The 72,089-nt window shown below is 41.6% G+C and overlaps 1 protein-coding gene and 1 long non-coding RNA gene across 3 annotated transcripts; one reads left to right on the top strand and one right to left on the bottom strand.

The window, feature by feature from the left end:
• Positions 1-48,994: 48,994 nt before the first annotated feature.
• Positions 48,995-59,021, bottom strand: LOC124175002. Of its 2 annotated transcripts, none has more exons than XR_006869051.1 (5): positions 58,760-59,021; positions 58,282-58,519; positions 57,862-58,190; positions 57,439-57,583; positions 48,995-49,543 (listed from the first exon to the last, which is right to left on the bottom strand). It is a non-coding gene; the product is annotated as an uncharacterized LOC124175002 (long non-coding RNA). The 2 variants fall into 2 exon arrangements; XR_006869050.1 differs by having other exon boundaries at positions 58,764-59,019.
• Positions 59,022-62,903: 3,882 nt separating this feature from the next.
• On the top strand, positions 62,904-63,347 carry LOC124175584 (troponin I-like). The gene has a single exon (XM_046555983.1). It carries the CDS (start codon positions 62,904-62,906, stop codon positions 63,345-63,347), a length of 444 nt encoding a protein of 147 aa, XP_046411939.1.
• The last annotated feature ends 8,742 nt before the right edge of the window (positions 63,348-72,089 follow it).

Raw genomic sequence — 72,089 nt, 5'->3', positions numbered from 1 at the left:
AGGCGAAACGTTAAGACCGGTAATACCAAAAGCTTTACGAAAACAAGTTTTCGATCTTTTCCACACTCAGGCGCACCCGGGTGCAAAGGTAACCGATCGCGTCATTCGCAAACGCTACGTTTGGCCTAAAATGCATAAAGATATCGCAGCGTGGTGTAAAGAATGTTTGGAATGTCAGCAGTCGAAAGTTTCACGACATACGCATGTCGCACCCGCTGAATTTGTAGCGCCAGACGGGAGATTTAAACACGTGCATATAGATATTGTAGGACCCTTGCCAATTAGCGATGGCTACAGGTATCTTCTTACCATGATCGATCGTTTTTCGCGGTGGACCGAAGCCGTTCCGCTAAAAGATATAGAAGCTGAAACAGTTTGTCGTGCTTTTATAGATCATTGGATCACTCGTTTCGGAGCGCCAGAAACGGTAACAAGTGACCAGGGCGGCCAATTCGAAGGTCAACTCTTTACTGCACTTATGCAATTATCCGGTTGTAGGAAAATTCGTACGACTCCGTATCATCCTGCCGCAAATGGCCTTATCGAGCGCTGGCACAGAGGCCTAAAAGCAGCCATAATGTGTCACAAGACAAGCAATTGGACACGCGTTTTGTCCACTGTAATGCTTGGTCTTCGATCAAATGTTCTTGACACTGGCGCGTCACCGGCAGAATACGTTTATGGAACAACACTGCGTATCCCTGGCGAATTCGTCCTCTCTGACGATTTCACGGCGAACCCGCAAATCTTTCTCGAAGAATTCCGCGAGCACATGCGCGCGGTTAAGCCCGTTCCGGTCGAGCATCGCCATAAGAAGCGCATTTTTGTTCACAAAGATTTGAGCACTTGCTCACATGTATGGCTTAGAGTCAATAGTACGATAAAAAAGTCGCTCGAGCACCCGTACACAGGTCCGCACAAAGTTGTTAAACGCGTGTCCGATCGAATTTTCGACATTGATGTGAACGGAACAACTCGTAGCGTAAGCATCGAAAATGTAAAACCTGCGTATTTTGTAAGAGAGGATATCGAAAATATCTTAGCGCCGGAGCAGGTACCTGCCATTCGAACTTACGCGCGCAAACCAAAGGTTAGCTTCGCACCAAATGTAAAATAGAATAACGTAATTTTAAGTTTTCTATTATATTTTTTTATACTTAGATTTAAGAAATCTTGTATAAAACGTAAAGCGTTATATATTAAAAGATTAACATACTTTCCCCACTTGTAATAAATAACAAAGATTGTTTATTGTCGTTAACACTCGGGGGGGAGTATGTGGGGTATAGATACTCTGTCCCCCCCCTAAGCGCTAGAGTGGGAGTAGCGGCGAAGTAGGGGAGAGCCAAGAAAGCGAGAGGGGAACAAGGCGACTCTCGCGAGGCATTCACGTGTCGACGCTGAAGCTGTACACACCTCTGGTGCTCTCTAGACCTTTAATAAATTCTGTTGATTACCCGTAACTGAAGTGTCAGTCATTTGAGTGCACCTTTCCCATTGAACACGGCAGGAGTGGGCCTGCTACCGACCGAGTGGACAACTTCACTACCTTCGCTACGCCACATCGGCCAACACCACACCGGTGACCCCACAAGGTATATACGCGCGCGCCATCTCTGCGGCACTCTCTTCGCATGAATACCTGCAAGCGATACTTTGACGTTCGTTGTCCGTATTAAGAAAACGGCAGAATACAAAACTCAGAACGCACGTTTGAAAGATGTAAGTTGAGCGCGCCGGTTTGTTTACATCTTTGTCGTCTGGAATGGACCTGTCAAAACGTGCGTTCTGTATTTTGTATTTTGCCGTTTTTTTAATACGAACAACGAACGTCAAAGTATCAGTCGTTTCGCATCCGCTCTTTAGAAAGAACAAATAAAGTGAGACTGAATAACTATGAATAATGTACAAAGTGATACGGATAGCGAGGGTGAGCATGTGTCTAATGATGTGCCAGTTGAAATGCTCGCTGCAGCGAAGGAAAAAATATACCGTGTCATTTTGTAAATTGTCACGTTACGATAAATATTAATAATAATTGAAAATAACAAATGAATCAGATTTTTCTTAATTTAAGAAATTTATAATAGTTCTGTAATTTGTTTTTTTTGGGCGGGGGGCTTCGCCCCCCCGAACCCCCTATCCCAGCGCCCCAACGCCACCGTTCTATACGTTTCAATTATTCAAAATAATTGTAGTGGTCGAACTTTGCGCAACTTAATAGGAAAAATAGTATCGTAATGTACTATTTCCATTGCTTGGGTCAAGCAATTGCCAATTCTAACGACTGGGATGGAGCTCGAATAGAAAGAGTGTAAAAAAAACAGCCAGGAGGGAGGAAAAGATCCCAGAAGGAATGGCCCATGAGTGATATAGATATACAAGATCATGAGAAATGATGAACATGGAACAAGGCTGTTTTGATATACTGCTGAATTTCTTTCCTCAAAGTTGCTATTATTTTTATTGCTCCAACTGTAGCTATATCAGTATCGCGCGCTAACAACAAGCTATTGAACTCAGATTCTAAAACTACTATTTTATTGCTAGAAGCGCTCTGGCTAGGCTTTGGTTTAGGTATAGGTTGTAACTGGCATTCACTGGATTGTATACAGATATCTTTAGTGTCTTCTGGCGTTTTTTCCTGAGAATTTCTCTGTAATTATAAGAAACATGTAAAGTGTTGTATGTGGTCATTTCATAATTTTCATAATATATTTTTCAAAATCACCCACTATAACACAATTAGAAAAATAGTACCTTTCGAGAGTACCCCTATTGATAGACAGAAGAAGACACTATTCGTTTAGAAAATTTTTTATACGAATCTATTTTATAGGTCTTTAAAAGTCTGTATATTACAATAAAATTAATATACATATACAGCACTTTTCATATAACAAAAGCAAAATAATTACAATTAAAATAAGATAATTTTGCCGAAAAATACAGTAACGTCATCGTGACGTGCCGTAAGTATACCTATCTTATAAATCTGTTTATATTTGTTCAAATAATAAATACATAGTTATTATAATAGTTGATATTTTTCTAGTCCTTTATATTGAGTCAAATTAGTTTTCGATCTCTGTTAGTCGTATAATAATTTTTGGGCGGATTTGATTCTCATTCGGGTTATTTTTGAATGTCTTCGCGCTCGCCGCCAAAAAGTAATCATTTTATATGGAAAAAAGTCAGGTTCAATCCAAAAAATTTTCAGATGACTTTAAGACGCCTCGCCAAGCAGTAAAATTTGTATATGGAAAAATGCATGCATTTGCAATTTTTTTTAGCTAATTGTTTATTACTTCGAAACTATATATCATCGAAATATTTCTTGTCACTATTTTTCAAGAAGTTTAATCCTCTCTCAAACAGATCTTGTGTAGAATTTTTATAAATCGAATATTTATCACGGAAAAAATGATCGCTGATAACGTAATAAATATTAGATTCACGAAAGGCTTACTATAAAATAGCCGGATGAAATTTTTTCTCTAATATATAGTTTCAAAGTGATAAACCGTTTTCTGGAAAAATTTCAAATTAATAAATTTTTTCTTACAAAAGTTCGATTGCTTGGTGGGGTGTGTTAAACTTATCGCAAATTTTTTTGTATTTAGCTTGATTTTATTTTGTATATAACGTTGTTACTTTTTGGAGGTGAGCGTGACATGATCCAAATAAGAACCAGCCTAATACTTACGAACCTTATTATTTCTTTTGATTTTTAGTTTATGAAAGATTTTAGAAATAATGTATTTTGATATTAAAAAAAAGTGATATTTGTTAATTTTCTATATATATTGTGATAATATTGATATTGTTAAGTAATAAATAACTCCAGTTTCTAAAAATGGAATATTTTAATTGTGTGTATGTATATCCAAAACACCCCGACTTACAGAATATAGGCATTTCGGGCATGGTCCTGGCAGAAATTGTGGCGCAAGTAGGGTACGCTAGTAGCTAGCCTAATTGGTCCTCGATCGGGCACAGTACCTAAAACGGGAATACTTAGCCAGGACCCTAACGGGCTGCCACAGTTCAGCCGGATCTGGGCCCGATTTGTAATCTGGCTAGCTATCGAGAACCCGACCTGTACCATGGTTCAATTTCTACACAGGCGCCGATTACCTCACGTATATGCGTGCTTTTTCCAGTCGGCTAAGCCCCGGACTCTTCCATGATGAGGAGATGGACTATGGCTATCAAAACCGGCTACCGCGTTTTCAAGTGCTGATAAGACGGGAAGATCTTGAAGATCTTGACGATTCAAAGGATATCGCCCGACGATTGGAGATAAGTTTTGAGGCCAATAGCAAATACCAAGCGCCACAGAGTCGCGAAAACTCACTGCTACCGGAACTAGCATACCGTGGACGATGCTCTAACTTCCGTCAACCGCGACCCGCGTTAGCCAATCTATGTCTAGAGGATGAGCCAACAGATAACGTTAATGCTGCGTATCAAACGTCTGGCCAAGAAAATTGCTCGAATCCTAACGCTAATAGAGAGCATTCTGATTCTAGACCCGACTTCCGTAATAACCAATTATCGCCTAGGAATAATACCGGCAACTGGAATAATTATAGTCAGAGTGAAAATCCGAGTAACATTGACCCTCCCGTAACTTCTACCGCCCCATCTACCGATTCCAATCCATTTATACCGACTCCCGAGTGAACAACTGCAGGCGCATCTCCTAGATTTGTATGTTACAATTGCCAGCAACCCGTAGCCCAGTCGAATTGGATCAAATAAGGGGTCGACATCTTGAAAAAGGCCGGTAGCAATTTTCCTTCGGAAATCGTTGGGCCGGGGAGGGGGTCACTGGCAGTCTACATTTTGGTTTTCGGGGTCCGCAAGGTGTTGCATTTTCCGCCATCTTGAATTTGAGGGTGAATTTTTGTTTCTTGAATAACTTGTTTATTTTCAATTTGACACGAAAAATGATTCTAACCAAAGTTGATTTGAATAAAATTTCCTACAATTTTGGTCTTGATCCATTTTTTCGCAGGATCGATATTTTTCGATTCAGACCCGAAAAGAAGTGCGGGTGAAATTGCATTATTGCAATATCAAAGGGGGTATTTTCAAAGGGGCTTCAAGGTTTTAATCCTAAATCGAAAAAGAATTTATTAACTCTTAGCACGCAGATGTTTTATTACTGGAAAAACCGATGAGTCAGTCTATAATACAATTTCACTTGCACCTTTTTTCGGGTATGAATAGAAAAATATCGATCCTACAAAAAAATTGATAAATACCAAAATTGTGGGAAATCTTATTCCAAACAACTTTGGTGATAACCTTTTTTCGTGTAAAATGGAAAATAAAGGTGGTAATTGAATAACAAAGTTTCACCTCTTCTTTTTGGGTCTAAATAACAAAATATCGACCCTACGAAAAAATTGATGAGGACCAAAATTGTAGGAAATTTTATTCAAATTAACTTTGGTTACGAACATTTTTCGTGTGAAAGTGAAAATAAACAAGTTATTCAAGAAACAAAATTCACCCTTAAATTCAAGATGGCGGAAAATGCAACACCTTGCGGACCCTGAAAACCAAAATGTAGACTGCCAGAGACCCCTCCCGCCCCAACGATTCCCGAAGGAAAATTGATACTGGCAATTTTCCAGATGTCAAATCCTAATTCGACTGGGCTACGGACATTATCACCGACAGTGCACCGCGCCCCGTACAAAGAATAGCTTCACGTGCGTGCTGACAGGGTACACCAAAGCTACATGTACCCGGTGTGCGGGAAACTATCAGGGAAACCGCGCGCAAGGGCAACCTCGGAACACACACCCACAATAGAGCCCGATACTTCGCTCGAACAGATTGTCAGACCTTGTTCTTTAGCTACCTAAAATATCAATACTATCGAAACCAATAATACTACCGAAATTAATGATACTACCGTAATTAATAATACTACCGAAATTAATAATATACCGAAATTAATAATACTACTGAAATTGATAATACCACCGAAATTAATAATACTACCGAAATGAATAATACTACCGAAATTATTAATACTACCGAAATTATTACTACTACTGAACTTATTGGTACTACAGAAATTAATACTACTACCGTTTCACCTACCGAGCAAACTGAATTCTGTAGTCCGGTTTACCCACTTCACGGAAACCACTATTATTCTTGGCTCTCAAAATACGTGACTTAAGGGTATGGGCTTTATTTGACTGCGGTTCATCCCGAACCTTTGTGAATTCAAAAACTTCGGTATCGATCGAACCGCGAGGCTTCCTTATTCACAAATCTCATTTCGGAGTAGTCGTAACGGCCGCCGGTCGAAAGGCTGACGTCACTGGTAAAATAATCGTGCCGATAGAACTAGAAGGGACTATCTGCGATATCCAAGCTCGCGTTATACCCTTCCTCAGCTTCGATTGCATAATAGGTCCAGATTTCCTTCACAAATCTGATATTATTACAAAGATTGAAATCACCCGTCTTGCCCCTTTCAATGATCTAGTAGTCATCATAGATAAAAGAAGCTTGTAAACCTCTTATGTCTTTGAAAAGAATAAGGTTGCTGCATCAACCAACATCATTGTAAAAACAGTCTTGTGTCAGACTTTAAACTAGGAACACGTTCCCTGCTATCGAAGCTTTTTCACAACATTTCATTTACGCCGTTAATTTGTCTCATTAAATAAGCTCGCGAAACCTTATTTATTTTTGCAACGTAATAGAACGTTGCACTGCTGTCAGAAGTGGGATCTTGAGTTTTTCTTGAGTCAATTCAATGCGTGAATTAATCATGAGCAATGGTCATTTGACACGCTCTCGGCGGAGGAAGAGTTGCAGAGATAACCCTATGATCACGGAAAATCCGCGAGTCCGTGAAGCAGTATCAGCATCTTCAGTGGACCTTCTTCCAGTACCTTCGGCGGTCTCTCTTACTCAGATTGACCTACTTAGAATTATGAACCAGCAACAAGAAGCCGCCGAACGTCACCAACAACAACTGGTTCAACTACTTAAAGACCAACACGAACAACGGAGACTGGACAGAGAGGCTCAAGAACGTTCGGGGACCAGCCCACATGAACTGTTTCGGACAAATATTGTGGCTCTTCAGTCGGTTCAACAGACGAGCGGCTCTGGAGAAACGGCCGTCACTCCTCGAGTTTCCGAAGTTGCTACTCTGCATCCTTCTCCTGTTCCTTCTCCAGCTGTTTAGGAAGTCCAATATCCAGGACGTTCCCGAGATATTCACAACACAAGATCTGTTCCTTTTATTAGATAAATAGACAATTTCCCAATTTGTAGAACAAGGGTAGAAAATGAGGTCGGCTTTTCCGAGCCTCCGTCTCACGTTCAGCCACGTTATTCTCCTTAGAGTCAATTGAATAATTCAAGAATTCCTGGGGTTTCTTCTCAAATATTCGAGAAAGCTATTTGTTCTCTAAAACCGCCCGTTTTTGATGGGACAATTTCATGGGATAAGTATGGAAGACAATTTAATACCACTGCAAATCATAATCAGTGGGACCCCGCCAAGAAGGCCCACAGCCTTGCCTCTTGTCTTTGGACTCCTGCTTGAAATGTTTTGACAGCATTGGCAGAGGAAGAAATTTCTGATTATGATAAACTCAGCTCCGCGCTTAAATTGAGATACAGTCATGACCATTGGACAAAATTATATGCAGCTCAATTGCAGACAAGGAGACAAGGACGAGTCGAGGACCTTGCGTCACTTGGTCAAGATATTGAACGACTTTCTCGAGTAGCTTTACCAGATCACGAACCGTCCCGTAATTTATTAGCGAGTCGGGCTTTTCTTAAAGCTATTAGTGATCCTGAAACTTAAATGGCTGTTGGAACATCAGGTCTAACTTCTCTACGAGAGGCAACGGCCAAAGCCCTCAAGGTGGAGGCCATACGAAACAATATTTCCGGTCAGGCAAACTCCGTCAGATTAAGGTAACTAAAGACACCTCAAAAAGGCGAGAACATGAGCGCTCGGAAAAGACTGAGCTTCAGAATTTTAGAAATAAGAATAATAATAATAACTATGAACGTGAAAATTGTGGTTCTTTTCAAAATCGAAATACCGAACGCAAAATTAAAAGCGCGGTTACGACAGATCAAACTGTCTGGATTTGTTTGTTTTGTAATAAAATTGGACATGATGCCAATCATGGTTTTTACCTAAACAGAATAATAAAGAAATGATACAGAACTCGAATTTGAATTCCCAAAATTGGCGGAGGAGAGAAATAGAAATTAGGGAAGGAAATCCTCAATCTAGCTCTTCAGCTGAAACTGGTACAAAAAATTGGTTTCGGATGATTTTCCAGGACGAAAATCATCGCGAATTGTCAAAAGTGAAAGCCAACTGAGTAAACAGTCTTCAATTAGAAGTCTAAGACAGTCTGGTCTTTACCCTCGCGGTACCGTAAATGGTGTCGATTGTCTCTGGGTAATAGACACCGGCGCGGAAGTGACCGTGGTTCGATCGGATCTCTTTGAATCCGATGACCAGATTGTTCCCTCTTTATCCCGGCGAACTGCCACTGGAGAGACGTTCCCAGTTTTGAGACAGGTGACTGTTCAAATTAACCTTTTTGGTTGTATCGACTCTCCACATAAGGTTTTCATAGCAGATATAGAGGATGAAGGTATTTTGGGAATGTACTTTCTTACAGCTCATAACTGTGTTATCTCGACCAAAAGAAATTCACTAACTTCAAACATGCGAAATAACTCTTTGTGCGAATAGGAATGGAATTTATTGGACTCCTCCTAGAATTCGAGAAGTATAACTTTCTGAAGGCGATTTTCAACACCACTTTCTTTTACATTTATAGAACCGTGTTGAGAAATCTTCGATTTTGTTGAAACTAGCTCAGATTGTATCGTTCAGATCTCTTTTGCTAGAGTTCATAGATTCTCTTGCCAAAAATAGTAGTGATAAAGGCCGATGTACTTCCGTCAAGCAAAAGATCGACGTTGGAGAAAATTCACCAATAAAACAGGCTCCTCGAAGACTCGCTCTCAACGCTCGGGAAGAGGTAAAAAAGCTCGTGGCAGACATGCTGGCGAATGACGTAATCGAACCATGGTCTAGCCCCTGGGCCTCACCAATCGTCCTTGTTAACAAGAAAGACGGATTAAAACGATTTTGTATCGATTACAGGAAGTTGAATGACATAACAAAGAAAGATTCTTACCCTCTACCTAGAATAGATGAGACACTCGACCCGATAGTTGGAGCCACTTGGTTCAGTACCATAGATCTACAGAGTGGATACTGACAGGGCGAAATGGATATTCTAGATAAAGAAAAAACAGCTTTAGTCACGGAATTAGGAGGATTGTGGCAGTTCAAGGTTATGCCGTTTGGTTAAAGTAATGCCCCGGCTACCTTTGAACAAATGATGGAGGCTGTTCTTCATGGGCTCACTGGCAAAATATGCTTAGTTTATTGAGACAATATAATCGTATTTGGCAAGAACTTTCAGGAAGAAGTTCCTAATCTCAAACAAGTTCATACTAGGCTGAAGCAAGCAGGCCTAAAAATGAGCCTGAAAAAATGCCGTTTATTCCAAAGAGAAGTAGACTCCCTTAGACACATCGTCTTAGCTCAAGGTGTGAAGACCGAACCGTCTGAAATCGAGAAGGTTTCTTCTTAGCCGACACCTAAAAATAAAGAGCAAGTACAAAGCTTTTATGTCTATGTACTCATTACATAAGATTTGTGAAAGGTTTCGCTAGCATAGCCAAACCTTTCCACTACTTAACTGGAATCAAGATTCCTTTCGACCGTACCCCGGAATGCGAAGAAGTTTTTAAGAAATTAGAGAATAATCTTATTTTTTCGACGGTTTTAGCTTATCCAGAGGTCGAACTTCCATTTATTTTGGATACAGATGCCTCTCTTTCGGGAATAGGTGGGGTTCTATCACAATTTCAGGGAGGTCGGGAGAGAGTGATTGGTTATTTCAATAGAATCCTGAGTAAAACCGAGAGAAATTATTGTGTCACTCGTAGTGAACTATTAGCTGTTGTAAAGATGACGGTCTATTTTCATCATTATCTGTACGGCAGGAGATTTTTGATACGAACGGATCATGCTTCCCTTAGGTGGTTACTTTCGTTCAAATCCCCCAAAGTTCAGGTAGCTAGATGGTTAAAGAGGCTCGGACAGTACGACTTTGATATTCGTCATCGAGCAGGAATAAAACACGGAAACGCTGATGCTCTCTCCCGAAGAACCTGCAAAGAAATGCCAGAATGTAAACAATGTGCACGTCTAGAAACGAATCGAAACCCCCCTCCTTCATTACGGAAGGTTTCTCTCGTAAAAGACCCAGAGAAATGAAGAAAATCTCAACAAGAGGACAACACACTAACTCGAATTAAGTCCTATCAGAAAACAGAGATCCGCCCGGACTGGCAAGATATATCTTCGGCTAAGCCAGACTTGAAAATTTTTTTGGCTCAATGGGACTCTATCCTTTCATTTGACGAAATTCTATACCGTCAATGGGAATCTGCAGACTTGAAGGAAATCAGGTGACAACTTTTTGTTCCTAGGACTCGAATTTCAGAGATTCTTGCTCTTCACCATAATTCTCCTACAAGCGGACACTTCGCCTCGAACAAAACTCGAGGTAGGATACGCAACTTCTACTTTAGGCCGCGTTGCCGCACGGACGTTGAAAATTGGTACCGAAGATGTCGAATCGGCACGGAAAATAAAGGGCCTCGAGCTAAAGGACATAGCTCTCTTCAAGTTTACAACGTGGGAGCTCCTTTTGAGAAAATAGCAATGGACATTCTCGAACCTTTTCCAACAACCTATTCAGGAAATAAATATGCTCTGGTTATTGCCGGTTATTTTACCAAGTGGCCCGAAGTGGTTTTACTTGCCAATCAAGAAGCCTGTACTGTAGCTCAAGTGTTCGTTAGAGGGTTCACCTGTAGACACGGAGTTCCTCTAGAACTGCATACTGATCAGGGCCGAAATTTTGAGTCAACCTTAATGAAAGAGGTTACCCTGATCTTAGGGGTTAGAAAGAGTCGTACGACTCCTTTGAATCCTCAATCTGACGGCATGATAAAGCGTCTGAATCTAACCTTACTACAATATTTGTCGTTCATCGTAGAGCAGAATCAAGAAGACCGGTACCCCTGAATCCCGTTTTTCCTCATCCTACAGGCCTGCGATTCATGAGACGACAAAACAGACGCCAGCCCTCATGCTCACAGGAAGAAATATTCGACTTCCGTCAGATATTTCTATGGTTCCGGATAAATTAAAAACTCGTTATGATATTCGAGCCAGGAATTCGAAATTTAATTACGGATATTCTGTCCGGCTCTTTCATCCTTGAAGACAGAAAGGACGATGTCCGAAACTACAAAGAATCTGGGAAGGCCCTTACTTAGTGGTTAACCGGATCAATGATGTCGTTTGCAGGATCCAAAAAAACCTTTACTCCAAGGCAAAAGTAGTACACCTGGACCGTCTTGCTCCATTTGAAGAAGATCAACCCGAAACAAACTCCCCAAGACCTGGAACATCCTCCGAGGTTACATCTTCAGAAGTACACTCTTGTCAACTATGATCGACTTAACCTTCTTTACAGTTGGTCATTGACTGGAAGAAGAATTTTTCTTATGGATTTCAATTGAATAAAACTCGACCAGTTACAATTATTATTGAAGGGAATATCGGTTACGGAAAATCAACATTTACTAAAAGGTTTGTCGCCGACCGCCAGGTTTTCACACTTCTAGAACCTCTTGAAGAATATCCAGACGTCGCAGGTATTAATCTTTTAGATTTAATGTATCAGGAGCCTGACCGGTATTGCTTTCATTTTCAGCATTACGCTCAAATGGTTATGTTAGACAGGCATCTTCAGACAACTTCGTTACCTGTAAAGGTAATGGAGAGATCAATATTTAGTAGCAATTGTTTCATAGGAGCTCGCCGAAGGTCGGAAAACTTTCGCGACTTTGAATCTCATTTATTATTAGAAAAATTCTCTCTTCTCATTCGCTCGTCTGAGTTCAGAGTAGATTTAATTATCTGCGAGTTTCGCCAGAGACTTGTTTCGCCCGGGTCTGTTCCCGTTCTCGTGAGAAAGAATCAAATATTTCTTTAGAGTTACTCAGAACTATTCATGATGTTCATGAAGATTGGTTGATGAAACAAACCTTTTCTTCGTTATCAGCCCCCGTCTTGGTTATTAAAGCAGAATCCACAGCCGATCAGGTTTTTCGAGATTTTTGCACTTCCTCGACGTGCGCAGGATAACTTATACTTGGTTTCATAAGGAATAAACTTGATTAAGCCAAAAAAAAAAAACACAAAGTGAAATTAATTCTCTTCATTGTAACATCATAAACAGAGAAACATAAGATAATATAAAAGTTATGTTTTAAAAATTTTCTCTGCAATAATTTTGAAGGCCTTCTCTACTTTCTCGCACTCTTGGAATACTTTGGTGGTTCTTGTTATAAATAAGGGTTTCTTGCATTTGTGACATGCTGGACCTTCTCCCGCGAATGTTGAATGTGTTTTTTTTTATTTTTAAAACAATCATCCATGTCAGCGGTAAAACATATGAGACACAGAGAATTTAAATTTATCTTAAATACAAGAACTCGAATAAAGAGAAAAGAGATGGTGAGGTTGAGAATTTTCACAAATAGAATTCGATTAAAAAAAAAAAAAGAATTTTTCAATTTTCAAATAAAAACTTACCGGGTAACCAAACAATTGATACATAATTGTCCCATTTTATGCTTTTCTCGAATGGTCTCACTACGGCCACATTTCAGATTTTTCCATTGTTCTTCAAAATGATGTTTATATTCTTGCTTAGTCATTTGCTTGGGTTTCTCCCACAAACATTTGGAGATTATTATACCCCCGTTTATTAAATCGGAAGCTGAAGGTGTATTTACAATAGGCATCTTTTCAAACGTATAGCTTTCTTCGATGAAATTTTTCTTACAATGATTTGTTATTTCCGAGTTGCTAATCAATTCGAAATTTGTTTTCTTCTTTATTTCCTTCTAGAAGTTTTCTTTTTTTGAATCCCATTGTGTGTCGGATAGACTTTGGTTTCTTTTATAATGTGAATGGAGCCACGATTATTTTTCGAGGTCGATGAGCGATTGCTTGATTTTCAGATTTTACTAACCCCAAGTGTCAGTTTTTGTGAGCACTTTTTTAGGTTATTTGACACACAGCCTTTTCCTTCCGACCTTTCTCGATTCCTGAGGATGATCGGTGGCCTTGGTTTTCAAAAACCACATGAAAATGATTCAGATAAGATCGTTACTTTCCTTTCTGAAATGAATATTTAATTCAACTTATTCATGCTTTTCCCAAATTCGCTTAGCAAATTTGGATTGATCTGCCACCTCTCACATTTGTCCTCCCAAACTGTAGTGTGTGCTGTTTCTGGACGATATCTTGGATCCAGTCACCCATTCTTTTCCTATCTTCTGTGCCAATTCTCAAAAAGAATTAGCCTTCACCTTGCCTGGTCCCAGAGTTTTCTCGGTTACGGTTTCCCGCCTCGACGTACTCGTCCGTGTCTGTTTCGACCAGTCTATCTTCCTTAAGGAGGAATGGGTTTCCTTTTCGACGTCGATCCGGATGATTTTGATGTCTTCAAATTCATTAAGATACGTAACACTAAAAAACACTCACCTTTATGAAACAAGGCAAATGAAATTTTGGAAATTCTATTTAATGCTTAACTATTTGCTCAAGGTTTTTTGTGGTTCACCTTGAGACTGTGGGTAAATGCAAGATAGTAAAAAGGAAGTCTTCTAATTTTTTAGAGCCACAGCTCCAACTCACCTTCGAGCATTGACAACTAGATTACTTTTACAATTGTTTTGTCTATCCCGAGTCACGACGACTCGTTTCTTCGGCGGGGGGGGGGGGGGGGGGGGGGGGGTAGTATTAGAAGTAATGGTAAGATCACCCGTTTCGCCCCTTTCAATGAACTAGTAGTCATCATATATAAAAGGAGTTCATAAACCTCCTATGTCTTCAAAAAGAACAAGCTTGCTGCGTCATTATTTGTAATAACAGTCTTGTTTCAGACTTTAAACTAGAAACACGTTCCCTTCTATTGAAGCTTTCTCACAACATTTCATTTACGCCTTTGATTTGTCGCATTAAATAAGCTCACGAATCCTCATTTATTTTTGCAACGTCGTAGAACGTTACAATATAATAGTAAATTTTACCGAACGTAACTGGTCATTCGAAGATAATTCTCTTGTAACTTTTGAATTTCAAACGTACTCCCGATTTACTCCCGAGACACAATGTAACGCAATTGTAGCATTGAGCGACAAGCAAAACGTCAAATTACGGAACTTACTAAAATGAGAGGTAGCCCCAGCGTCCGACAAAATAGGTACGACTAATTTGGACACCCACCGCATGGACGTAGGTGACCATCCCACGATTAGACAACGGGTATATCGAGTATCGCCAAAAATACAAGAAGCTATCGATGAGGAAGTTGACAAAATGCTCGCTACTGAATCGGCAAGACCGATTGCAATGGTTAAAAAACCAAATGGCTCCTACCGGTTTATATTGACTTCCGGCAAAAGAATCAGGCGTTCAAAAAGGATGCGCATCCGCTACCACGAATGGACAGTATTCTGGATGAACTCCGATCCGCCCGATATATTTCAACTATTGACCTAAGTCAGGCGTATTTCCAGATTCCTCTAATTCAGGCGAGTCGCGAAGTAACCGCCTTCATTGTTCCCGGTGAAAGACTTTCATTTCACGCGGATACCGTACAGATTAAATGGAGCATCGGCTACATTCCAAAGGTTGTCAGATCGCTCAATTGGACCAGATATGGATCCATACGCTTTCATCTATTTGGATGATATTATCATCGCCGCAAAAATATTTGACGAACACTTCGAGTGGCTACAACGCGTTGTACGAACTATCCGACACGCGAACCTCACGGTCAACCCCGAGAAATGCGAATTTTGCTGCTCTCAAGTTAAATATCTTGGATTTCTGGTTAACGAATATGGATTACAAATAGATCCATATAAAATAGCTCCCGCTATGAATTATCCAGTCCCGCGTACAGTGAAACAAGTACGTCAATTTTTAGGAATGGCTTCTTGGTACCGGAAGTTTATTCCGAACCTTGCTTCGATAATCGAACCACTGACGCGACTTTTGCGAAAAACTCAATTGTGGACTTGGACTGAATCGCAATCTTTAGCTTTCGAAAAAATTAAAAATTGACCAACTATTTCTTCGTTTTCGAAAGTTTTCCAATCTACACCCCCAAAATTATGGGCAGAACGAATGACACATATTCAATTACTTCGGGACTGGGTCACGGAAAACCTCGACGACGCCTTTAGTAGACAGGCGCGATATTATGACCTCTGACTACGAGACCAAACTTTCGCTATAGACGACCTAGTGTTAAAACGACAAACACACTGTCATCTGCTACTCAACATGTTGCTGCTAAATTGGCACCAAGATTCAGTGGACCCTACCAGTTCTCTCGTTTTCTCTCCACGGTGGTGGTTGAACTGCAACAAGTAGACGGGAACAACGTAGTGGGAAAGGTGCATGTGAAAGACCCAAAGCTATATCAATCTCAGGCATTGTAATTTAACATACTAGATCATGGGAGACGAAGTGCCACCCCACGCTTATGTCCGACGTGGTTGGCGCCGGCTGGAGCGATTCGCTGGATTAATTCAGCTACTACCAGCAATCTATCAGGACCTCGCCAACGAGATACGTCTCGCTCACATAAAGGCCGGAGAAGATTATTGTGCCTTCTAATCGGTCCAGGCGGCGCGCGGGACGATGAAGGAAATACCCGAGTCACATGAACGGGCCCCGCAGATCCCGCCGTCTTCAATTCCGGTGGTCGAGACACTAGCTGAGACCCCTTCCAAGTGTTTGCTGTGCTGCTGTTGCTGCCAAGGCACTTCTACCGACCCAGAGTCCACCGTGACCATCCCACTGGTCTCGCCCCTCTCCACCTTCGCTAACGCCTTATCCTCTCCCGATTCTACCCTTTCTCTCAAACCTACCCCGCTCCTGGACTCCTCGACATCCTCCTTAATATCCTCGATCAAGGTCATTGACGATCTGGACGAGAGTCTGTTAGACGAGACCCTGCGGGGGACTTCCTCCCCCAAACACACAGGGACCAAAAGGGAACCACGGCACACGGTCACGTTCCACGAACCGATAGTGACGAGTGAACGTACCCCAAGGCCGGTACCACTTCGATCAATTTCACCGGACTTCTCGTTCGTCTCAAAGGCCGGCCCGTCAGACCGAAGGGCGACCGCCGCGCAACGACCTGCACCGCAAACACCGGCGCCAACGCAGGAACTAGCCAGACGCTACCCCATGGCATGCTGCAATTGCGACGGAGTGAGGTATCTTGCGAAGCAATGCGATACACTCAGGAGGAAGTTTTGCTTCGAGTGTAAGCAGCCTGGCTACACCAAGGCCGAATGCCCCAGGTACCGCGCCGGATGAGCACTAGATTTTCTCGAGCGTCACCACTCGGGCCCCGCAAAGTGAACAATAATTTCCCGGCCGGTCCATGCCACCGCCGCAAGCGCACGGACCCACAGACCTGAGCTCTAACTAGATACTAACTAAAAGCTCTAATGTCATGAAAAAATTTTCCAAACTTTATTTTAGCCTACCTTATTCAAAATTCTATTTCGACTTTCAATTCCTTTAACATCATGTAAATTTACTACCGTTTTTAGCTACCGTTTAACATATCAAAAACTCGACTTCACTACCGTTTTTAGCTATCGTTCATATATCGCAGAAATTTAACTTCGTCCATCTATCGTGAAAACTTGAATTCACTACCGTTTTCAGCTACCGTTGATCAACGGTAAAAATCTTACTTCATTCCCGCCATTCCAAGGTATTGTTACGGGAAAGATTGCGTAGGCTCCGTGGAGCGATGATCGGAGCTTACTCCACGCCCAGCCAAGGTGTTATTTGGCTATTGTAGGATCCGTACACGTCGACTATGCACTCGCGTGCTACTACTCCCAATGCAGGAAGGGAATGGAATAGAAAGGGATCGGTATTAAGGAAAGGTAAACGATTTGAAGTATATGATTGTTTATTAGTGGTCAATGCAACGGAGTCGGTCAAGGGAAAAAGGTATGGTCTTGGTTTAGAGGGATAGGCGTCTTGCTTGGGCGCTGGGATGGATCTGCCTGGTTTTGCGGGATGTAGCAGGCAAGGTAGCCGCGAGTTACAGAAGAATCTGCTGACTCACGGACGATAAGAGTGGACCACAGAGTGTAAGGTAACTAAGAGTGTGGAAAAGGAATAAGAAGTCTGAAGGACGTGACATGCCCCCCCTTGGGGAAGAACATTCGGTGAGGGTACGGAATAGGATGCTCAGAAACAAATGGAATGCCATGAAACGTAGTGACTCACTTACAGAATATTGCAAAGAACAGTCTTAAAATATAGCGCCTAAATGTTAGTGCGCGTTTAAGTGGGTGAGTATACATTTGAACAAAGTTTCTCTGAATGACATCTTATAAATGTAGTGGTATACATGATAGATATTGTGTTTATTATAAACGAAACTTATGCAACATGCTGATGATTATAATATGGCTGCAGATTATTACTGGCAGAATAAGGCAATCAAAGAATATGATTGTTAATAGCGGAGGGCTTAGCGCCAGACTTCGAGTGGTTCGGAGCTATCGTTGAGGCTTTGCTCGGGGAGCAATTTACGTGGCTTGGGTATGCCTAGTTTCGCCATTTGAATTTCCGATTGGGTCCGGAACAGCGACGAAGAGCGAGGAGGCAGGTCATCAGGAAATGGTATTATTTCTAGGTGCGGGTGGTGGATGGCATAGCGCGTAGGAATTTGGGGTTTTGTACATCGCGGGTGAGGGATATGTTTAAGGCTGGAAATAATTTGTTCTGATGATAGAATTTTAGGATAGACGATACCTTTTTGCCCGAAGGGGATAGCGTCTACTAAGCTGGTCAGGTCAAGTTCGTATTCGTTCAAGCGTCGGTCCAGGTCAATTAGTCGGTTTAGTGTGCCAATATCGATTTATGGAAATGGACGATTTTAGTTTTTCGGGGGGTAATCCAAATTTCAGGGTTAATATTGTCAATTATACGTTTAATCGTATACACTTCTTTATAGTGGTCGTCGAATTTGGATCGGGTTTCATTTAGTAGGTAGACCTTTTGACCTGATCCGAAATTTTGGCTGTTGACCTTACGGTCGTAATACGTCTTGAAACGATGCTTTGCTTGTTGTAGGTTGGACGCGGCGTGTTTTAATATGCCGGAGAGATTAGCGATTAAGTCTAGAAGGAAGGAATCGTAGGAACAAGTATACGCGCTGGCAGGGTTTGCATCTGTTGGGAGTCTGGCTTAAGAGCCAAAAATTAGTTGGTGGGGGGTGAAGTTAGTACCTTCGTGCTTCGCGGTGTTATAACAAAAAATTGCAAAGCGGATGTAATCGTCCCAGTCTTAACCAGCATCAGTGTAGTGTTTGATGTGCTCAGTGAGAACAAGGTGACTACGTTCTAGCGATCCGTTAGACTGTGGGCGGGAAGCTGTGATTCGTATTTGCTTAATTTTGGAAAGTTTACAAAGTTGTTTGATCCCTGTGCTCATAAGATTCTGTCCTTGGTCTGTAAGTGTTGCTCAAGGAGCACCGTAACGTGTAATGTATTCTTTTGCGAATGCTGCGCCTATCGTTTTGGCGGTGGCAGCAGGTAAAGGGATAGCGTCCAGGAATTTTGTCAAATTGCATTGTATCGTCAAGAGATATTTGTTGTTCGATTTAGTAAGGGGTAGAAGTCCAATAATATCTCATGCCACTTTGTCGAATGCATCGGCAGGCGTGTCCGTTATCATCATTGGCAATTCGGTTTTTACTGTGATCAATTTTTTTCTTCAGCAACTCTCGCAAGTTCTTATGGAATCTTGGATTTGTTCTTTCATACGGGGCCAAAACTACTTTTGTCTAATGCGGTTATATATTTTAGTGACACCATGATGACCGCCGACTGACGATTCGTGGCATTCTTTGATTATTTCTTCTCGTGAACATTCGGTAGGATGACAGTCGTGTTCCGACAAGGCATGATTTGAATTTCCAAGTCTGCGAAAATATAGGATAGAAGTTTTCGGAAAACGCGGGGATCGAGAGCGTCTAAACTATCATCGGTTATCGGGAGGGCAAGAGACTTTAGGTTTGGATCGGCTAAAGCCGTTTCGAGTTTGGACAATAGCTTGAAGATATTGTATAGGTTGCTTTTATCTGAGCTTTTTGTTTTCAATACTAGGGTGTATACGTCGACTATTGTGCTTAGATTCAATGATATCAAATTTTCGCGGACGAGGCCTCATTACTATTTTTGGGTCAACCATATTCTCGCCGGCAAGTTGGGCTGGTATACCCTTGATCCAAGCGCAGTCTGTCGATATGAAGTGCGCATAGTTGGTTTTGAGCATCAAAAGTCCATCATTGGTATCTTTAACATTGTCTGATACTGGTATGTCGTCCAAGTTGTCAATAAAATATGCGAAACCATGAGGGTCATTAATTTGATCATCGTTAGTGATGAGAGCACTCATGGTCCTGGTTATGGTCAGTAATTTCCATATGGGAGTCGAATTGTTGAGTGCACGTATAGTTTTCAGTGTCTGTGAGCAAGTCAGAACTGTCGTCGTTATCAGAGGTGGGCGGGAGAGGCGAGGGGGGAGGAGAGCAAGAGTGTAAAGAAGGGTTCGTCGGCCTGGAAGTAGCAGGGCGGTATCTCCTAGCGCGACGCAGAGGCCCGACACGGTCGGGGGGGCATAATGACGTCAGTGGATGGGGGCGGAGATGGAATCAGACGAGGTGCTGCAGGTTTAGTTGGACGTTCCGATTTCTTTCGCAGATGGCGTTAAGGGGGTAATCCAGATGTGGAAGGGACGGGGTCAGGGGGGTTAGTATGAACGGGTGAGGGTGTGATGCGGGGGCGCGCAGTGGCAGGAAGCAGAGGGTCGAGGTGGCAAACGGTGATACTTATTTTCGAATTTTTAAAAACATAATGGATCATTCTGCGTACCGCGCTCCATTCTAATTTGTCGAGTCCGCAACCTATCAATGGTATCGAGACGGATGTTACGCCATCTTCTTGCAAGGTTTTCCTAAAGTTAGCCAAAGTGTCAAAAAAAAACGTGGGGCAAAGGTTTGTCACTGTATTTGTGCTTTGTAACTACGTTGTAGATTTTTCGGTTTTCATGTACCACAGAAATAAGGTCAGTCACAGTCGGGTCGAATTCTCTAAGTTGTTCGCGCTTTATAAATCTACGTTCTGTCAGTTCTGAAGCGATTTCTTTTGACATTTGGCAGTCAGCCGATATGCAATGAGCCAAGTTATCCTTTTGCAGAAATAGGTCAGCTTTTATTTCTTTGATACGTCTATGACGCATGAGGGGAAAAGTTTCGCTTTCTATGAGGAAATCGCTATAAGAAGGGCCCGGTAAATCAGTGGCTGGACAAAAGTCATCGGTTCCTGATTCAGTTTTTGGGGTCTGTAAGTAATCCGAGCTAAGGGAAGAATTTGAAAAATAGCTCAGGTATAGCCTTTTGTGAGGCCCAGGATTTGTTGAAGAATTTGTTTCGCGATGGCGTTTAGGTTGACGATGTACTGTGATCGGTGCCGGGATAACGAGGGGGGGTTTGAGCAACGGAGTTTCTGAATCGCTGAACTCATCGTCGGAGAGATCAGAGGAATCAGAGGAATCAGAGGAGTGTATCATCTTACAGGGTTGTGAGATTTTAGGGTGTTTCAGCGGAGCTGGGTTGGAGGACTCGTCTGTGGTCTGTCGCGGGCGTCTGGGGTACTGATGAGTCTTTTTAGTGCGTTTTTTTGGTTTATCGCTGGAGGCTTCAGTCGTTGGACAGGGGCGTTCTGCATCTATAGGAAGAATTTGAGCGGTGTCGGGCGCCGCGTTCCTGGACAGAGCATCAGCGTTGGTATTACATTTTCCGGACTTGTATTTCGTATCAAAGTCGTACTCTGCTAGTTCTAAGCTCCATCGTAATAAACGGGAATTAGGCTTCTTGACGCGTTTTACACATTTAAGTGGCTCGTGGTCTGTTATTAAAGTGAACTTCTGACCATAGATGTAGTGGCGGAAGTGATTTAGAATCCAGTAGGCGGCTAAGAATTCTCTATCAGGTACCGAGTAGTTCAATTCAGCGGGCTTGAGGGCTCGGGATGCGTATGCTACCGGTAGGTCGGCACCGTCTTTATCTTGACTGAGAATTGCACCTATCGCGAATTTTGACGCGTCTGTAGTGAGCGTGAATGGTTTGTTGAAGTCCGGGTGTTGTAGAATTGGTTCTTTGCATAAACAATCGCGTAAGGTTTCAAAGGCAGACTGGTGTTCGGACGTCCAGATGAAAGGGGTATCCTTCTTCGTTAAATTGTTAAGGCATTTAGCAATTCTTCCAAAATTTGGAACAAATCATCGGTAACAACCTAAAAGGCCAAGGAACTGTCTAACATTTTTGGGACTTTTGGAGACAGGATACTCTTTTACAGCTATTAATTTACCAGGGTCAGGTTTTACTCCTGACTCAGTTATGAGGTGTCCGAGATAAACGACTTCCTTGCGCAAGAATTCGCACTTGTCTGGCTGTAGAGTTAAACCAGCAGCGGTTAGTCGCTTCATTAGTTTCCGAAATTCAATTTCATGTTCTTGCAAGTTTCGAGCGTAAATAACTATGTCATCTAAATATACGAACATCTCGTTGCCTTGTAGACCTAGGAGGACTTGGTCCATGAGCCTTTGAAACGTGGCGGGGGCGTTCTTTAGTCCGAAGGGCATACAAGAGAATTCATAATGGCCTCTGGGTGTCGAAAATGCGGTTTCCGTGCTGTGGCCCGGATGCATGGGAATTCGGTGGAACCCGAAAGCAAGGTCGAATGTGGAAAAGGATTGAGCTGAGCCAAGCTGGTTAAGGATTTCCGTGATATCGGGCATGGGGTATGCGTCACCGACTGTTTTTTCGTTAAGTTTTCTGTAGTCGATTACCATACGCCATCGTTTATCGCCGTCACTATCCGGTTTCTTTGGAACGATCCACACCGGGGAATTATACGGAAATGAGTTATGTTTGATGAGATTTTGCTTGAGTAGTTTATCAACTTGGGATTCGATTTCGTCTTTGTGAATCTTGGGAAAACGGTATTGTTTGGTATGAATAGGCGTATTGTCCGCCGTAGGGATAGTGTGATGAGATGAATTAGTGTGGCCTAATTTATCACCTGGGAGATAAAAGAGATAGTTAAATTCTGTTACGAGGTTAAATAAAGATTGTTTTTCGGTGTCATTCAAATGGTCAAGATGTAAGCTGCTCTTCAGGACGTCCAATCTTTCTGACCTACTGTCAGTCAAGAGCACTGTTGCGGCACCGGGACAGGGTGTACTGTCGTCAGCGATAGGAGGATCGGATTGCAGTTGCGCGAGGTCAGTGGACTGGATGGGGCAGGAGGGGCGAATTATTAGTCGGTCGCGATGTACGCTTGGCGGCAGATAGAATTATTGAGTTGCTGAGGAGAGGGCCTGGGTGCGAAACGAGGGTTTTGGCGCAGGCATCGCTGTGGTGCTTACTCGGTGCAGTGGGCGTAGCGTTGGGCATGACTGTACTCAGTGGCTCGTCGAAGTCGTCTAGGGTTACTGTTGGGAGTCTTATCTCTACGGCAGATTCGTTACAATTAAACGCGTGCGAGTAAGCGATGCCGTTCTGGTTATCAACCAACGCTTCACCATATAGAACATTGTTGCCTAAATCGATGCGTTTAAAGTAACTTCTTTAGTGTCTGGGTTCGCAACTATTAGTGGGATGGCTTTCACGGTACGGGCCTGTATTGTAATTAGGCGCGTTTTTGCGGGTGCAGACGATGGTTCATCGAATTTATTAAAGTGGATTGGCATTGAGGATCCAAGCATCACCGAGTTTGAGTTGAAAGAAATAGTTGCTTTCTCTTTTCGTAAGACGAGCTGACCTGAGATGCCATCGTGCGGAATCGGAAACGAGTCAGGGACCAAGTGAAAGGTATAAGATCCATTGATCAAACGTATTTCCGTTCTTGCGATAGTTTGCGTCTTTTTGTCTGTTATACCAGTCAGCGTCAAACGTTTGTCGGTTGTTCGTCGTACGAGGGGCCTAACGGAACTTTCTTCGACCAAGTTGACGTCTGCACCGGTGTCAATAATAAATGTAGATATTTTTATTAGCTCGGGGGTGTCGATCGAAATTAGTGGAGGGTCAGCTGAAGCTGTTATGAGGATATGACTTGAAGATCGGAACGCTAGTTGTTTGCATTGATCGCGGGCGCGTTTTCCCCGTGGGGGATGTTCCCGTTTCAATGTTTATTTAAGGGAGCTTTCCAGTGTGAAATTTTCAAAAAATCGATTTTTTTTTTTTTGCTTTATCGAATAGTATACACTCTTCCGAATATTCCCTGAAATTTTCATGCCAAAATTCAGATTATTTCGGTTACTGTACAGCATTTTTTGGAAGAAGGCAACGGAGCGCTACAGCTGCCGCGTCGGCCGTCTGCCCGTGCGACTGTTATTTCTATTGTCTCGTTCCTACCTGCACGTACATGAACTTGGCTCGCCAATTGCCGAAAATGTGAATTCGGACTATTGCATAATTTGCCGTTAATTAGCCGTAGATTAGTCGCGCGACTTATTATTTTGTCGCACGCAATTTTCAAAAAAAAAGCGGATGGCGTGCTAAATTCTTGAAAATCAATCAATCACTGTGTGTGGCAACTAGCCCCAAAGCACGTATTCTGCGGCAAGCAGATAGTAGAAATCGCTACGCAGTGTGCTGTGTGCACCTTCAATGAAGGTTACGACCCAATTTTAAAAATTTTGAAGACGATGGGATGCACGATAGGGCCGAGCGCCGCAGATTTCGCCGCTAAGTACAAGAATGCGCGCATCATCCAAGCAAACCGCCAGGCGTCTCTGGATAGCAAAGAGGCGAGGACAGCTCGTCGGACTGAACAATCCATTGAGCACGATCTTTTCGAAGAAGCAGAAGGGATATTGTACGGACCTGGCATCGCTGATTGACCGTAAGTAAACGATTTACCTAAAATTTCCTCACTTGAAACTTTGAACGCGTTTTTCTCGAAACAGCATTTTTCAAAACGGTGTCCAACTTGGAGGGCAGAGTTTCAAAGCTATCGAGTTGAATTTTTTACACAATATTCTTAACGTCATTGTTTATCGTGCTATGGAAGCTTTTTTTTTTTGACATCTTCCTATTTTTTTGTAAAAAAAACTGCCAAAAAAAATTCTAAAATCGATACTTTTTTTTCAAACCGGCGCCATTTTTGCAAAAAAAAAAAAAAAAGAAAAAAGCTTCCATAGCACGAAAGCCAATTATATACCGATCAATAATCTTTTTGTGTTTTTTGTTTCAGATCAAAATTGTGACCCCCAACGTGGACACCACATCCGAGTGCATTTTCTGCAACAATTGTTTCATCATTTTTATAGATATTAATTAATAAATAAATCGATCTTTAAAAATTTGTTTTGTATTCTTCAATACCCAATTGATATACAAAAAAAAAACCAGACCGATTAGACTATTTTTTATTTAAAAAAAAAAATCGCGAAAAACAGCGATTTTTGGGGCTGTCACACTGGAAAGCTCCCTTAAGCCGTTATTGCCTTGATTATTACGCGGGGAGGATCTATATCGGTCTACTGTGTGGCCTCTGCGATTACAATCGTCGCAGTGTAGTTCTTGGTTTATGTTGCATTCATTGTGGAAGTTGCCCATTCTGCGACATTTGGTACAATATCTTTGACTTTGCCGACGGTGACATTCCGTGATGAAGTGACCCTGGTGGTTACAAAATTGACAACTGCTGGGCAGAGCATTAACGTGGCCAGCAAAACAGGTGTTCGGATCGAGCGCTTGGGCGTAAGGTCTGGGCTCGGTACGAGGCGCTGGTTGATGAGCGTAACTAGGTGTGGGCAATGACATCAGGGTGGGGGAGGGGGGGAGGATAAAGGAGGCTGCTGCGGGCACCTGAGACGGAGGAGCAGTATGGGGGGCAACGGCAGGCACATGGGTGTAGCGGGGGTAAAATATCGTGCAGAGAATTACATCTGACGGTTAATTAGCTCGGCTTCTTCCCCTTTGGCGATGGTGACGGCAGTTTCGAAGGTCAGTAATGATCTGATAGTAGCGATTCTCCACTCCAATTCTGGCCGAAGCCCTCCAATAAACGATCTAGAGGTATCCTTCTTCAGGTCATTCAGTCGAAGCGTTTTTGAGCATGGTGGGTGCTTGGCTATGATCGCTGTGCTTATTTCTTCTGATATTGCTCTTATTTTGCACGAGTAATCTATGATGCGCTCATATGGTAGTTGTGTCATTCTATCTAATTGAGCAGATAACTGGCGTATGGAGATATCCGGGCGGTATGCTCGGCTGAGAGCAGTTATGAGGTCCTCGACGTCATTACAGTTAATGCCTATTAAATATTGAGAAGCGGGGCCTGTAACCTTTGATTGCGCAAATTCGGCAAAAGTCATTTTATCCGAAGCTTTTCTAAGAGTCTCTACGTGATGTAATTGTTCTACAAACGAGTCAAAGGGCATGTTGTAGCCGTCGAAAGGGGGGATTGTCGGCAAGACATCTTTCACTGACCAAAAATTTGAACCGGTTTCGTTAGTTGGTGCCATGTGATTTAAGCAGGGTATTGCAAGTACAGGAATAAAAATATCAACTTAACAGTAAGACTCAGAATAGACTGACAGGGCGAAAGTAAACGCAAAAACAGAGTACAGCATGGTTGTAGGCAGCTGGACGCAGGTGAAACTTGAAGAGGCGATACACGTCATGCGTCGGCACAAAGAGGGTATAGATGAGGCACTCCGTGGCGTGTTTGTTAAATAAGTGTGGTAATCCAGGTCTTAGGGCGATGCCACTTTCGGGTCCAGATTCTCGTCTTAACAGGGTTGCAGGAGTCCGAATGAGCGGGAAGGGTCCATTCAATATTTGTCGGTTCGGAAGGCGATGTGTTCAGATGCGGTGTGCGGCTAAACTTGGCTATAGCACTGAATCTCCACTTGCTACACAGTTATTCGACGTCGTACGTATCGATGAATTTCAGTAGTACCAAAATGTGACGGAGTTATTGAAATTAGGGACTCTTTGCAGAGCCTGTGTCCGTGGCGAGTTGAATAGGTTCTGCATGCCTGTCACAGTACTTTGTGGGCCAGAGTTCGTTCGCATCACGGCTATCACTGATGGGTGCGGCGTTAGAAATTTTGAGCACTGAACACTTTCGTAGAAAACATGCAGCACTGCACCGACGTAGGTCGACTGGCAAAACCGCTGCCACCAAAATGTTACGGGGTTGATTGCGTAGGCTCCGATGAGCAGTTATCGGAGCTCACTCCATGCCCAGTCAAGGTATTATTTGGCTATTACAGGGTCCGTTCATATCGACTATGCACTCGCGTGCTACTACTCCCAATGCAGGAAGTGAATGGAATAGAACGGGATCGGTATCAAGGGAAGGTAAACGATTTCAAGTAATTGATTGTTTTTTAGTAGTCAATGCAACGAATTCGGTCGAGGGAAAAAGGTATGGTCTTGGTTTAGAGGGATAGGTGTCTCGCTTGAGCGCTAGGATTCATCTGCCCAGTTCAGCGGGATGTAGAAGGCAAGCTAGCCGCCAGTTAAAGAAGAATCTGCTGACTCGCGGAAGATAAGAGTAGACCACAGAGCGTAAGGTAACTCAGACTGTGGGAAAGGAATAAGAAGTTCGGAGGACCTAACAGTATCGAAAAATTCCACTCCACCTCCACCGTTTGAACCATTGTCAAAATTTCACCTTATTCCTACCGTTCAATTTATCATCAAAAAGGTCACTTTGTTTTTACCGTTTTAAGCTGTCGTCAAAACTTCACTTCAATTCTACCGTTTCGAGCTGTCGTGGAAATTCAACCTCCTTCGTACCGATTCAACCTACCGTGAAAAACTCCCATTCTGACTTATTCCGTTAACGATTACTCTCATTCATATCGTCTCGTAATCACTCAAAACCACCCTCGATATCAACTGATTTCTCGCAAAACCGTCAATAACTGAAATAAGGGCAAAAACTCCCGTAACAAAAACAAAAACTGACAACCATCGCTCGGAGGCATAAGACCAAGTTACCTGACTCGCATTTTGCGTGATCTTTTACCGTACTTTTCTCTCACGTTATGAACTAGCACACACTATTATCACCTCAAAAACTACCGAAGCTTACGCGTTTTCCGTTTCTACCGTGTCTTTACGTAATCTCGGATTATTCTTTTGGCAAGTGTTGTAAGTGAACAAAAAGACCACTTATACATCAGTCTACGGGTCAGCGCCTTCATTATCGAGACAACAAGAGCCTTCGTGACTCAACCTAGGTAGAAGACCTGCTCGGTCTTCCCCAGGGGGGGGGGGGGGGGGGGGGGGGGTGGCGTTTTAACGGGGTGCTTTAGAATCGCCTATCACAAGGGCACACAACCGTCGCTCATCTCTAGAAAACTCGTCCTCAGCGGGGTACTCCAACCGAACTCGATAGAAAATAGCCAATACCTACTCTTAACTCATTCTTTCTCTTTATATTCTGTATTTCGCGCTCTGGCGCACGCTAATATAGGGGCATCCATTAATCACGTGATGCCTTCATAATCAATTTTAGACCCGCCCCCTCCCCCTCCGCGATCACACATGAGGTCTTGGTGAACCCCGCCCACCCCCCCCGCCCCGCCCTTGCCCGTTATCACGCAATTTTTCTCAACAACGGTAATACTGATGAATATATAGTCGGGAAATGTAAAATGGATGGTTAGAGATACTGCAATTGGTAACAAAAATTTCGGTGATAAAAGTTTTTATTTAAGAACGAAATAACTTTCCATAGAACCTACATGTATAATTTATGTAATAAAAATACATAATATGTAATATGTAAAAATGATAATGGTCATAAAACGAAATAAAAATAGCCAGCATTTTAGGAACGCATTTATCGCCTTGTCACTAGTCGTCATTAATCCAGAGATTCTCATTACTTTTTTCCACGCTGACAAAAACTGTACTGTTTTCAGCTTCAAGGCAATCGCTTTCAAGCTGATCAATGTCGATATCCTGTATATTATTTGGCTTGGTTTTTTCACTCACTCTTTTGCTACGATCTTGGTCAAAGCGCGTTTTTTTGTTTTTCTTGTGTATAGAAGTTTTGTGAACAGTAACAGCTTTTTTAGAGCAAAAGTACAAGCCACATTCTTTGCACGTTCTGCCTGTAAGTAATTCAGGTTTAGATCTTAGACTTGGACAATATATATCGTACGGTTATTCGTGTACGTGATCGTGTAAAGGGGTCAGGCTCAAAGACTGCCGCAATGAAAAGGACGTGAAATTCTTGCCGTCGTGTTCTTCTGGCTTCGGATTACTCAGACCGTTGAGGCTCTGTATAATAGGAAACGGAATGGGTTGAAGCTGTCCGGAAGAACAACTCGCAGTGAGTTTCGAGTTTCTTCACAGCACGTTCTGTCGTTGCACTTAACTATCTGTTATCATGAAAGATAGAAAAATAAAATGGTTGTTGATACCATTTTTCGTTATAATGTAAGCCAAACATACAACCAAATATGAACAGTCCAACTTTGCATGAAAGGAATGAGTGTTTGAGCGGAAATGATGAATATTCAAAGTATGAATAACCCGGAGTAAATATTGACTCTGTCGGAGATACTTATGGCACCATTCTGACGAGGGCATCGTCGGTGAAAAACGCTCGTTACAGGAGTACGGCTCAACGTACTCAGCAATAACATCGTTTCCGTCAATTACAACGTTGCTCCATATTCCGGCTAGTACTTCTCCAGCTTTTCGAAAGTTCTTCTTTAGATCTGTATCTATGGTTCATCTCCTGTCATCGAGGTGAGTCCCGAATGAATCATGTGGCAAAATAACTCTTATAATTCTCTGCTGAGTGGAGCCATCTTCCTTTGGACTCTATTGAAAGAACTTCTACCGGTTGCATTTGTGAACATGAAGAGAAGTTGTATGGATATGACAGTTCTAAGCCAAAAAATAGCGGCATATTGACTCCTCCATTCCTCACTGACAGTCAATATGTTATCACTCCGAAGGTGAGCCTTACCCATGACGTACCGACTCTTCCCTTCCTTACCGACAGTCCGTGAGTTATCAACAGAATGGTAAGCCTTATCCGTGATATTGTAACCGGCTGTTGACGTACATGGCACCACCTATATTTTCGCCCTTACCCATGATATTATTACCTGCTGTTGACATACATGGTATTACCGGTATTTTCGCTCGATTTTACCGTCAGACGAGCAGCCATTTTGATTTTTGTTTAGTCGGATAAGCAGCCGTTATGATTTTTGCTCAGTCGGATGAACAGCCGTTTTGATTTTTTTATCGTCAGACAGTTTGATAATGAGATTTTTTGCTTGGACGGATAAGCAGCCATTAAATTTTTTCACCGTCTGATAAGCAGGCATTTCAAATTTTTTTTATTTTTAGTTGGTGAACATTTGACCAAGAAAATTGTTATCCCTGAACTTACCGGCGGTTTGGGGTTACCGGGTGAGTTGCCGCAGCTTTGTCGTATGTGGCGCCCCCTCCACCGCATCATCGGTCGATCGATATTCCATTGAGCGACTCTGCGCGATGTTTCCAATGCTCGTCGCAAGATGAAAACTTTTTTTGTTCATCACGTGGGTGGGTAAGTGAACTTTTCAAATGATAACGGTTGAATGCTTTAAATTGATATTTTTTATATATGAGGAATTACATTCTGTTTTCAGCTTATACATAATAATAGTGATAGATCATCGTATTTTAAATTGAGCAAATAACCTTACACATATTTTCATTAATCACACAATAATAATAATAATTGAACATCCCGACCCAAAATTGACTTATACCAATTTTTTGACCGTGCCGCTAATCAGGTTGTGCTTGACACTACTATGGTGCGAGATCATGCAATAGGCTGCGGTATTTGCGGGTAATTCCACGCTCACTTCAAATTTCAGTCGAATATTCACCGGACCGGTTTTTGACGATTAATTCTGTTTCAAGCAATCGATAACGATGAGGGTAGCTTGGCTCATAAATTCACGCTTCAATAACGAAGGTTCGGCCTCTTTGTTGTGGTAGACCGTTCGAAATTGAACATACATATCGTAAAGAATGGCGTACTGATCATCGGATGTATCAAGATTCAAATTTCTGTGGTAATAATACTGCGAGTTGAGAAAGAATTTTACATCTCTGATTCGACAATGATCAAGTTCACTGGCATTTTTCTGGGGATCGTTTCTTCTTGCAGTTTGGAATCCCGGAACGACATATCTTGGCTTCTCCAACTGTGTCGATGTCTTGAGCGCCCGCACATGTCGCGTCGTTGACGGGAGCATCAGATACACGTACGTTCTCCAAGAACGAAAACTCATAGATATGGCCAGATCCTTGGCAATGTAGTTGAGTAGCTAGATTTTCGGTTTATCGGCCAGTTTGATGTGGGGTAGCAACTACCTAATTTTATTAAGGGTAATTTCAGAGGTTTCCTTGGGCGTGTTACGTGGGGGTGAAAGTGTGCTGAGCGGTGGTAGTTAATGATTAATTGAATAATCAAGCTCCCACGTAACGACAATGAATAAATATTAAAACTAAGAAAAGATCTACCTTTCGATAAGCCGTTAATTTGTAGGATCGTGTTGCTATAGTCCTGTACAGGTCTGTGAGGTTTGTTCAAATTGTTGAGGCAATTTCATAATAATGAAAATGGGAAAAAGGTCGTTCAAAGTAAATGGTTTAATATGATTTAACTGGTAGAAGATGAAGTATATTCTGTATGATTTGGTAATTGAAATGTCTGATAACAATGAATGGTGATAATGACATAAAAGCCGAAAGTAACAATTCATAATGCGTTTCAGTTTATACAGGGTGTCCCTAAATTGCCTCCCACGGACTAGCCAGCATGATACCTCGTTAAAATCCAACCGAGAATTTCTTTTCCGGAAGCTCGTCCGACGCATAGTTTTTGAATTATAAGCGATAGCGCTAGACCAATCAGAGTGCACCATTTCATCTAGATTTGCCGCCACGGAAATTGCTGTTTTGTTCGTCTGGGTGAATTATTATTATTCGTTTACGAATTAAATATCGGCACCTCCCCTCTCTCGCTGCTGTACCCCTTATGCTTAAGGATGCGCTTCTGTTTACACACACAAGTGTGCGCCCATGGATGTGCGGCCGGCAGCGTGTGCCGCGGCAAAAATACCAAGGTCAACGCTCGAGAAGGGGTACAACAGCGAGAAAGGGGAGGTGCCGATATTTAATTCGTAAACGAATAATAGTAATTCACCCAGTCGAACAAAACAGCAATTTCCGTGGCGGCAAATCTAGATGAAATGGTGCACTCTGATTGGCCTAGCGCTATCGCTTATAATTCAAAAACTATGCGTCGGATGAGGTTCCGGAAAAGAAATTGTCGGTTCGATTTTAACGAGGTATCATGCTGGCTAGTCCGTGGGAGGCAATTTAGGGACACCCTGTATAACGATCCACGCCGACGGACGAATTTATATTCAAATGCAAAGAAGCTGCAAAACCACTAAATTTGACCGTTTGCGGGTTTTGGCAAATTATCTGTTATTCTATTTTGAAGGATATTATTATTTGGTAGCAGGAACATCTACTCTGAACGATGGTTATAACTAACGGGTCGTGATTAATCAATGTTATATCTCTCTTTTTAGATTATCTTAAATCAATTATATATCCTGTTGTTGATTCTTGTTGGTTAAATCTTGGAAACAGTAAGTATGATTTAATTTGGGGTAGTGAAGCTAGCCACCAATTCTAGACTTGCTTTTAAATGAATATTGCTGAAGTAAATTTTGATTATAAAGGTGAAACAAGAATTCGTTTAATTTCGAAGATCAACACTCGGATTGACTTATCTTCAGGTGAATCGGTCGACGAGATTGAGAGCCGTCGGATCGTGTCGGTCTGCGTCAGTAGAATTCTGGACCAGGGCCTCACCTCAAGTTCGGCAGAGTTGATGAATCGATCGATGTTGAACGTCGGTCACTTGGTCTTTGTGGATTTAGAATATCTTACTATCGAAAGCTATAGTTGAAAGTGTCAATTTGCTGATTTTGATGTTTGTTAAAAATGATTTCAAAGATTATTTATTGAAAATGATAGTGCAGTTATTATTATCAGCACATAAAGTTACCTGATTCGGTTGAATCAGGGCCGAACTCAATTTAATGACGGAAAATGGAATGGCATAAAAATGTCTATTCACGAAATGATGAGATTTAGTAAAGCACAGAAAAGATGGAAACGTAGAAGATAGTGAGTCTTTGCGGCTAACAGAATAACTGAATGCTCGAATTTGATGAATTAGCGCGAGACTTTAGGTCGGTCACAACTAAGATTTTCCGAACGGTACTGTTGCTCAAGGAGAGCTAATACGGGTTGACGTCCACGCACCTCGCGACTTAACAGACGAAAGACGCGGCTTCTTGGGCTCGAGGGTCCAAGGAGCTGCAGTTGTAATAAGTTACAACGGTAATTAGCCAATGAGGTGCGAGGGCGACCTCCTGGTGCCCAAGTCCACATGGTCAGCGTTACTTCATGCTCTTCGACGGTGTTCCGACGGTTCTCAATCTCGTCGGTGACACATTAAAAACATGAACAAGAGATATTTACATGCAATTTTCACACGTTCATTCATACATCCTAATAAGTAATCTATTTTAATTTGGTGGTTCCAAATGTAGTGGTTTATCCTAGTTATTGGTTATAGTTTTAACTTGAAAAGAGAGATATTTCCTGACTGAGCGCTACTGATGCTAATTCAGCAGGCCCTTATCTCCGTTCTTGGTACCAGTTAAATAGAAGAAAGTCGAACCTTATACGAGGGATCATTGTTGGTCTCTACCTGACTTTTTCCAGGAGGGGTGGAACTCGCCGGTTCAGGCAATACGATATTTTAATGTTGTTTATGGCTGTAACTGTTACGGTGTTGAAAGCTAATTGTGGGAATTACTTCAACATGTTGAGGGTCATATGGATTTTGGAAAAGGTACGCCGAATCACTGCATTTATATCGGTGTTGGAACGTGTGAGACTCAACTCGTGTTTGGCATTGACAATGACTCGACCATGATCTTCGGCGAAGCCCTGCATACAATTCAACGGTGAAACAACGTCAAAATTTCCAGAAGAGTCGGTCAGTGCGGTATTACCACTCAACCAACCGGTATTCTCCGGACTATATTTCTGACCGGGACTCAGGGATGAGTGTCCCTTCATAACGCCGATGATACCAGCATTTTTATTCCGATCAATCTCCACACTGTTCGAATCGTAGCGAACTTTCTCAAACAAATGGCAAACAGCCATATTGATCAATTTCGTAGTCGTCGTCGCATTTATACCATCGTCCTCTGTAATTTTTCTGTAAATGTGGAGAAAGTGCTTACTGGGCAGTAGGCACAAGTCTTGATGTTGAACAACAAATTGGATTTCATCGTTGTTCTGGAAGGTAAATGATGCAAACGGCTGATAAGCATGAATCTCTGAGTGCACAACCGATTCGTCGAAAACCTCAGGTTGAGTTATTCTTATTATTTCCTCCATAGTAACACACACGGGATATAGCGAACACGAATTCTTATTTTTCGAAATTTCCACGTTATCGAAGACCTAGACTCCGGAGAAACTGAACGTTCAGAGGTGTCAGTCTCGTGGGCGATGTAAACGTTATCAAAGGTGTCAGGCGACTGATGATTTTTGACCATGACGTCTGACTTTTATAACTTTTACCCAACTTTCTCGTCTCAAACACGATTCCCATTATTTCAGTGTTTTCACGTGTAAACGCACAGTAGTCGTTTTGCCACATCAATTATTCAGCTCGTCGTCTTGATCAACTATTCTCAGCTGTAAAAGCTGTATCGACAGTACGGCGATTGGTAGGTGAATAATGCTGGCAGGCACTTCGAAAATCTTGTATCCCGATGGAACGGCTGGGAAAAATTCATGAATCGTGTGAGCTCGACGCTCGTTTATGTGTGCCCCAGCGGTTATGTTACACTGGACGCGTGAAGTATTAACCTTTAGTATAGCCACTAGGAAATCAGATTTATAAGTAACATCTCGTGCTAGCTCAACTGCTTTGAACCCCAACAATCGGCCGGTGGAATCTTTGGGTTCAAATCTACCACATGATTGCGAGTGACTTTACTGTTTAGCTCGTTGTTGTTGGCTCTCAGACTGAACGTGTTGTCAGAGGGGAGCTCCTTACGCAGAAATTTTTCAACATCCTCAATTTTACAGCTTCCCGTGGGTATTGTGATGCTCTCTCTACTGTTGTCCGCCGGTTTCAGATAAAATTTGTTACACGTCTCAAATATTGGGTATTGAATTGAATGTGCGGAACTCGACGAGTCCGAGAACATAGTTTTTCTCCTGTGATAACTCGATTGGGGAAAAATGTTGAGCCTCCAGCACGGAGGATGTGCCTGACAGTGTTAACGTCAATGATTCCGATATGACTGATGCTTGCTCATGTGGCACATATCTTTTTACAACTGTCCGCTGAGAAATTTGAGACATAAGTGCCCGCAAATCACAGTATCATATTCATGATACCTCTTATAATTGTATGTAACGCTACCAACACCGAGATACCTCATCAAGTTGTTAGGCGGTTTCAAATCACCAAAACTATCGAAATACACAACATGGCCACCATTTCTCTTGTACGCAACCCAATGTGTCTCTGGGCCGTTTTTATCGTCGAGATTATTCATAGCGGATACTCCCATTTTTGCTCCTGATTGAAGTAGATCACTCCGCATGAAAACGCCACGAAAATGCGAAATTTTCATATTTTTAGCATAATTGCGTGAATCAATGTTGGTGAGAGCTCGATGTGGTAGCTTCAATAATTTTTTGGCGGACGTAAGTACAGGCCCATTCCACTGCGGTAGGGTCGGAGGTGTAGTCCCTTGCTCAAAGCAATCGCCTCCATTGTTGTACTGTGCCGTTTGATCTGGTTTAATCGATGTTTGTTGACACTCCCTTTGTTGAGAGTGTGAGCTATACCCGCAGCACCACCTGCAAGAGCCCCAGTAGCGCTTAGACTAGCCAGAATTGGAATGAGAAACGGCAGGATGCCGTCAATTTCATCAGGCGAAGGTAAAACGCCACGCATACGAAAATTCTTCCCAGTCCCACGCGCAGCCTCACAAGCACCCGACAACGCCGACTCAACGGCTTCATAACCCGGTCGCACGGCCGCCTTTGCTGCTGTGATGATGGATTTGAGATTCACCGTTCTCTTCCGCTGTTTACTCTTCCCACCTTTTCCAGATTTCTTCTTCGCAGCCGCTTCAAGTTTCGACCGCTTCGCAGCTAAGCCCATTCCGAGTTTAGATTGAGCTTTCATGGTGTTGGTGACTCCCCAGGCTACCGCCTTTTCACCCACACTAGCGTCCTTGGCTAAGAAGCGATTCCTCGCCTTCTCTGCGAGCGCTTTGTCGGCAAGATTTCTCGCTGCGACATCGCGATTCTTTGCGTATGCAATCTGGTGGTCTTTACACGCAGCATCCAGCGGATTGATCCCTGAATCTCCACGAGCCAACCTCTTTGTTGATTTCATTCTAGGTCCGCAGTACTGATACCCTGGTACGTGCAATGCAACTGGGAAATGATTAATGATTTTATTCAACAAACTATCTATTATAGAATCTTGGTGATCGGTCAATCAAGTGAACGTATTTTTAGTCAACGTTTCGACCCAGATATGGGCCCTCCTCAGAACGATTTATTTATTTAACTGTCAAGAACAACAAAAAAATTTTTTTTTTTTTTTTGTACATAATAATACTAGAAGTACAATCAGACATTAAATATTGTAGATGTAATACTCTTATGGCTATTATATATTATTGGTTAGTAAGAACAATTTGATTAATTGAAAAAAGAATGGCTTAAAGCGTTATTTACCTTTTTTTATAAGTAAGTGGACTAAGATGTAGTCGAATTCACAATTTACACTTAGTGGAGACAATGTTCTTTGAGTGACGGTAGTAAATGTCAATCTTCTAGTTATTTTAAATGTAGGAGTTAATAGTTGGAAGTCTTTAATTAAAAAGATTAAAGAACTACGTTTCTTCACAGTCAGTATGTCATTGTGTTAAAAGGTTTTTAAAGAAGGTCTTTTTAGCAGTAAAATTAATTTGCAAAGTGTCCAAGAAGTGGAGGTAGGCTCTTTATGACTATGTTCGACATGTCTAACAAAAATTATTGTTGGTTGAACCGATTGGGTCAACAGGTGAATAACGACTGGTGGGAGAAACAAATATGATCCAGAGTGAAGGTGAACATAATATAAACAATTATACAGAAAAACAAAATATATTTTGTGAAAAAAATTATGTAGAAAAACTGTGTTATGGGGACAACAATGTTTTTGTATCTAGTTGAGGTTAAACAATATTTGTTGTGTGGGCGGAGATTAGAGGTTTGTAAGTATTACTTCAATGTTCAACATCTTGTCTAAGATTAACGGAATTGGTGTGACCTACAATGTTGCACATTTCTAGTAATAGTCTTTTATAATAATTGCGTTCTTCACAAAGGGTGTTTGTATTGTCGTAGTTAAAAGTATGTTGTTTATTGATACTATTTTTTGTTAGAGCGGTGTGACGTTCTTCAATCTCATGTACATTGCGTTGGTGTTCTTTGATTCTGGTGTTAAGGTGGCGGCCAGTTTGTCCTATATAAGCTTGTTTGCAATCATTGCAAGGTATTTTATACACAACATTGGATCGTTTGCCGATAGGGATCTTATCTTTTCCCGTATCAAAAACTAATTGTAAATCTTTCGGATTTTTTCCAACAAACTTGACATTATGTTTGGCAAATAGGCGGTTCAGTGACTCAAAGAGACCAGATACATATGGGATGGGGATATATGTAGTAGCAGGTCTATTGTTATTGTCTGCGGGAGCAGAGTCAATATTATTGTCAGGTAAGTTGTTGATGTAGGTGCGTCTCTTATTAATATGTTTGTGTAATAGGCCATGAGGATAATCATTCCATCTCAGTATATTGTATATGAGCGACAGGTTTTTTCCTGGAACTCTGTACTAGAAAGTTTGATGGCTCGGTCAACTAGGTTAATGATGGTGCCTATTTTGTAGGACATTGGGTGGTGAGAATTAAAATTCAGATGTCTTTGAGACCAGGTTTTTTTGTGGAACCAATCTGTTTTAATATTATTGTTGTTGTGTATCAGCAATACATCTAAGAAATTGATGGCGTTATTTTCTTCTATTTCGATAGTAAATTGTAATCGTGGATGATATCGGTTAAAAATATTAAGAGTGTGATCTATTTTTTCTCTAGGAACAGCAGTAAGAATATCATCAACATATCGAAAATAGAACGGTAAATCAAAATCAAGATTGTTAATGCAAGACGTTTTCAAGTCTTCCATGACAAGGTCTGACAAGATTGGGGAGAGAGGAGATCCCATGGGCAACCCGAATTGTTGTGCATACGTATCGTTGTTAAATTTGAATATTGCAGAATCAAAACATATTTTTAAAGCTTCATCTAGTTCAATAAGAGGAATTGGGATCTTATTTTCAAGAGAAGCCCAACGGTTGTTTACTGCGCGTAATGCAAGATCTGTCGAAAAGTTGGTAAAAAGAGATATTACATCTAGCGATATTAGAGTATAGTTGTCTGGGATAATCAATGTTTTTATTGTGTCAACTAAGGAAAAGCTATCTTTAACTCTAGAGGTAGGAGGTGTGATATTAGTGGTGAGCCATGAATTAATTATCTTGGCTAAGGCATAGGTCGGGCTATTGACAAATGAGACGATAATTCTTAATGGGACTTCCTCTATGTGAATTTTAGGTAGCCCATATGCGCGTGAGGGGACACTATTGTAAGTCGAAATGCTTCTATGTAAGTTTTTGTTTATTAGTTTGGAGGTAAACCAATTGAACGTGAGTTTGTTCACCCTAGTTTGTAGGGAGTTACACAGGTCATATTTAGCAATTCTGTAGGTGTTGGTGTCATAAAGCTGCTGCCTCATTTTGTTGTTATAAGAGTCTCTATGCATAGCTACCGACGTATTGCCTTTATCAGCTTTTAAAAACATAATATTAGGGTTGTTTTTTTTAACAGTCATGGTGTCACGAATTTTTTTGTCAGTGACTGAATTATTGATATTGTTTCTAGGGTAATTTGGGAAAACAAGACCTCGGTTAGTGAAATCGGATCTAACTTGATTTCTCGACTCACTAGAAAAACTCGTAATTTTTTCTTCAAAATCGGAAATGAGGTTGAAAACCGGAAGATCGCGATTGTAGTATGGACGTCCAAATTTGTGACCAAGTTGTACTATTTCAGTAACATTTTCAGGAGTAGGAGTGTCAGTTAGATTTATTGACCAATTATTTTTTCCAATGGAAGACGAATCTTTGTGTTTGTTAGAAGATTTTTTTTGAGCAAGTAAGTTGGTGAATTTATTGATATTGCGATTTTTGATAGCAATGAATTTATTGTTGAGCATCCGATGTTGAGATTCAAAGAACTTATTTCCTGAAGTACTCCCTAGTTTATGGTTGATTTGTTCTGCTAGGTTAATCAATATCTTTTCAGAGTTGATCATATGTGTATGAACATCATTGATTTCTAAATTCAGTAGCGATATTTGGAAATAAGTTGTAAGTTGTTTGGCTTTGGTTCTTGATCTTGACAAGTTAAAATTAATACTATCAAAGGTAGTCTTTGAGAAATTTAAATGTTTGGGCATTATTACTTGTTTCTTACATCGAAGAAGGAAGGTCCTGTGGTTCTTCATCCTCGAAATTTTTTCAGCTGTCCGGATCCAACGGCGTAAGTAATCAGCTTGATGTTATGAACAAAGCCCATGTTCTCAGAAGTAATCCAATTTTAAACTGTCGAATGAGAATTCTCGACCTCGTATATAATCTATTTTAGAATCTTGGTGATCGGTCAATTAAGTAAACGTATTTTTAGTTAACGTTTCGACCCGGATATGGGCCCTCCTCAGAACGATTTATTTATTTAACTGTCAAGAACAACAAAAAAATTTTTTTTTTTTTTTGTTTAACAAACTACCACCACGTTTTTTTCGTGTGCACGTCCTCATAGTCGAGCAACAACCAACGTGACTTCTATGAAAGGAAAAATTTGTATATCATCATCTAAGTTGTCATGCTAACGAAGCATCCTGCGATTTTAAGATCAGCCCGATAAACTACCTATCCCGAATTTCGATAAAATGGTTCGGCGTGGAAAGGGAAAGATAGAAAAACGTCATGGGAAATTGCTGCCAAATACTGTGATAGCAATTTTTTCCGGGCTATCCAATTGTGGTAAAGCTAACGCTTTTCTCTAACTCATCACCCACGGCAATGGATTGCGATTTGAAAATGTCTGGGTCTATTTGAAATCTCTCATGCAGCCAAAGTATCAATTTCTGCAAAAGTTACCGAAACCTGTGCAGAAGATGCTCGCCCAAACAATGTTCCGATTTTCGACGATGTGGCCTGTGAAAAGCAAGATGATATCAGAGTAGACTGTAGCATGGGCAGGCATCGCGATATCGATAGCTTTTATCCAAGTCAAACGTAAGCGCGCATTCCAAAACACCTAGTGCGTGACAATGCAAACTTATTGGTACTATTTCGGCAGGATGATGTGAATCTGAAACATATCTCCAACGATCATGTGAACACTACATGATGTATCAGCAATTTGAAGACTTGTGCTCGGCATGCTCGAATGACGACAATTAGAGTTTTACCGTAATTGAAAAGGATAGCGAAATCAATGGCGGGCAATATAGAAAGGGGTTTGACTGCTTTATGAGCATAAACTTACAAAAACTCGCACAGTTTCATTGCGACAATCAAGCCGGCAACATGGAGAGGGCCAAGATTCGTAAATATAGCGATACATTGAGTGAAATATCGAAAGCATGCGATGTCATACGTTGGAAGCACAGGATGCTCAAAATGAACAAGGACACGACCGAACAAGTTGTAGGAGAGGTATTCAAGCCTTTAATAACGCCGTTGCAAGAATTCGTGGATACTTCAAAGCTGCAGCAGCATATTAAACAAGAAATTAGAACGGAACTACCGGATGTTACAATAAAAAAAGGAGAAGAAGAAAAAGATGGCGAGAGTACCGGGGATGATGACGATGATGATGAGGAGGATGAGGATATGGATGATGGGAATTTCATGGATGCAAATGATAAAATACTGAGGTTTGGTGAAATTTCTACTACAAGTACGCCGGTCAAGAAAACAACGGATACCATGGCGTAATATTTGAAAATGTCCAGCACAAGCAAAAAGAGGGATTTAGATACCACATACGGTGTTCGAAAGTTGACTCACGGTATCATGACAGGTGATACGCCTATCAATTTTATTGATAATCTGATTACTGTGGGAGATGAAAGTTATGAAAGAACACCAGGATTGCTTGAATTGTTGTTGAAAAAAATCACCCCATGCATCGATTGTAAATGACGCGGACAAGAATAATTACATCAAAATTTTAGCGACGACGAATGCGCATCGGAAACCACACCAAGCCGATGAAAGCCTTCAAGGTAATATAAAAAGCGCAAAGTATAAAAATTTCATTGCACACTACGTCAGCTCACCGAAAAAATCGGGTAAAGGCTTACCTTACTATAAGATTGCGCGAAACGAGGGTCAAGATGTTGATTACGTCTACTGGGATGATCCAAATGAAATTGTAGACAAGCGTGGTAGATGTCGCTACGAGTCTTTATATGAATGTCTCATAAACCTTACAACGAATATCGTAATCACGACTGTCATATTTGCTACTTATCCCACACGTAGAATACAATATTTTTCTCACAAAAACTGATCTGAAAGTCGAATTTGAGAGAAATACAATTATTATAAAACTTAAATTACTATAGCGGCATTGGATAGTGTTTGAGTAGTTACATGAACGATGAAACTTAAATTACTATAACGGCATCAGATAACGTCTGTAGTAGTGTCTAGTAAAGTGAAAAAAATAGAGTGAGTTCAATACAGACTGTGGTTATATTTTTATAGTAGTTTAGTTCAGGTGGAATCTATCCAGTTATCTGATACTTAACCGAACATGTGCGTTTATGAAACACATATAGTTAAGTATGCGATTATTGTGTATTCCGGGGATGACAAACAGCACTCGAAAAGTCAACTACCAGAGCAGGTGTTGTAAAAATACCTACCAAAAATCATCGATATATTTTCCAAGTACGCGTGGGCGGTGACGATGAAGTCCAAGAGTGGGAAAGATGTTACTGCTGCCATGAAATTTGTACTGGCCCAGAGCCGCATACCTACATATCTACACGTTGAGCAAGGTAAAGGATTTAATAACAGCGAATTCAAAGCCCTCGTGAAGCATCACAATATCAACATGTTTTCGACATTTAGCAACTAGAAGGCGTCGATATGCGAACGTTTTGATCCAACATTGACAAATAAAATGTGAAAGCGGTTTCCTCTCCGAGGATTTTTCGAGTGAATTGATATTTTGGAAGATTTAATGATGTCCTACAACAACACCAAACATCGCACGATTCGGATGAAACCGATGAATGTTAGCATGGAGAATGAAAAACAGCTGTATCGTAGCGTGTACAAACCTCGGCAAATCAAACGAAGTGATCGGGCGCGGAAATTCAGTGTGGGCGATCTAGTTCGAATCAGCAAGTACAAGAATGTATTCGAAAAAGCCTATACACCCAATTGGACGACTGAAATATTCACCGTGAGTGAGGTGAAAAATACCAATCCACCCACCTACAAACTTACCGATTATCAAGATCATCCCATCGAGGGGGGCTTCTACGAGGAGGAGCTCGGCAAAGTAAAATACCCCGACGGCTATCTTGTGGAGAAAGTATTACGCAAACGAGGGAATCAGGTCTATGTGAAGTGGTTGGGTTTTGATACTTCGCACAATAGCTGGATAAATAAAACAGACATGTGACATTAGGGTGTCCCTTAACAGGGGTGTTTTCGAATTTGTATGCTCCCAGGGGCTCAAACACTTCCAAATCAATAAAAAGAAATCCTCTGAATATTTCATCTCCTAATATTAACTCTAAGATAGTCCGCTTTCCCGCCAAAGTTTCTTATGGAAATAACATGTAAAAAATATGCGTTGTTCTTTTAAATTTTGTACGTTGGTGACGAATTGACCTACAATAATGAGAATTACATATTTTTGTAGGAAATTCGACACTCTATTAAAAGGGTCTCTTTTTGCCTAATCTACTGGTTCAAAAGTTATCCGAGCTCAAAGTTTAATTCATATAAGATTATCATTATTATCGAGTATCTTCAAAGGATTAGCAGTTGTATAAATAGATGGCATAAATTATCGACTCGAAAATGACGCCGAAGTGTGAAATTACTTATTTTACGAAAAACATCAATCATCACAATATCAACATAAAACAAGATAGTCTCAATTCTTTTAGAGTTGCATCAATCTCTGTATCGATTGATAACAGTGAAATATGATTTTCAATTAACATCTATTGAGGTTTTAACACAATGTAATCACTTTATTTGATCTGAAATAAAGTAACCTGCAAGAAAAATGCAATATATTTCATCATACAACTGCTAATCCTCTGAATATATTCGATAATATGAATAATTTTATATACATTAAACTTTGAGCTCGAATAACTTTCAAATCAGTAGACTTAGCGAGGTATCGTAAAAAACCTTTTTTATATAGCGTCGAATTTCCTACAAAAATATGTACTTCTCATTCTTGTAGATCAATTCGTCACTAACGTACACAATTTAAAACAACAACACAAATTTTTTACATGTTATTTCCGTAAAAAACCTTGGTGGGAAAGCCGACTATCTCAGAGTTATTATCAGGAGCTGGAATTTTGAAAGGATTTTTTTTATCGATTTGGGAGCGTTTGAGCCCCTGGAGCATACAAATTCGAAAACACCCCTGTTAAGGGACACCCTAATGTGACATGATTTGTATGTGTTTTCCGAATTACAATGAAAGATTTGAATATACAAATATTTCCGCATCAATCTCCTTTGTACGCACATGTGCCATACTCGGTAATATGAAAATAATAATAATAATGATGATTATGATAATAATAATAATGACAATGACAATGACAATGCCAATGCCAATGCCAATGCCAATGCCAATGCCAATGCCAATGCCAATGCCAATGCCAATGCCAATGCCAATGCCAATGCCAATGTCAATGCCAGTGCTGGTGCCGGTAATGGTGAGGGTGAGGGTGAAGGTGAGGGTAAGGGTGATAACGATAATGATGATAATAATAATAATAAAAATACCCGCAGGTGGCGGGGGGGTTAAATCTCTCGTTCGGGACGTGACGACCCCGTGTACATCGAGTAAGTCAAAGGGGACTGAAGTTGGCACGAGCCCAATGGATGGCCCCCGAGGCAGCCTCAGGAGGCGGATTGAGCGTCAAAACTCGGTTCGCTCGGGAAGTGACGATCCCTGGGTTCGCTAGTGAGTGGGAGGGGAGGGAAGTCGGCACAAGCCCGATGGAAGGCCCCCGAGGTGACTTCAGGGGCCGTGCTATGTTCCGGCACGGTACGGGGAGTCGCGCCCCCGAGAGACCCTAAGCATTCAGGAACTTTTATGAAGATGCACAATGGTAACAACGTTATACCTCAGGTGGTAGCCCCAGCACAGAGGAAATCCACCCTGGGTTCCGACCGGGTGGAAGCCCCGGTGGCTCATGGCAGGGACATGGATTCTGAGGGCCGCAAATTGTGCAAAGACCAGGCGACAAAGACGGCAACGGAGACAGCGGACACGAAATCTGGAACAGCGGACAGGACGACACTGGGACACCGATGACAAAACAGGACGGACAGCGTGTCGAGCACGGGCAGCGGAGCGAGTTGCGCTTCCGCTGTATCCACGATCGGCACGGAAACACGAATCACGGACGATATGGACGTAACGGACATATTGCTACGGATTCACAGTACAGCGACAAGGATGGCCGAGGCAGCGACCATCCAAGAAAACATAAATGTGTCCGTTGAACTGGGCATAGAGACCATCGTCGAGGCTGCCGACGTTGCGCTCAACAGGCACGCCAAAGCAGTCACGAAAGATCACAAGACGGACAACGAGACGACGGAGATGGACGTTGAGACGGAACAACGGACACAAAACACTCCGCGGACTAAACGAAAACGGTAGGTGACTGGAACCACTCCGGAATCCTCTCAGAAGAGGGTGACGGTTGCGAAACCGGTCGCTGACTGGCAGACTGTGACAAGGAAAAAAAAGGAAAAAAAGAAACGGAAGACGCGGACGGATCGGGCGAACGCGACAACGGATACGACCGCAGGGGCTGAGGGGCGCAGAGCGGCTCCCAAACACTAGGGGACGGCTGTGCTCGTCAAACCCGGGAACGACATGACGTACTCCGACGTCGTGAGGAAGATACGGACCACGATCGACCCTGCGAAGAGTCACGTTAAAGTGACGACTCTCAGGAAGACGAAGAATGGCCTGTGTCTTCTGAAGATAAAGACAGACGCCAACGGACGAGACGACTTCCGACGCGTCCTGCAGGACGCAGTCGGCGACGCAGGCAACGTCAGGGCCCGGACCTACAGGGTGCAACTAAAGATCATGGATCTTGACTGTGTCACGACCAGAAACGACGTGATACAGGCACTGCGACGAGAAACGGGACGAGACGCGGACATTGGGGTCCACATCTTCGGTCCGAACCGGGCCGAGCACTTTATGTCCGTATGCGACCGAGAATCGCAGGAAGCCGGAGCGCTACTCGGCCGGGGACGGATCGGGACTGGATGGGTGGCGTGCCGCGTCCAACCACGACTGATGGTGACGAAATGCCAAAAGTGCCTGGGATGTGGGCACACAAAAGCAAAATGCAGAAATGCAGACCGGACGAAGTGCTGTAGGAAATGTGGTGAGACGGGACACTACGCCACGGACTAAAAGAACAGACCGGGCTGCCCACTGTGCGTCGAGGCGGGCCACGGCGATGGGGCGCATCTCACGGGCTCCGAGGGACGCGCGGTGTACTGGCGTGCGCTGAAGAAGTGCAGGAAGCAGGCCGAAAGATGGACAGGATAGTTCAGGGCAACCTGAACCGCAGTAGGACAGCAGACATGCCACTACCACAGATAGCAGACGAACACAACGCCGACATTCTGATCCTGTGCGAGCCGTACAGGATGCGACAAACGCAGGATTGGATCACGAACGAGACCAAGACAGCAGCTATCTGGGTAAGGGGCGCTGCCCGAGCCCGGATAACCGCTCGTGGCGTCGGGGACGACTACGGCTGGGCTAGGGTGGGCGCTGTCACTTACGTCAGCGTCTACCTGACCCTAAACTGCGCCGCAGCGGAGTTCCGGGCGCAGATTGCGCTCCTCAAGGACGGACTCAGGGACCTGCCCGGGGATCTCGTGGTCGTAGGGAACCTCAACGCAAGGGCGGTCGAGTAAAGCATTACGGTACCGAACTGACGCGGATGGCTGCTGCCGAAGATGGCCGCAAGGCTGGACCTAGTGGTGGCAAATACAGGAGACGTACCAACGTACAGACGGCCAGGATTTGGACATAACAGGGAAACTGTACGAACAGCTTCTGCTACCACGACTCACGGACGTGATACAAGACGGCGAAGGCCTCTCGGACCGGCAGTTCGGCTTCCGGAAGGGTCGATCAACGACTGGAGCGATCCAAGAGGTGGTTGACTCTTTTCGGTCGACAGACAGACATTTGTGATACTTGACGTTAAGAACGCCTTCAACTCGGCCAGGTGGGTGGACATCCTAGAGTCGCTAAGAGGTGACTTCGGGATCCCACCTCGGAACAGACGGCTGACGTACGAAATGACCGAAGGTCAAGTGACGCAACAGATGTCGGTGGGGTCGCTCAAGGTTTCATACTAGGACCTGACTTCTGGAACGGGATCTATGACAGCCTGCTCAGACTGGAGCTCCCGCTCGGCGTCCGCCTGATCGCTTACGCTGACGACGTGGCAGCAGTGATAGTCGAGCGCACTCCAGATCTGGCACAATACGCACTGAAACAGACAATGAAACGAGTCGGACAGTGGATGACTGACCACGGACTGCAACTCGCGACGGAAACGACAGAACTGGTGCTTCTCACCAGAAGACGAATACCGACCACACTCCGCATGACGGTCGGGACGGACGAGATCGAGACCAGAGGGGAAGTCAAGTACCTGGGAGTAACCCTGAATACGAAGATGACCTTCTGGCCTCACACACAACGAACAGCTCAGAAGGCGGCTGAAAGGATAGCATCGCTAAGCCGCCTGATAGCAAACACAAACGCACCGAGACCGGGGAAACGGAGACTTTTGATGTCGACGGTGAACTCGATCCTCCTCTACGGTGCGGAGATCTGGGCAGACTCCCTGAAGACTGAGAAGTACTGTCACGCAATGACGACGGTACAGAGAGGAAGCGCGTTGCGGATCGCTTGGTCCCATCGGACGGTCTCAGCACAGGCCGTTCTGGTGGTGGCGGGCGTGATTCCCGTGGACCTCTTCGCGTTCGAGCGCAAGAGGGTCTATGGAAGAGACGCGGACGTGACCCGGCGGGACGCGGCAAGACAAGAGACGCGACGATACAGACGCAGCAGGACTGGTGGACGAAAGAAACGACAGGAAATTGGACGAGACGACTCATTAAGAACCTGAGACCGTGGATCCAGAGGGGGTTTGGGGGTGTGAATTTTCACGTCATAGAACTCCTGACGGTCCACGGTCATTTTAGACGGCACTGATACAACTTGGACCGAGTACAGACGCCCAACTGTACGTACTGCAGACACGAACGAGACGACACGCGGAACACACGCTCTTTGAATGTGACCGCTGGACAGAATTGAGACAGAGACTGGAAACGATCGTGGGAGGCATCACTACCGACACATTATCAGGGTGATGCTCCATGTTACAGAAACAACAGACAATCCTGCGACGTAAGAACGCGGACGGCTGCCTGACGTAACGTAACTGACGGACGGCCTGCACTGGACGGATAGACGGGCAAACTGACAAGACTTACACCGACAGAGTCTTACACAGACACTTCGACGTTACAGAATGGGATAACGAATCGTCGTTATGAATACCGACAGGAAGTGACGTATTGTGACAAATCCTTAGTAAGTAACTAGAATTTTATCGAAACTCGCCTTAAAATAGTTGAAATTAGTGTCGCGGTGGCGCGCATAAAGGTTTAAATCGAGGCGCGCACAATCACTCAGTCACAGTCAGTGCAAATCTATCGTATGGTGAACATTGTAAATATAAATATCATCATTGTTATTATATCTTAACAACGTTTAATACTTTCAATAAATTTTAATACGAGTAAAAAAATTTATTTGCACTCATACTCCTAAAAGAAGCCCTTTGACCACGTGTCGTGAATCCCCATGCAGCGTTTACTGCTTCTACGTTTTCCTCAATATTCTTTTTGCATGGACCACCATTGGGTTCTTCACGTAGAACCAATATTCTGAAGAGTAAAATTATATAACTACTCCCATTTTTTACTAAAAATCATAACTGTAGCTGTAATATTTTCAATACTTCAAGAAGTCTTTGAGTTTGTTCATTTCATGGAGGCAAAGCTATTCAAAAACAATACCACTTGAAAAAAAAATTGAGGTCTAGTTTAGAATAAAGATTTTTCGCGTTTTTATTTTTTGTTCGGGTTAAAGAAGGTGAATATTTTTTATAAAATAAAGTTATACTTTAAAAACACAATCGAATATTTCTTTATGTACAATCAATTGTAAACATTATAGTTAAAAGAATGTCAATTCGAAAAATTGGTGATTCTGAAAAATTAACGACGGAGCCAGGAATCGAACCTGGCGTCTAGAGATGCTTAACCGGAGCCTTACTCCACTACACCACCTAGTTGCTGTTACGTGGGGGTAAGAGTGTACTTAGCGTCGGATCGTGTCGGTCTGCGTCCGTAGAATTCTGGACCAGGGCCTCACCTCAAGTTCGGAAGAGTTGATCAATCGAACGATGTTGAACGTCGGTCACTTAGTCTTTGTAGATTTAGAATATCTTATTATCGAAAGCTATAGTTGAAAGTGTCAATTTGCTGATTCTGATACATGTTAAAAATGATTCCAACGATTATTTATTGAAACTCTAATGTAGTTATTATTATTAGCACTTAAAATTACCTGATTCGGTGGAATCAGGGCCGAACTCAATTTAATTATGGAAAATGGAATGGCACAAAAATGTCTATTCTCGAAATGATGAGATTTAGTAAAGCACAGAAAAGATGGAAACGTAGAAGATAGTGAGTCTTTTGCAGCTAACAGAATAACTGGATGCTCAAATTTGAGGAATTAGCGCGATTATTAATTATAATTTGAACTTAAAAAGAGGGATATTTCCAGACTGAGCGCTACTGATGCTAATTCAGTAGTCCCTCATTTCCGTTCTTGGTACCAGTTAAATAGAAGAAAGTTGAACCTTATACTAGGGATCATTGTTGGTCTCTACGTGACTTTTTCCAGGAGGGGTGGAACTCGCCGTTATTAGAATATGAGATTTTGATGAAATAATATCTGTGCATTGAAGAAATTAAAGAAATGAAATGAAATGGAATTTTGAAAAAGGTACGCCAAGGCGGTATGTCAGGGCGTAACACCGCCCTGACTCTGTTGTCGTTAATTTCTCTCATCACCTTTAAACATTATACTTGTTGGTAATTTAACCATAAACATCATTCCATATTCTGTATTCTATTTTTCCGCATCACGGAAGTTGGGAAATCTTTCTCTCATAATTTGTTGTTGAATTCGTTGAGCCAAAGCGCGTGGTCCTTGTCTGTTGTATTCTTCATCTTGATCCATCGGATCAACATCATTCTCTACGGGATGAGCTATCGGTGCTAGTTGTTCGTCATCTTCATTGTTTAATCGTAGTTGCACTCTCATGTTGTGCCGTACTGCACACGCATTAACAATTTTCGCTGCGAACGCTGGTTCGTACATCAAGACTCGCTGGTATGACAAGCATCTCCATACAGATTTAAAAACTCCAAAAAACCGCACGACGACGCTTCTAGCCTTACATAGTTGTTGTGTATATTAATGTTGTCGCGTATCTTCAGGAAAATTGGCCAGAGGTGTTAATAGCCAAGGCTCCAACGGATATCCAGCGTCACCTGATGGAAAATATATTGATTTAGAAAAAAGTAGACTAAATATAATATGCATATCATGTATATAAAACTCAAATTGAACCTTTGCTGCTTTGCTGAACAGTGAAAAATATTTTCGCTTTGACTGCGCTTAAGGTGTTAACCAAGCGCAGTCGATGTAGTGTTAGTATTGTTACAAAGGGTGAAATCACCCCTTTGCCCCCTCTTTAATGATCTAGTAGTCAGCATAGATAAAAGACGTTTATAAACCTCTTATGTCTTTAAAAAAGAATAAGGTTGCTGCGCCAACCGATATTATTGTAAAAACAATCTTGTTTCAGACTTTAAACAGGAAACACGTATATTGCATTAAAAGCATTTATCACGATATTCTATTTACGCTCTTGATTTCTTTTGATTCGATAATAAGTAAACTCGCGGATCCATATTTTATTAACGTAACGTCTAAAACGTTACAATTGGTGTCAGAAGCGGGATCTTGAGTCTTATTAATCGAGTTGATTCAGTGCGTGAAATAGTGAAATAAACTATGAATAGCGGTCGTTTAACACGCTCTCGTCGTCGGGAAAGTGGCGGTGAAGAACATGCTATCACCGGAAATCCGCAGCTTCCCGAGTCCATTTGTGCACCTTCAGTGGACTCTTTACCTGTCCCTACGATGGTCTCAGTTTCACAAATCGACCTACTAAAAATTATGAGCCAACAACAAGAAGCCGCCGAACTTTATCAACGGCAGCTTCTGGATACGGCTAGACAACAACAAGAAGCGGCAAGACAACAACAACAACAACTTGTCCAGTTGCTGCCAGAGCAACGAGAACAGCGAGAAAGGGAGCTTGCCTCTCAGTTGGAGCAGCGAGAAAGGGAGCTTGCCTCTCAGTTGGAGCAGCGGAAGCTAGACAGAGAAGCTCAAGAGCGTTCCGAGACTAGTCTTCACGAACTGCTCCGGACGACTGTGGCGGCTCTTCAGTCCGTTCATCAGATGAGCGGCACTGGAGGACCAGCTGTAACACCGCAGGGCTCCAGAGTTGTTACTCCGCTTCCCTCTCCTGTTCCCTCTCCTGTTCCCGTTCCTACTGTTCAGGAGGTTCAACATCCAGGTCGATTCCAGGATGTTCCTGAATCAAGGTCTGTGCCTTTTATTAGGAGAGTAGATAAATCTCCAATTGTTAGAACGAGAGTAAATAATGAGACAAGAAGACAAGGACGAGACGAAGACCTCGCGTCTCTCAGTCAGGACCTTGAACGGCTTTCTCGTATAGCTTTGCCAGACCACGAACCGTCTCGAAATTTATTAGCAACGCAAGCTTTCTTAAATGCAATCAATGATCCGGAAATTAAAATGGCCGTTGGAACATCGGGCCTCACTTCTTTGCGGGAGGCAACAGCCAAAGCCCTCGAGGTGTAGGCAATGAGAAAGCAATATTTTGGGCTGAACAAGCTTCGTCGGATTGAGGTGTCCGAAAACACCTCAGGAAGACAGAGTTTTGAATACTCGGAGGAGCCAAAACCTCAAAATTATAAAAATAGAAATAACGGTGACAATTTTAAATCAAGAAATCGAGGTTCTTTTCAAAACCAACAAAACCAGCGTATAAATAAAAACGTGGTCGAGACAAGTCAAACTAGCTTGACTTGTATATTTTGTAAAAAAACATGCCACGACGCCAATCATTGTTTTCTTATTGAAGAAATTAGTGAAAAACCGATGCAAGGCTCGAATCCAAATTCTTATAATTCGCGTAAGAAAAATATAGATATAGGGGAAGCAAATCCTCAATCAAGTTCTTCAACAGGAACTCACTCAAAAAACTAATTCTAGATGATTTGTCAGGGCGAAAATCATCGCAGATTGTAAGTAGTGAAAGCCCTCTTAGAGAACAGTTTTTAATTAGAAGTCTACGACAGTCTGGTCTTTACGCGCGCGGTACTGTAAATGGCGTCGATTGTCGGTGGGTAATAGACACGGGCGCGGAAGTAACCGTAATTCGATCGGATCTCTTTAAATCCGATGACCAGATTGTTCCTTCTTTTTCTCTGCGAAGAGCCACTGGAGAGACGACCCCAGTTTTGAGACAGGCTACTGTCCAAATTAACCTTTTTGGGTGTATCGACTCTCCACATAAGGTTTTTATAGCAGATATAGAGGATGAAGGTATTTTAGGAATAGACTTTCTTACAGCTCATAACTGTGTTATCTCGACTAAGAGAAATTCACTAGTTTCAAACAATCTCGAAACAACTCTCTGTACGAATAGAAATGGAATTTATTGGACCCCTCCTAGAATTAGAGAAATAGAACTTTTGGAGGATGATTTGCAACAACATTTTCCTTTACATTTACAGAGCCTTGTTAAGAAATCTTCGATTTCGTTAAATTCAGCTCAGGTAGAATTGTTTAAGTCTCTTTTGCTGGAGTTTATAGATTCTCTCGCCAAAGATAGTAGTGATAAGGGCCGTTGTATTTCTGTCAAGCACAAGATCGACGTCGGAGAGAGTTTACCAATTAAACAAGCTCCTCGAAGACTCGCTCTTAACGCCCGAGAAGAGGTGAAGAAGCTTGTGGAAGACATGCTAAAGAACGATGTGATTGAACCATCGTCTAGTCCCTGGGCCTCACCAATCGTCCTTGTTAACAAAAAGGACGGATCCAAACGATTTTGTATCGATTACAGGAAGCTGAACGATATAACGAAGAAAGATTCTTACCCTCTACCCAGAATCGACGAGACACTCGACTTGATAGCTGGTGCAACTTGATTTAGCACCATAGATCTTCAGAGCGGATACTGGCAGGTTGAAATGGATCCTCTAGATAAAGAAAAAACAGCTTTTGTTACGGGTTTAGGAGGATTATGGCAGTTCAAGGTTATGCCGTTTGGTTTCAGTGATGCCCCGGCTACCTTTGAACGAATGATGGAGGCTGTTCTCCATGGGCTCACGGGCAAAATATGCCTCGTTTATTTAGACGATATAATCATTTTTGGCAAGAACTTTGAAGAAGAAGTTAAAAATCTCAGACAAGTTTTCGCTAGGCTGAAGCAAGCAGGTCTGAAAATGAGCCCGAAAAAATGTCATCTGTTCCAGAAAGAAGTAGGCTTCCTCGGACATATCGTTTCAGCACAAGGTGTGAAGACTGACCCATCCAAAATAGAGAAGGTTTCTTCTTGGCCGACACCTAAGAATAAAGAACAAATTCAAAGCTTTTTAGGCCTTTGTACGTATTACAGAAGATTTGTAAAAGGTTTCGCTAGTATAGCTAAACCTCTCCATCGTTTGACCGGAATCAAGATTCCTTTTGACCGGACCCCGGAATGCGAAGAGGCTTCCAAGAAATTAAAAGAAAATCTTATTTCTTCGCCGATTTTAGCTTATCCTGAGGTCGAAATTCCTTTTATTTTAGATACGGATGCATCTCTTTCAGGAATAGGCGGGGTTCTGTCACAAATTCAGGGAGGTCAAGAGAGAGTCATAAGCTATGTCAGCAGAGTTTTGAGTAAAACCGAGAGGAATTATTGTGTCACTCGTAGAGAGCTTTTAGCTGTTGTTAAGACCGTAGTACATTTTCACCATTATTTGTACGGTAGGAAATTTTTGATACGTACAGATCATGCTTCTCTCAGGTGGCTACTTTCGTTCAAATCTCCCGAAGGTCAGGTAGCTAGATGGTTAGAAAGGCTCGGTCAGTACGATTTTGATATTCGTCATCGAGCAGGAATTCATCATGGAAACGCCGATGCTCTCTCTCGAAGACCCTGCGAGGAAATGCCAGAGTGTAAACAATGTGCACGATTAGAGAAAAATCGTGACCCCTCTCTTATAATACGGAAGATTTCTTTCGAAAATAACCAGGAAGAATGGAGAAAATCGCAACAAGAAAACGACACTTTGAATCAAGTGAAGTCTTGGAAAGAAGCGGAAATTCGCCCAGACTGGCAGGATATATCTTTAGCCGAGCCAGATTTGAAAATTTATTGGGCTCAATGGGACTCTATTCTTTTAATTGATGGAATTTTATACCGAAAATGGGAATCTGCAGACTTGAAAGAAATCAGGTGGCAACTTTTGGTTCCCAGGTCACGAGTTCCAGAGATTCTTGCTCTTTATCATGATTCTCCTGCAGGCGGACACTTCGCGTCAAATAAAACTCTGGGCAGAATTCGCAACTTCTACTTTTGGCCCCGTTGCCGGATGGACGTTGAAGATTGGTGTCGAAGATGTCGAATCTGCACGGCAAAGAAAGGACCTCGAGCGAAGGGACAAAGCTCTCTTCAAATTTACAACGTGGGAGCTCCATTTGAAAGAATAGCGATGGACATTCTTGGACCTCTCCCGATAACCCATTCTGGAAATAAATATGCTTTGGTTATTGCTGATTATTTTACTGAATGGCCTGAAGTGATTCCTCTCGCTGATCAAGAAGCCTCTACTGTAGCACAGGCATTCGTTAAAGAATTTATTTGTAGACACGGAGTTCCTCTAGAACTTCATACTGATCAAGGCCGAAATTTTGAGTCAACCTTAATGAAAGAGGTTACTCAGATTTTAGGGGTTAGAAAAACTCGTACAACTCCTTTGCATCCGCAATCTGACGGCATGATAGAGCGTCTGAATCGGACTTTACTACAGTATTTGTCGTCCTTCGTAGAACAGAATCAGAGAGACTGGGACTCCTGGATCCCTTTCTTCCTCTCATCTTACAGATCTGCGATTCATGAGACGACGAAACAGACGCCAGCCCTCATGCTTACTGGAAGAAATCTTCGACTTCCGTCAGATTTAGAGAAAGGCCCTGTTCCTGTGCAAAGACAGCATCAAACAGATTATGCCTTTTCATTACAACAACGTTTAGAAGAAATTCATCACTTTGCTAGGAATAGAATTTCTATGGCTTCAGATAAATTGAAAACTCGTTATGATATTCGAGCCAGAGGTTTAAAATTTAATCCTGGAGATTCTGTTTGGCTCTTTTAACCTCGAAGACAGAAAGGACGATGTCCAAAACTACAAAGAAATTGGGAAGGCCCTTACTTAGTGGTCAACCGGATAAATGATGTTGTTTATAGAATCCGAAGATCTCCTCATTCGCGTCAGAAGGTGGTTCACTTGGATCGTCTTGCTCCTTTTGAAGAAGATCAACCTGGAACAGTCTCTCCAAGACCAGGGACATCCTTCGAGGTTAGATCTTCAAACGAACACCCTTCACGACTGTGATCGATTTGGCTTTCTTTACAGTCGGTTATCAATTGGGAGAAGAATTTACCTTTCGGAATTCATTTGAGTAAAACTCGACCGCTTACGATTATTATAGAAGGAAATATCGGATGCGGAAAAACAACTTTCACCAAGAGGTTTTTAGCAGATCACCAGGTCTGTACACTTTTAGAACCTCTTGAAGAATATCGAAATGTAGCTGGAATTAATCTTCTAGATTTGATGTATCAAGACCCAGATCGTTATTGCTATTATTTTCAACATTTCGCTCAAATGGTTATGTTAGATAGACATCTGCAGACGACTTCATTGCCTGTAAAGGTGATGGAAAGATCGATATTTAGTAGCAATTGTTTTGTAGAAGCTCGTCGAAGGTTAGGTAATTTTCGCGACTTCGAATCTGATTTATTGACAAAAAATTTTGATCTTCTCATTCGCTCGTCTGAGCTCAGAGTAGATTTGATTGTTTATTTGCGAGTTTCCCCAGAAACTTCTTTTGCTCGTGTTAGTTCCCGTTCTCGTGAGGAAGAATTGAGTATTTCTTTAGAGCTACTCAGAACTATCCATGAGGTTCATGAAGATTGGTTAGTAAAACAAACCTTTTCTTCTTTATCGGCTCCTGTTTTGGTTATCAATGCAGAATCCACAGCCGACCAAGTTTATTCTAATTTTTGTCTTGCAATGATACACGGACAAAGTTAAACCTTTGAATTTAATATTGAAAGAATTTTATTCTTAAAAAATTTGGTTAAAAAAAAAAAAAAAAAAACTATAATAATCAAAACTTAATTTTTGAAATTAAACTACATCAACGGGCAAAGGCAAGTAATATTCAAAATCTTCTCAATTTCTTCCTTGACATTATCACATCCCTCGCATCCTTCCGTTTTTTTTACTATATCAAAAAGACTCTGTTTGCATGAGCGACAAAGCACTTTTTCTTTGAGAAAGGTCAGATGAAGGGAGACTTCTTGTAGAAGAAATTCGGGTTTAGAGCTAAAAAAAATGATTGAAACAAAAATTATTTTCTTATAATTTATTTGTGTTATTCGATATGATGTACTCACTGTGACTCAAAGCAGCTTAGGCATAGGAAGCCGCTTCTTCCTTTTTCGGAAACGGCGTTTAGCTGGCCGCAGGACATCTCTCTCCAAAGAGAGTTAAAAAAGTTAGAGCTTTCTATTTCGCTAAGTTCGTCCGAATTTTTGAAAAGGAATACTTTTATCAACATAGCTGCATTCATGGAAGTATGCTCTTTTGTATCCATGTCTTGTCTGTCTTTAACGACTACTTTTCTCATAATGATTTGTTATTTCTGCGTTGCTAATCAATTTGAAATTTGTTTTCTTCGGTTGTTTCTTTCTAGAAACTTCTTCTCTGGAATCGAGTCTTGTGTCGGATAGGCTTTGGTTTAAGGAATAATATGAAATGAGCCACGATTATTTTTCGAGGTCGATGAGCGATTGCTTGATTTTCACATTTTATTAACCTTAAGTGTCAGTTTTTGTGAGCACTTTTTCAGGTGATTTGACACAGCCTTCTCCTTCCAATCTTCCCCGATTCCTGAGGATGACTGGTGGACTTATTTTGAAGAGATACACGGAAATGATTCAGATAAGATCGTTTCTTTTCTTTTGATTACATATTCAATTTATTTTATTCGTGCATTTTCCCAAATTCACTTAGTGAATTTGATTAGTTATACCATCACTCACATTTGTCTTTCCAAAACTCTAGGGTGTGCTGTTTCTAAAGAAAACTAGGATCAGTCACCCATCTATTTCCCTGTTTCCTGTGTGAATTTTCAAAGAGGAATCTGCCTTCATCCTGTTTGGTCCCGGAATTTTCGGTTCCTGCCTCGATGATTCCACCCGAACCTGTTTCGTTTGGATAATCCTTCATGAAGATACATAACACTTAATAACACTTACCTTTATAAAACATGGCACATAAATGTTTGAGATTATTTAACGCTCAACTATCTGCTCAAGGTTTTCTGTGGTTTACCTTGAGACTGTGGGCAAATGCCAGATAGTAAAAAAGGGAGTTCTTAAATTTTTAGAGCCACAGCTCCAACTCACCTTTGAGCACTGACTACTAGACTATTTTTGAAATTGTTTTATCTTTCCCGAGTCGGGACGACTCTTTTCCTCGGGGGGGAGTAGTGTTACAAAGGGTGAAATCACCCCTTTGCCCCCTCTTTAATGATCTAGTAGTCAGCATAGATAAAAGACGTTTATAAACCTCTTATGTCTTTAAAAAAGAATAAGGTTGCTGCGCCAACCGATATTATTGTAAAAACAGTCTTGTTTCAGACTTTAAACAGGAAACACGTATATTGCATTAAAAGCATTTATCACGACATTCTATTTACGCTCTTGATTTCTTTTGATTCGATAATAAGTAAACTCGCGGATCCATATTTTATTAACGTAACGTCTAAAACGTTACAGTATTGTGGCTCTGACTGCGCTTGGTCAAGACCATATTTTCGCGGTCATATTTTTCGACATCGACCGCGCTCGGCCAATACCCTATCCTCAGTCGAGTGACAATATTTTACAACAACTCCGCTTGGTCAAAACCCTAAGCACAGTCATTGAAAATAAATTTTTTTCAATTTTTCGGCCGCTTATGCAGCATTCAGATATATGCAAAATACACTGTATGACATCATAACTTACCAATTGGCCAAGTTCTTCGTTCTCCTCGATTATAATGGAATTCCATAGCCCTCCGGATAGGTGATGTGCTCCATATGTACGCATCATTTCGAGCACCTGGATGTCGTGGATTTATGTTCAATATTGTGAGATCTGGATCAACAATCTGCAACAAGAATAATAATAAAGAAGTTGAAAGACAAAACATTACATTCAGTTACGCACGGAATAAAATAGAAATTCCTTTAAAATTTATAATAAATTCTTATACAAGAATGACACAATTAGGCGATTTCACTTGAAATTCTCATTTGTAATTTTTCTTGTCATTTTTATCATTTTCAATGATAAAATTTGAAGCAAAATTTTAAAATTTAAAGAATTTATTTGGAAGAACTGCATCATGGATGTTTAAGGAGACATATTTCTTCTATTCATACTTACTGCTTGCACGTTCAAAGAATGCCGGCCATGATGATTGACGAATGCCTCCTCATGTTCCGATGGGGCAAGTATGTGTACAAACGTACAGTCGATTGCGCCTATTGCACCCTCAAATGGCTATGGAGCAGTAGCAAACTTTTCCCTTCCTTGCTGCTGATCGATGGCAGTCATTGGAAATTTTACCCATCTACGAAGCAAGCGCCTGTTGATTGCTTCGGTAACAGCATGCAGGCAACGACTTGTTGATGACTGGCTGATGTTAAATTGTTGTTGGTTCCGACACTCCATTGATAACAACCTTGAGCGTAAAATCGAATGGCGACCAACACCTGCGAAAAATATTGAAAGGTTAATTTTAAGAACATTGTTTTACTGACACGATTTCTTTGAGGTGAAAAAATACAATAATTCCAAAATTACCTTGATTTCTGGGCTTAACCCAATAACCCGTTCACTCTGCAACTCTGCACGTAACAGATTAACGAGATTCATCACAGCTTCTTGAGGCAGGCGAAAAAGGCTGAGAAACTCTTCTCGTGGTAGCTGAAAAGGATTCTAAGCATCTCTCAGTCGCCTTCTTTCCACACGACGTTCGAGTCGACGTAATCTTTCCTTAAGAACGAATACATCCCAAGCAAGGTATTCGATAGCCATGATCCTTTGAGATTGAAGATAATCAAAGAAACAGCGTAAATAATTGACTTAATAGTAGAAATGAATTATTAATGAAATTAATGAATAATTATATTTGTGGAAGCAACTTTGTGGGTTCTTCGGAACAATACTACAATTTATAGGTTATGTTATTCTTTTTTAGAAAATAATGAAATCTATTCTACAATTTTTTCTGAAGTCAATCTGCATTGATAATTCCTAATTACTGCAAAATTCAACTTACTTACTTGTTATTTCGAACGGCGTAATTATTTTTCACTTTCGGAGCACTTTTCGAAGCACTTTCTCGGAGTCGAGAAAAATATGGGAAACGCACACCACTCCTCTAGCTCGTGTGCAAAGTATCGTTATAATGGTCGTTATAGCGTACCGAGGGGGTCTCTGAGCCTCGCTATCCGCTCCCACCGTAACGACATCATAACGACACTTTTCGTTACTAATAACGGCAAAACTCGCTAAGAATAGTGTACAGAATCACATTTGTCGTTATAATAGCGACGCGGTCGGTAGTATAACGAAACTTGTCGTTATGAGTCCATAACGACAGCATAGCGAGTTACAGAATCGCCCTACTGGGGGCGTTGCACAGGAGGTGGCGGTTTAGTGGGTAGGCCATTCTGGAGTCCCACATTCGTGCTAGCCCGTATGACTGGCGTGAATCCGTAACTTGGATTCCGCAACCCCTCGGAAAAAAAAACAAAAACAATAACAATAACAACAACGACGACAACTACGACAACGACAACGACAACGACAACGACAACGATAACAATAACAATAACAATAACAATAACAATAACAATAACAATAATAATAATAATAATAGTTATCTATAATAATAATAATAATAGTTATCTATAATTTTTCGATACGATTAATGTTCATTTGATTTTTTGGAGAACTTTTTTCCATTTTCGGATAACTTTCTTTCGTTTTCCGGAAACTTTTTTACATATTCTGAAAGTTTTTCTCCGTCTTTTGAAAACGTTCTTCCATTTTCTGAAAACTTTTTTCACGTGTTAATCAAATGGGAAAACTTTTCTTGGTTTTGTGGAAACATTTTTTCATTTTCTGAAAACTTTTCTCGTGGAAACCGAATAAATATGAATAATCGCTCAATATATTGATGATAAATGAATAAATAATTGATGAATACATGAATTTACATGGTATTCGAATTTTAAAACTTCGATCTGCTCAATATCGTAGTGCTGGCGAAACGTCTCTGCTTCATGAAGGATCGCCCTAGGTGTCCACGCATATATTTATAACGGTTGTATGCCCTCAGTTCTACCCTACGACTGGTTTACTGCGGGGTTGCAGTACACCCTCCAAGGTCTGGTGCCTATTTGCCCAGGTATCAGTTTTTCCCTTTTGTTGCATATCACCTTCTTACCAGCTCAGCGTCAATTTTTCCCGTACAACGAGCTAACTTTGTGTTTTGTTTTCTCATTTTTTTTTACTATGTATTGAACACTGTGGGGTGGGTCAACTCTTGGTAAGCCCCTCAGACGGTTCTTTTAATCATTAAACGTGATGCTATTTATCGTTGAATTTCATCCGTGGTGGTAAATGTGTATAGTTTCACACGGATCTATCGTATTGTTGAAGAACTATCTCTGTCTGATGATGGGTTGTCCTTACAGCAGTTCTATGCTCTTAGTTCTATCCTATGGTTAGTTCATTGTGGGGGTGGTGAAAAACCCCTCAAGGTATTGCGTCTGTTTGTCCAGGTACCAGTTGCATATTACAGTCTTGCCAACTCAACGTCAATTTTTCAGTACAATGGGGCTAACTTCATGTTTTTCACTGCGTATTCGGCATTCTGGTATGGACCGACTCTTTGTAAGCCTTCCCATGCGATGCTTATAATAGTTAAACGTGATGGTGTTCAACGTTGCACTTTCGGCATCCTTGACACGTTTGCTCACTTTGATGGTAAATGTGCCCAGTTTTATTTGTATCCCCGATGGATTCGGTCATAATTTTTCCATTCTTTCCATCCTTCATCAGAACCCAAGGTGTGAAATGCTCGAGACCAAAGAATTGACATCTTTATGATCCTTGTGAAGCTCTATAGGATATTCGGATATCCATCAGTTCAGGATGTAAACGATCGGTGGATCGGCCGAGTGAGTTGATGTATTGAAAGGATTATGCCTTCACTCGAACGAACCGTATAGATTGTTTACGTAAAACTACATGAGATACGATTCCACGTTATTATGATCAAAATCTTTTCCCATAAACCTGTTATTGGCTTGAGCACGGCGGTTAGAGCACTGCTCTACGCCACCTCAATTGGCTCTTCCAATGAAAAACTTTATTTCAGGGTCGTTTAGAAGTGGTAAATTTACTCTATGCTTGGGCATCATGTCAAAAGCAAGTCTCGGTGCAGTGTAGTAGTGCAACGGTTCTAAATCGTATGTTTTGAAGCAGCAAGCGCGGAAATTTTCAAAAATATCGGTAAGCAGAAGAACATAGATCTTTATATACAAATCTGAATAGCCCCCCAATGACTCTAAATGAAATTCCCCCCAAACATGAGCGTGCTCGTAATCGGTGTCTGAAATATTTGCATTGCAGAGGTGCGAGTAGAAATGCTTCTTTGCAGGTAATCGCGTTTAATCGAGTTTCTTCCAACAATCGACGTATTCATAGGGAATAACGCCTTTGGGAGTCATGAAACTGAACTGAGTCGGATTATTATAAAATTTACGTATTATGTGCTTGTCGGCATCATTCAAATATTTGGAAAGTTCAACAATGCTGCTAGACATTAAAATCAGAACGAATCGACGAATCTCAATTGCATCATTGTTCCATCAACACGTTTCGTGACGGATATATATTTCTCCTTATTTATGGATAGCGGTGTAATTTGAAAAGTTGTTGCTAGGGATTTGATTGAAAATTGCGTATCCAACAGGGTAGACAAATTGGGGTAAACTAATGGAATTGTGAATCGTGTTCATGTTTATAGCGGCCAGGAATATGAATATTTTTACATGCGTCAATTCTAAATTGATCTGTTTTGAAAGACATGTCAGAAATCAAATCATCGCTTTATATAATGACACCATTCTACGGCAACGTGGATTAGAAAATGATGTGTTGCATACCGCGCTCTCAACAGCTTCGTTAGCATCCTGCAGAATTTGCTTTTCACATCACCAATAGGCTCGGTTACATCACCCACATTGTAAGAGAAGAAGTATTTCTAACAAAATAAGTACCAGTAGGCGTCAGAACAAGGAAAATGAGCAAATACTAGCAAGAGCTTCCCAACTATAGGGAAACGATAGTCTTTTTATGTTACCGAGAACTCACATCTTGGTAAAATCAAGAATTCAAATTGAGTGAAATATATCTTTAACCCCAATGTTTACCATTCATAATGTTTGGTACATCACATCATCGAATCTAATACCCTGCAATTGCTCTAGATGAAATGATAATATATACATTGAGCGGTGTTTGATGAGGGAAAAATTATGTCTTGCCGACTCTTGACCAGATGGTATGTGCACATGCAGTTTTTGGGTTTTATGAGTAGTTGATCAGCGTGAGGCATGTGATGGGAAAAATTGGTCAACGAAAAGCAGGTAGTGAGCAGTAATTGACGCGAGAATGTGCACATACATTTTTTTGGGGTTTTATGACTCGTTAATCAGCGTGGGGTATGTGATGGGAAAAATTGATAAATAGAAAGCAAGTGGTGAGCTCTTGAGAAAATTTTCTCCTAGCTCATGCAGCCCCCGCGTTACATTTTTGTATGTATGTCACGTGGTGTACGTTCCCACGACTGATTGGCTAGCAGGTTTTTGTTTGATAGAGGGCGAGTGTGTCTCCATTCGTATAAATTTGACCAGCAGTTTGGAAATTCTCTAGTATTTCGAAAAATCCCTCGTGTGGAAGCAAGCGTTTAGCAAAGTGAGTTGTAAAAAAAAAGGTGTTCATTTGAAAAACCTGAAGACGTCAACGAGTTTATATTTCGTGAGTACTTTATAGAATATATATTGTTACAAAGGGTGAAATCACCCGTTTTACCCCCTCTTTAATGATCTAGTAGTCATCATAGATAAAAGACGTTTACAAACCTCTTATGTCTTTTAAAAAGAATAAGGTTGCTGCGTCAACCAACATTATTGTAAAAACAGTCTTGTTTCAGACTTTAAACGAGAAACACATATTACGCAATTAAAGCATTTTCACAACATTTCATTCACGCTCTTGATTTTTGACTTGATAATTGAACTCGCGGATCCATATTAATTTTCCGTAACGTCAAAGTACGTTACATTGGTGTCAGAAGCGGGATCTTGAGTTTCTTTTCAATTAAATCAATTCAGTGCGTGGAATAAACTATGAGCAACAGTCGTATGACACGTTCTCGTCGTCAGGAACGTGGCGGAGAAGAACATTCCATCACGGAAAATCAGCGGGTTCCCAAGGCAATTTGTGCACTTTCAGTGGACTCTTTACCTGTCCCTGCGATAGTCTCAGTCTCACAAATCGACCTACTAAAGATTATGAGCCAACAACAAGAAGCCGCCGAACGACATCAACGGCAGCTTCTGGATGCGGCTAGTCAACAACAACAACAACTTGTCCAGTTGCTTCGAGAGCAACAAGAGCAGCGAAAGCAAGAAATCGCCAATCAACGAGAACAACGAGAAAGGGAACTTGCCTCTCAGATGAAGCAGCGGAGGCTTGATAGAGAAGCTCAAGAACGATCCGAGACCAGTCTTCATGAACTGTTCAGGACGACTGTGGCAGCTCTTCAAGCTGTCTATCAGGTGAACGGCTGAGGAGAACCGGCCGTCAACCCACGTGGTTCCAGAGTTGCTACTCCGCTTCCCTCTCCTGTTCCCTCTCGTGTTCCCATTCCCGCTGTTCAGGAGGTCCAACATCCAGGACGGTTCCAGGATGTTCGAGACTCAAGGTCTGTGCCTTTTATTAAGGGAATAGATAAATCCCCAATTTGTAGGACAAAAGTAAATAATAAGGTTGGCTTTTCGGAGCCTCTGCCTCAGGTTCAACCTCGTTATTCCCATTAAAGTCAAATAAATAATACAAGATTCCCTGGAGTTGCTTCTCAAATTAACGAGAAACCCTTTTGTCCTTTAAAACCGCCGATTTTCGATGGAAAAATTCCATGGGCAGAGTATGAGCGTCAATTTAGCACAATAGCAAAACATAACCAGTGGGACTCCGCCATGAGGGCCCACAGCCTTGCCTCTTGTCTTCAAACGCCGGCTTTGAATGTTTTAACGGCATTATCTGAAGAAGAAATTTCCGACTATGGAAAACTTAGCTCTGCGCTTAAATTAAGATACGGAAATGACCATTTGACAAAATTGTACACAGCTTAATTACAGACTAGAAGACGAGGACGAGACGAAGACCTCGCGTCTCTTAGCCAAGATATTGAACGGATTTCTCGTGTAGCTTTGCCAGATCACGAGCCGTCTCGTAATTTATTAGCGACACAAGCTTTCTTAAACGCAATCAATGATCCAGAAATTAGAATGGCCGTTGGGACATCGGATCTCACTTCTCTGCGGGAGGCAACAGCCAAAGCCCTTGAGGTAGAGGCAATGAGGAAACAATATTTTGGGTTGAGCAAGCTTCGTCGAATTGAGGGGTCCGAAGACACCTCAGAAAGACGAAGTTTTGAACATTCGGGGGAGTCAAAAACTCAAAATTATAGAAATAAAAATGACAATGGTGATTTTAAACCAAGAAATCGAGGTTCTTTTCAAAACCAGAAAGACAAGCGTGTAAATGAAAACGCGGCCATGACAAGTCAAACCGGCTTGACTTGTATGTTTTGTAAAAAAAACGTGCAACGACGCCAATCATTGTTTTCTAATTAAAAAAATTAGTAGAGAACCGATGCAAGGCTTGCATCCAAACTCTTATAACTGGCGTGTGAAAGATGTAGAAATATGGGAAGCAAATCCTCAGTCGAGTTCTTCAACAGGAACTCGTCCCAAAAACTGATTCCAGATGATTTGTCGGGGCGAAAATCATCGCAGATTGTTAGGAGTGAAAGCCCTCTCAGAAAACAGTTCTTAATTAGGAGTCTACGACAGTCTGGTCTTTACACGCGCAGTACTGTAAATGGCGTCGATTGTCTATGGGTAATAGACACCGGTGCGAAAGTAACCGTGGTTCGATCGGATCTCTTTAAATCCGATGACCAGATTGTTCCCTCTTTATCTCTGCGAACAGCCACTGGAAAGACAACCCTGGTTCTGCGACAGGCTACTGTCCAAATTAACCTTTTTGGGTGTATGGACTCTCCACATAAGGTTTTTATAGCAGATATAGAGGATGAAGGTATCTTGGGAATGGACTTTCTTACAGCTCATAACTGTGTTATCTCGACTAAAAGAAATTCACTAGCTTCAAACAATCGCGAAATAACTCTTTGTACAAATAGAAATGGAATTTATTGGACTCCTCCTAGAATTCGGGAAATATAACTTTCAGAGGATGATTTTCAACAACATTTTCCTTTACATTTACAGAGCCTTGATGAGAAATCTTCGATTTCGTTGACTTCAGCTCAGGTAGAATCGTTTAAATCTCTTTGGCTAGAATTTATAGATTCTTTTGCCAAAGATAGTGGTGATAAGGGCCGATGTACTTCTGTCAAGCACAAGATCGACGTCGAAGAGAGTTCACCAATAAAACAAGCTCCTCAAAGACTCGCGCTCAACGCCCGAGAAGAGGTGAAGAAGCTTGTGGAAGACATGCTAAAGAACGATGTGATTGAACCATCGTCTAGTCCCTGGGCTTCACTAATCGTCTTTGTTGACGAAAAGGACGGATCCAAACGATTTTGTATCGATTACAGGAAGCTGAACGATATAACGAAGAAAGATTCTTACACTCTACCCAGAATTGACGAGACACGCGACCTGATAGCTGGTGCAACTAGGTTCAGCACGATAGAACTTCAGAGCGGATACTGGCATGTCGAAATGAATCCTCTAGATAAAGAAAAAACAGCTTTTGTTACGGGTTTAGGAGGATCATGGCAGTTCAAGGCTATGCTGTTTGGTTTGAGTAATTCCCCGGCTACCCTTGAACGAATGATGGAAGCTGTTCTCCATGGGCTCACTGGCAAAATATGCCTCGTTCATTCAGACGATATAATCGTTTTTGGCAAGAACTTTGAAGAAGAAGTTCAAAATTTCAGACAAGTTTTCGCTAGGCTGAAGCAAGCAAGCCTGAAAATAAGCCCGAAAAAATGCCATCTGTTCCAGAAAAAAGTAGGCTTCCTTGTGTTACGCCCCGAAGTACTGCCTTGGCGTACCTTTTTCAAAATTCCATTTCATTTTATTTCTTTAATCTCTTCAATGCACAGATATCATTTCATCAAAATCTCATATTCTAATAACGGCGAGTTCCACCCCTCCTGGCAAAAGTCACGTAGAGACCAACAACGATCCCTAGTATAAGGTTCAACTTTCGTTTATTTAGCTGGTACCAAGAACCGAGATGAGAGACTGCTGAGTTAGTATCAGTAGCGTTCAGCCTGGAAATATCCCTCTTTTTAAGTCAAAACTATAATCAATAACTAGGATAAACCACTACCTTTAGAACCACCAAATTAAAATAGATTACTTATTGGAATGTATGAATGAATGTGTGAACATTGCATGCAAATATCTTTGGTTCATATTTTCAATGTGTCACCGACGATATTGAGAATCGTCCGAACACCGTCGAAGAGCGAGAAGTAACGCTGACTATGTGGATTTGGGCACCGGGAGGTCGCCCTCGCACCTCATTGGCTAATTACCGTTGTAACTTATTACAACTGCAGCTCCTTGGACCCTCGGGCCCAAGAAGCCGCGTCTTTTGTCTGTCAAGTCGCGAAGTGCGTGGACGTAAACCCGGATTAGCCCTCTCGAGCAATAGTAGCGTTCGGAAAATCTTAGTTGTGACCGGCCTAAAGTCTCGCGGTAATTCGTCAAATTCGAGCATTCAGTTATTCTGTTAGCTGCAAAAGACTCACTATCTTCTACATTTCCATCTTTGCTGTTCTTTACTAAATCTCGTCATTTCGCGAATAGACATTTTTATGATGTTCCATTTTCCTTAATTAAATTGAGTTCGGCCCTGATTCAAACGAATCAGGTAATTCTAAGTAATAATAATCATAATTACACTATCGTTTTAATAAATAATCGTTCCAATCAATTTTAACTTATCATCAAAATCACAAAACAGACACTTTCAAACTTTCGATAACAAGATATCATTCTAAATTCACAAAGACTAAGTGACCAACGTTCAACATCATTCGATTCATCAACTCTTCCAAATTTGAGGTGAGGCCCCTGGTCCAGCATTCTACCGACGCAGACCGACACGATCCGACGGCTCTCAATCTCGTCGACCGATTCACCAAAAAGCTAAGTCAATCCGAGTGTTAATCTTCGAAATTGGACGAATTCTTGTTTCACCTTGATAATCAAAAATTACTTCAGTAAATTCACAAAAACCAAATCTAGAATTGGTGGTTAGCTTCACTACCCCCAATTAAATTGTACTTATTGTTTCCAAGAACTAACGAATAAGACTTAACAATTATATATAAATAATCGATTCAAGATAATCTAAAAAGAGAGATACAATACAATAATCACGACCAGCTAGTTATAACCATCGTTCAGAGTAGATGTTCCTGGTACCAAATAATACTATCCTTTAGAATAGTATAACACATGATTTTTATAAACTTGAAGACTTTATAAATTGTTACTTTCGGCTCATATATATAGATTTATCACCATTGATTGTTACCAAACATTTCAATAACCAAATCGAAATAGAATATACTTCATCTTTTACCAGTCAAATTATATTAATCATTTATTTTGAAAGACCTTCTTCCTATTTTTATTATTGTGATTGCCTCAACAATTTAAACAAACCTCACAGACCTGTACAGGTCCATAGCAACGCGATCCTACAAAATACCGGCTTATCGAAAGGTAGGTCTTCTCTTAGTTTTGATTATTATTCATTGTCGTTACGTGGGAGCTAGATTATTCAATTAATCATCAACTACCATTGCTCAGTACACCCTCACCCCCACGTAACACAAGAATTGGTGGCAGCGGTGGGATATTGTTGCTGAAAGTGAGATTTGTTTAAATAAAAAAAAATTAATAAAAAAAAAAATTTTTAGTTTTTGTGTTAAAATTGAAAAACTGGTCAAACGCATGAAAAAACAAAGTATCTTTCTTTCCAGATAATAATTATATGATCAACGACAAATTGTGCATGAAACTCTGCGAATTATTAGTTGTGTATTTGTTTGTATATGTCATAATATCCTGATATCGTATATTGCCGAATTTTCCACTGGTCATTTGTGTATTAGCTGTGTTCCCAATATTTGCCTAAAAATTGGCCTGAATTATTTCGTGTGCATAAACAACCTTTTTCGATTTTGAAATGCCCAACGAAACGGGAAACCAGAGCGCGGACCGAAACCATGTATCCGCTCTAGACGCGAGTAATGCGATGATGACGTCGATGGCGAAGTGCTTTGCTTTGCAGCATAGTACATTAAATATTCCATATTTTGACGGGAAAAACATTTGTTTGAAAGATTTCTTACAAGACGTGCAAAACGGTTCAGTATATATTCCGCCGAATTCGGAAGGCGCATATGTAAAGTGCGTTCTAGGAAAATTGCAAGGAGCAGCTCGCGATAGTACATATGGCGAGACTTTCAATACGGTCAACGAATTGATAAAACATCTGAAAAGTCGATTTGCAGCTGAAAAGACTTATCCGTATTATCAACAAGAGATCGCGAATATACGGATGAAACGTGATGAAAACGTGAGCGATTTCTACGATCGATTAAAAATTTTGGTCAGTGCAGCTCGCGTAGCTTTAGAAGACGAGTACGGAAAAACCGAAGTCGACGCGGTAATGAAAGTTCTACAAGTGAACGCGTTGGATGCCTATATTCGAGGACTACCTGAAGCTATCGAAAGATATGTTGAAGGACGTGTAAAGACATTCGAAGAAGCGTTTAAGTTAGCGCGTAAAACAGAAAATCGTATGCGTCAGGGAATAATATCTTCCGGAGAAACGCAGAGAGGACAAATTCCGCGACCGAACTCTCCAATGATCTATAACCAAAATAACGCGCCGCGATTGTATTCGAATTATGGCATCTCAGACGGAGCGGAGACACGCGCGAGAAGCCCGTCGCCGAACGCGGCCATGTACAGATACCCGACGGCAAACGTCATCGATCGACGATCACCCGAGCCGAGGGGTTATTACCCATACGGCATGCCCGCTCACTCACAGCTTCAGTACCAGCAGCCGCGTGGTGATCAATATCCGCCTTATTTTCCACAACACCCGTATTATTATCCGCCGATGACATATCCGTATTTACCACCTTATGGATACCCGCCCACAATAAATCCTGCATCGATTTCACAGAGATCGGGATCGCCGGGAGCAAATTTAAATACGAGCAGACCGAATTCGCCAAATTCAAACACCCGTTCATACGACCCGAATCAGCAGTCCGGTTTTAATCAAGCGAGGTTTGATAATTCGAACGTCAGAACACGGTCACCATCTCCGCGTAGAACGTCCGAAACAGCTGAATCTTCAAACTTGAACACGACTCGTCGTCCGGACGCAACGGCGAGGTACGCGACGCCCGAGCGTCAACCGACGGTCCGTTTCGCGGAACCGCCGGCCGGTGCATCGATACGCGCGGACCAGATCGAGAATCGCCACTGATCAGGATGACAGCTCCTGAATTAAAAGAATATTCAGCTATTTTTCTAATAGACACCGGCGCAGATATCAGTCTCATTAAAGCTAATGTTTTACATCCTGACGTTTTAATCAGTGTAGACGAAATTTCTACGATAACGGGAATAACAACCAACAAAGTAAAAACTTTGGGAATAGCAAATTTAACTTTACAAAACGAACCAAGTAAATTTCACGTCGTACGATCAACCTTTTTGCTAAATTGCGACGGTATATTAGGTAAAGATTATTTGCGCGAGCGTAAGGCTGAGATCTCTTTCACACATAATACCTTGGTAACGAAAACTAACCCGATTAGACCGATACGATTTATCGGATACGAAGAACATTCCGATACCGAAACAAAACCGCAAAAACGTTTGTTTAAAATTCGTGCACGCACAAAGCAAGCCATTGGCATCGACGTAATCAGTTGTGGCACAAAAGAAGCATATTTGCCACGCGTAGAAACCATAGACGGCGTATACATTGGTGAGGCTGCAGTCTCGGTACAAGATGGCGTATGCCATGTTCTTGCAATTAATACCTTGGATAGAGATATTGAGATAGAGATTCCACCACAGGAAGTGATACCTTTTGAATATCACAACTTTCCGGAAGAGCATGAATATCACGATTCAAGTTCAGAAGACTTGAATTTAGAACCTGTAGTGACTGATCGGTTTACAGAAATTCAATCAAAATTGCATTTGGATCATTTGAATTTAGAGGAACGCGACCACGTATTAGATATTATTGAGGAATATCCAGAATTATTTCATTTACCTGGAGATAAATTAAAACCTACACCCGGAATTCAGCATCGTATACCAACCGAGGACGATGTACCGATTAATAAGCGACAATACCGGTTCCCTCCAATCCACAAAACCGAGATTGAAAACCAAATCAAAATTAAGATTGACAATGGAATAATAGTTCCGTCAAATTCCCCGTATAATTCACCCGTGTGGATTGTACCCGAAAAACCAGATTCTGCGGGTGGAAAACGATGGCGCATGGTAATCGATTTTCGGAAATTGAATGAAAAGACAATTGGGGACGCGTATCCATTACCTAACATTACAGACATTCTTGATCATCTCGGTGAAACGCGATATTTTTCAACTTTCGATCTTGCAAGCGGCTTCCAACAAATTGAAATGGACCTCCAAGATAGAGCTGAAACCGCATTCACAACACCAAACGGTCATTACGAATATCTCAGAATGCCTGAAGGGCTTAAAAACGCGCCCGCTACATTTCAAAGATTAATGGATCACACATTACGCGGACTACAAGGTGTCGAAGTTTTCGTTTATTTAGACGACATCGTAGTTTATGCAAAGAATTTAGAAGAACACGGCAAGAAAATTCGCCGGTTATTTAACAAATTAAAGGACGCTAAATTAACGTTGCAACCAGATAAATGTGAATTTCTAAAAACGGAAGTGGCTTATTTAGGCCATATTATTGGCAGATCAGGAGTTAGACCGGACCCGAAGAAAATTACCGCGGTTCGACATTTTCCACAACCTAAAAATCCTAAAAACATTAGACAATTTCTGGGACTAGCCGGTTACTACAGGCGTTTTATTAAAGATTTTGCGGGAAAGGCTAGGCCTCTTACAGACCTATTAAAGAAAGAATCACCATTTATTTGGGGAAAAGATCAAGAGAAAAGTTTCAAAATTTTAAGGAAATATCTATGCCAATATCCTATCTTGCAGTACCCAAATTTCAAAAAGCAATTCACGTTAACCACCGACGCATCCGACTATGCAATCGGAGCCGTTTTGAGCCAGGAAGTGGACGGTTATGACATGCCCACGCCTACCTGTCTCGTGCTCTGAGCAAAGCGGAACAAAATTATTTTACAACTGAAAAGGAGTGTTTAGCAGCCCTATATGCCGTACTACATTTTCGACCTTACCTTTATGGCCGAAAATTCACACTGGTTAGTGATCATGAGCCATTACGCTGGATCGACTCGATTAAAGATCCCAGGCAGCGACTAATACAATGGAGGCTCAAGTTACGAGATTACGAGTATGAATTCAAACAAAAGGCTGGACGACTTAACAGTAACGCAGATGCATTGTCGCGCAATCCAGTCCCTGTTACCGACGGCATTAACCAATCGTCGGAGTCATCTGATAGCGGAAACGATAGTGACAACCTAATAATCAAATCTGTAGATTCATTTCCAAAGTATTCAGACTATTTGAAAATGATTAGAACAGCTGATATTGAAAATCCAAACATTATTGAAGTACATGAAAGCGTTTTCGATAATCTTGACAATTATGCGCATACCGTTTCTGTAGATCTTGAAATGAGTTCCGGTATAGCTAGCGATTTTAGGAAAAAATATGGGGTACCGGAACACCTTCGCAGTCAAGCCGATATGCATTCAGTAGCTAAGTTAGAACTGCCAGATCAGAAAATTTATTACATTATGACAAAATTAAACTTTTGGGACAAACCAGAATATGAAGACATGTACCTCAGTCTGATCAATTTTCGGAAAATTTCAGAGGAAGACTCTGTTAAAACAGTTAGAATACCTAGAATGGGATGCGGTCTAGATAAACTAGCATGGAACAAGGTAAGAACCATGTTACGATTCATTTTTGGAGGAACGGGAATCAAAATTTTTGCTTGTACAAATTTAAAATTAATAGAAAATCAAAAACTCCAAACAATATTTGCTATTATGAACCCTAGGTCAAACTTGA

Source organism: Neodiprion fabricii, chromosome 2 (genome assembly GCF_021155785.1).
Source record: "Neodiprion fabricii isolate iyNeoFabr1 chromosome 2, iyNeoFabr1.1, whole genome shotgun sequence".
Lineage (NCBI taxonomy): Eukaryota > Metazoa > Arthropoda > Insecta > Hymenoptera > Diprionidae > Neodiprion > Neodiprion fabricii.
This window is presented reverse-complemented; position numbering and strand designations above follow the sequence as displayed.

Excerpts from the sequence above, each read along its gene's own strand:
- LOC124175584 (XM_046555983.1), top strand. The coding sequence starts at position 62,904 with ATGAGCAACAGTCGTATGACACGTTCTCGTCGTCAGGAACGTGGCGGA.